This window comes from Miniopterus natalensis, chromosome 7 (genome assembly GCF_054644295.1).
Source record: "Miniopterus natalensis isolate mMinNat1 chromosome 7, mMinNat1.hap1, whole genome shotgun sequence".
NCBI lineage: Eukaryota > Metazoa > Chordata > Mammalia > Chiroptera > Miniopteridae > Miniopterus > Miniopterus natalensis.
This window is the reverse complement of record NC_142087.1, coordinates 14997895-15067741: the sequence shown is the minus strand read 5'-3', so window position 1 is coordinate 15067741 and position 69847 is coordinate 14997895. Positions and strand designations below refer to the sequence as shown.

Sequence of the window (69847 nt, the reverse complement as noted above, 5' to 3'; positions counted from 1 at the left end):
AGCTGTGCACTTACTCTCCACAGGTTGGCACTTCACTTCTCCACCAGAGTAAAGCCTTTTGAAAGTAGAGACTCTCTGCCTCAGTCTTCCTACAGTGTTTATCAAAGAGCTATGCCCACTGTAGGGACTTGGCTCACAGCCACCTCCATACCTTTACTGACACAGTACACCCTAACTGACCACTCTACCTGGCTGATATGAACATTGATTATTTCTCTTACATCTTCCACTGCCCTGGAAACAGTACCCCAATAAATCACTGGGAAGCACAGTAATGTTTAAGTGGGTTGAACCCCTATCCCTGCCAGTCAGCATAAACCATGCCCCTGGACACAGTAATTAGTTCAGGGCTGGGCAAGTGACCCAATCAGAGCCAATGCAGTACTTGCCAGGACTTCTAGAAATAAAAAGCATTGTTTTTTTTCTGAAGGAAATACTAGAGAAAATCCTGATTTCCCTTGGGTGGTGCGGAGTGGAAGACTGAGGGGCAGCATAGTAGCACCCACTTGGGGAACATGTGGGAAGAACCTGAAGCTAATGGGTTGCAGGGGGAAGGGGGCACCATGGGAGGCCTAAAGACTAAGAGAAATCTTGAGTCCTCAGTGTGATGGTTTGAACTGCTGGATCAAATTTTGCCTGAAGGCACACAACCTCTGGTTTCTTCTATAAAATAAGCAACATTTTCCCATTATAGTTGAAACCCATCCGAGTTGGGTTTTCTATTGCTTGAACATGCAAGACTCCTAACGGCTACACCATTCCTTTTCTTTCTGTCCACTGAGGGGATCTCTTCCCTGAAGCCACAGGAAATCACAAGTTGCTCCTCCTCTAGCCTTACCTTCCAGCACAGTGAGGGCCAAGGTCGACGGGGACACAGAACAGGAGGCCCCTCAGGGTCATCGCTGAGGGCAGTACCTGCGCAGTCCTCATAGAAGAGGTGCAAATAGGAGCGGACCCCATACCACTTGCCGTCTTCCACATTGGGGCCCCGGCCACAGCCACACGAACGGTCATAGCTCGGCATCATGGATCCCTGTGGGGTAGGCAAGGTTCAGCAGACAGAGGGAAGGATCAGTGAGAGCTGCCTGTGGTGACCTTCCCAGGCTCCTGAATCTTTGTGTCCCATCCACCTCTCCTGCTCAAGACACCCCACACTCATAGCACAGCCTGGCCTTCTGGAATGCTGGCCTGGCTTTCTCTAGTATACTGTGAATGAGCCAATGCAACAAAGTGCTTAGCTCAGTGCCTGGCAATTGTAGGTGTCAATAAAGGTGTGTGTTTGCTCTGGAGGCACTCATGGCTGGGACCATGGGTTCTGGAGCCTCACTGTCTAGACTAGAATCCCTGATCCACTGCTTCCTGGCTGTGTGACCTTAGACAAGTGCTTTCACTTCTCTATGCCTCAGTTTCCTCATCTGTAAAACAGGGCTAATGATTCTACCTGCTCTGTACAGTTATTGTCTTCTGGTGCCAAAAGAAATGGTAGCTGTTGTGATTATTATTACTGTAATTTCTTCATTATTATTTTTATCCTGAACTTTTTGAGCCCCATGTCTGGAGTGAGAGGTCCCCATCTCCCTCTCCTCTCAAAACCCCTTCCCTGCCTTTCAGGGTACTCTTGGAGATTATTGTCCCGGCTGGCAGTTGTCTAGTCAGACAGAGCTCCCCCAGCTGCAAGGCTGTAAAAGATCCCTCCTCAGGGCTGTCACTCACAAAGCAACAACCTCCAAGTCCCAAGGAATCTTGACTCCACAGGAGGTGAAAGTCAGGGGATTTGGGGCCCTTAGGCTCAACGGCTATTAGAATTCTAGAGAAACCTATCTAAAAATCCTTCTTCTCACAAATGGAGACACTGAGGTTTCAGGAATGAAAGATACTTGCGAATCCACACACAGAATCAAAGTCCGGGATGGGGGCAGCGCTGGGGAAGGACAGGGCCCCTCCCCACCTTCATGATGGCCTTCAGCCCCTCTGAGCAGCTTCAGACAAAATAAAGCAATGAGCTTACATGGAAGGGTGAGACAAATTTCCAGTCCCCTCTCATTTCCAATCAGTTGTGGCCCTCAAATTGCTGCGGACTCACCAGCAACCCCTCCCCCAAACAGACACACACATACAGACACACAGACTCAGTGTGTGTTGGGGGTGATCTTGGAGCCCCCACAGATGCACACAAGTCACAGGAGTGCTGTAGTTAACCACTGTCTATAAACCACAGCTCTTCACAGCCCTTACCCACAATTCAGGCGAAAAAGAGAAAAAGGAAAGAAAGTTGACAGAATGGGAAAAGGCAGAGAGTGAACGCAGAGGCTGGGAGGAGGCTGGGGGGCGGGGCGGGCGTGGCCACGCGGGACGTTGCGGGGCGCGGGCACTGCAGCCGGGTGCAGGGGGAATGCGGCCCGCGCCTGGCGCCGCGTGAAAGCGGCCCGCGGGCTTGTCCGAGCCGGAGAAGCGAGGGCTCATTAAAGACCCTGAGGGAGAGGGCGGGGCCAGGGTTCCCGACGGCTGGCCTGGTCATCTCCACGGCAACTCGCTGTCCTCTTCCCCCAAACATACTCACTCGCTCAGTCCTGCCGGGATCGCAGCGGGAAGGTGACCTTGACGCCCCCCCCCCCCCCCCGCCCCGTTCCTGGGCTGCGGGGAGGCGGCCCTGCGGTCTGGGGGAGGGAGGGCGGGATGCTAGGCACGTGGCGCGAGTACCCGGACCAGGGTCGCCATAGAAACCTCTGGGGGGCGCCCCCAGGCGGGAAGGGAGGAGGGAGAGGAGCGGGCTCCGGGTTCGAGGGGGGCGACTGCGGCCGAGCAGGCGGCCCGGGAGTGCTCACGGGAGGTGACAGGCCGGGGGCCTGAAGCCGGACGGCATCTCCCCCTTTGCGCCCCCTCGGTTCTCCCTCCCAGAGCCCCGCCCCCGCCCCCTCTAGGGTCCCGCGGCCCAGGCCGGGAGGGGGGCGCCCGGGGGCGGGGCCGGGAAATCGGGCCACCTCCCCGCCCCCTCGCGCCGCGGCTTCCCACCGGACCTCCCGGCCCGGGTCCGGATTAACCACATCCAGTCCCCTAGAGGTAGAGCGAGTCGCGGCCGGGAGGGGTGGGTTTCAGTAGAGGGGAGCCGGCCCCGCCCTGCGAAGCCTCCGCAGCCCGTCTCCCCTGGGTGCCTGGGGCCCCGCCTCCCAAAGCCCAGGGCCCCGCCGGCTCGGCGCTGCGGTCCCGCCCGCGGGGGCCGCGGCGGGCTGGGGGCGGGGCGGGGCGCTCGCGGACCCCCGGAGGGCGGGCCGCGGGGAGCAGCGCCGAGCTCACCTCCGCCTGCGGTCTCCGGTCTCCGCCGAGCCCGAGCCGCAGCCGCAGCCGCAGCCGCAGCGCCCGCCGAGCAGAGGCGGCTCGGTCGCGCCTGCGCCGCAGTCGGAGGTGGGGGTGATGCCGAGGAGGAGGGCCCCCCAAGGTCTGGCTCTGCAGATGGCGGGCCCCTGCAGGATCGCGAGCCCCTGTCCCCTTCCAGGGTTCCCTTCTTTGAGACTCCAGGCCCCTCGCAGAGACCCCACCACATCCCTGAACGACACCCCTCCTGCAGTCCCCTCAACTCCTCACCGACCCTCGCATCACCCCCTCTCCCTGAAAGCCCTTGCCCTCACTGAGCCTTCATTTCTTCAGTGTATCCTCAGCCCCCTCTCCGGGTCTCATGCCCCTCATGGAGCCCTCCCCCCGTATACAAACGCCTCCTGGCTGAGCCCCCGCCTTCGCAGACTCCCACCTCTCTCCCTCCTCTCTGCGCCCCCGCCCACCACTGAGCCTCACCTTTCTCCTCTCTCTCGCTGGGTGCCTACCACGAAGTACCTTCCAGCTCACATCAGGGCCCCTTATCTCTTACGGAAGTCCTCACCTCAGTGAGTCCCCATCCTCTCCCAACCTACCCCTGGTTCTGCCCTGGGCAGTGTGCCTGGGGCCCACCTCCCTGGACAGCCAGCCTTTGCCCAGCAGCTTGTCTGTTTCATTCGTTGTCATGTGCTTACAGCCTTGGTTTTGTCCTACCTTTGCTGGGTGGCTTTGGGGAAGTCACCACACCTCTCTGAGCTCCACCAGGCACCACTGCACAAACATGTCTTCATGTCTTGAGCATCCATTCTGTCTCTTCATGCTGGGGGCTGGGGCACCGGGATGAACGAACTCTGCACATCTTTTCCGTTCACTATTGTATCCCGAGCCCGAGCCTCACATAGGGCTTGGCACTGAGTAGGCAGCTCAGTAAATATTTTCTGAACACAGACTAATAAGAATATCAAATATACAGGATGGGGCAAAAGTAGATTTACAGTTGTAAGTATGGAAAATAATACAATAATTAATAAATAATAATACAAGAATAAACTGTTTCGTGTAGTCACAACTGTAAACGTGCTCTTGCCCCGTCCTGTATGATGCTCATTATGCGCACAGTCTTGTCTAAGTACTTATATGTATCACTCATGTAACCGTGTGTGTGTGGGGGGGGAGCTCAAAATTATAGGCCTTGAGTTGAGAGGCAGGCTACATGAGATCCTTCGGGGCCTCATAAGGAGTCTGAACTTCAACCAAAGAGAAGTAGAGAACCATGGAAAGGTTATAAAGAGGGGAGGGCTGTGATCTGATTTGCACTGTAAAGATCCCTCTGGCTGCTGATCCCTTAGAACAGGATAGAAAGCTCAAGAGTGGCAGCAGAGAGACCAGCGAGGAGACTCCAGACCAGAGATGATGATGTCTTGCCTAGTGAGCTTGCAGAGAAATGGATGGATTCAAGAGATGTTAGGAGCTGAAATGAACTACGGGGATGGCAAAAGATTGGAGACAACCTGTGACCATTTCCATGGCTGCAAATTCTTTAGCACTTCTCTTTAGAAAGGTGGGATTTCTGTACTCTCTCTTTGTATCTTGAGTGAGCTGATGACGGCTTCAACCAATAGAGCATGGTGGACACTATGCCCTGACTTCCAAGGCTAGGACACGAAAGGACGTGCACTTCCCCGGGGCTCTAGCTCTTGGAGACCTGAGGCTTTGTGTAAGAAGTCTGTCTGCCTTGAGGCTGGCATGCAATGAAGCCAGTACCACATGGAGAGCCCACATGGAGGCGCCACAGTCCCAGCTGAGCTTGGCCTTGGAGTCACCCTTGCTCAGTATCAGACACGTGGATAAACAAGTAGATAATTCCAGTCCACTGCCACTGGGATCAGCTTCAGCTCTGATGATACTGGACAGGGGGTGAGGTTCTGGAGGGCATGGGAAGGGGTGAGGTTAAAGGCACAGAAGAGTGGGCTAGGCATGAGCCAGCCCAGGGAGGATCCAGTGTTCTCTGCTACACGAACCAGCCAGATCCTGGGGAGGGAGGGGAGTGGCCACTGAGAAGAGATACAGTGTGGTGGTGTGAGCTGAACTCTGGAGTTAAACAGATGTAGGTTTCAATCTGCCACTTGCTACTTACATGATTTAACTGCTCTGAGCCTCAGTTTCCCTGACTGTAAAATAGAGATAATAGTAGTAGTTGCTTCTCAGAGGGCTTATAAGAGTGAAATGAGAGGTGCATATAGGACACTTAGCAAAGCACCTGGAATAAAGTAAGAACTCAATAAAGGATTGTCGTTACTACTGTTATTGTTATGTTAGTTTATAGGTGGGCAGTTGAGTGACATGACACCTGATAAATTGAAGACTCTTAAGAAAAACAAGACACATTGTCTATAAGAAAGAGAAAGGCTTTAGCTCAACAGGATGCTTAAAAACGGTGGCAAGGCAGGCACAAAAGGCCACATTTTACATGATTATATATATGAAATATCCAGCCAGAAAATCCATAGAAGTAGAAAACAGATTAGTGGTTTCTAGGGGCTGGGGAAGGGAGGAATGGGTAGTGACTGCCTTAATGAATTTCTTTTAGGGTGATAAAAATTATTTAGAACTACATACTGGTGATGATTGGCCAACATTGTGAATGTACTAAATGTCACTAATGATAAGTTTTATGATATGTATATCTTACCACAATTTTTTAGAAAAGGTGGTGAAGATTTGTTGAGCATTTACTATGTGCCAGGCTAATTTATCTTCTCAACCTTATGAGATAGGAACTATGATAATTCCTGTTTTACAGATGATAAAACCTGGGTCTTCGGAGGGTAAGTTACTTGCCTGAGGTCATGCAGTCACAACGTGGCAGGCTCTGAATTTGTTCTGATGGCTCTGAGGCCATGATCTGTGGCGACTGTGGTCTGCATGGCTATGACTTTCTTTGGCAGTGTCAGGAGAAATGGGAATGGAGAAGGCTGCTGACACTCCAGCTCCGGTTGTGGTTCTCCTGGACAGGTGGGACAGAAGGACAGAATATGGGGGATGCAGAGAGCATGGGAGAGAACAGATCCCACACTGAACGTCAGGAGGATCCTGGCTCAGTGTGGATGCCAAGCAGCCCAGGAGGGGAGCAGATGGATTTGGAGAAGATGCAGGGATTTTAGACTGAAGATCTCAGGGAAGTCCAAAAATAGCTGGATGGGAAGGAGGGGAGTCTGAGGTCAGAGTGTGGGACCCTGTAGTTAAAGATTTTAATGTGGAAACTTGTAGATAAGGCTGTCTAAGCCAGTGCCATCCAATAGAAGTTTCTGCGAAGGCAGGAATGTTCTATATCTGTGCTGTCAACTGGAGTACCTCCATGTAGCTTGGGCTTTACGACGGCGACTGGGGTCTAAGAGGGTATATTCCACAAATGAGTTTTCCAAGAGAGGGAAGAGAAGGCCAGTCCTCTTGAAAGCTAGGTCCAGAGCTGGGCCAGCATCATTACTTCCACGACATTCAATGGTTAAAGCAGTTGCTGGGCCAGTTCAGATTCGAGGGAAAGGGAAATAAACTCCATCTCTTGAAGGACAGAGTGACCAAGAGTCTGTGGCCGTCTTTAATCCACCACAGTCTTTTCCTTCTACCCTGAGTAAGACGAGATGTCATTGGAGGGTTTTGAGCAGGGGAGGGAAGGAGAGAATCTGACTCAGACCTTAAGGGGCCATTGTGGCTGCAATGCAGAGAAGAGACCACTAAAGGCAGGGTGACAGCACCGGGTGAATGGGGAGGGGTGGTGGGGTCTGAGATGGCAGTCCTGGTCCAAAGCAGGGCCCTGGTAGCGAGGTTTGTCCCACTGACACTTGACTGTCCAGTATTGTGGCCACTAGCTGCATTTGGTTAAACTTAAAATTAAAGTAGTTAAAATGAAATAAGACACAGAAGGAAGAAGGCCTACGGATAAAGGCAGAGATTGGAGTGATGCAGCCACAAGCTAAGGAAATTCAAAGACTGTGAGATGGTTTTGTAACAGTAGATATCTCAAACCAGTCCCTACTGTGGCCTTTAACTGCACCTTCCCCACAACCTTACTGACCTCCTTGGTCTCATCTTCTCCCATTCCTTCCCTCACTGTCCTCCAGCCACACTGGCCTCCTTGCTGTTCCTTGAATGAACCAAGAATGTCAGGCAAACTCCTACCTCAAGGCTTTAGAGCCTTTGCATGTGTTTGTCTCTCTGCCCTTCTTGCTTTTTGCTAGCTTCTGGCTTTATTCAGATTTCCGCACATATGTGACCTTACCAAAGAGGTTTTCTTTAAATATTGTGTGGAGACATAAATGGCTCACCAAATTTCCATGTGCTTCACATATATTTCCGAATCCCCTTGAAGTTAGACAAAAGCCATATAATTTGTCATGCCGGTGTGGCTCAGTGGTTGAGCATCAATCCAGGAGATCCTGGTTCGATTCCCAGTCAGGGCACATGCCTGGGTTGAAGGCTTGATCCCCAGTGGGGGGCGTGCAGGAGGCAGCTGATCAGTGACTCTGTCATCATTGATGTTCCTATCTCTCTCTCCCTCTCCCTCCCTCTCTCTGAAATCAATTATAAAAGAGAGAGAGAAGGGGAAACCCCTAAGGAACACCTGACAGGTATTCATAACCTGCATTAAAAGAAGAGAGGTCAGGTAACTTTTTTTTTCTTTTTAATCTTCACCCGAGAATATTTTTCCCATTGCTTTTCAGAGAGAGTGGAAGGAACAGAGAGAGAGAAAAAAATCCATGTGAGAGAGACACATCGATCGGTTGCCTCCTGATTGGCTGGGGTACGTGCCCTTGACAGGAGTTGAACCTGAGACCCTTCAGTCCCTGGGCTGACGCTCTAACCACTGAGCAAAACCATCTAGGGTGAGGTCAGGTAACTTCTTTAAGTCACACAGCAAATTCTCCGATGACCTCAAACTCAGACTTCTTTCCATTCTGGGTTAGTATCCAGGTCTCTAAAAAAAATCCTTGGTTTAAGATTTTTTTGGACAGAAGCAGCAGAACTTGACATTCATTTAGTTAACAGGAAATCCTGAAAACAACCAAGAGTGAAAAATTAGGTTGCTAAGAAACCTCTGAGGATTGGGAGAGGGTTGGAATCTATTGCTAGGCAACCTGGAAGAAGCTAGACAGGCAGGTTTGGCTTTATAGCACCTTTCTCCCACCTTTTCGTAGGCTTCTACAATGCCAGGCTGCGTATGCTCTCAAAGACCTCTAATCCAACCACCTAACTACGGATGGGGACACTGAGGCCTCAAAAGGCAATGTGGTTAGCCCAAAGTTGCTCCAATTTCTCAACAAGAGCAAAGACAAATGGCATGAGAGGCCCTTGTCATGGAGAGTGGCCTGGCATGGTTGAAGCAGTTTTAGGACAGAGCTAGTAGGTGAAGGGAGAGTCTATAAAACAGTAAAGAAGTTAACTGCAAAAGGCCTTGAATTCCAGGTCAAGAACTTTAGACTTTATCCCGAAGGTAGTGGGGAGCCACCAGAAGGTTTTCCTTGGTGGTCAGATTTGTGTTTTCAAAAGATCCCTTGGGCTTCGGTGTGGAGACTCCAAGGAAAGTCCAAATGCCTTCAAGGCTCTTCATGCTCTTGCCAGTCTTTCTCCTCTCTCCCCACCAACCCTGCAGCCTCAGCCAACTTCATGTCAGCCTGTTTTGCTGAGTCTTCCCACTTGCCTTTGCTGGTGTCTGGAAAGCTTTTTCCTTCACCTGAACTGTTCTAGTTATAATTGCTGCCCCCAAACTCAGTAGTATGATAACCACCATTTCATTATGCTCATGAACACTATGGGTCAGAAATTCAGACAGGGAAAGAGGGGGTGGCTTGTCTCTGCTCCATGAGGGCTGAAATCTCAGCTGGGAAGACTGCAACAGCTGGGAGTGACTTGAATGACAGGGGGCTGGAAACACCTGGAGGCTTCTTCGCCTACATGTCTGGCCCCTGAGCAGATTCCTGCATGCCTGGGGCACCTACACATGGCCTCTCCATGTGTCTTGGGCTTCTTTCCCACATGACGGTCTTAGGGTTGTTGGGCTTCTTACATGGTGGTTGGGTGTAACGAAACCTTGGAAACATGCAGCATCATTCTGCGTTATCCTATTGGTTACAAGTGGGTCACAAAGGCCAGCCCAGATTCAAGGGGAAGGACAGTTATTGAAAGAATATCAAAGAACTTGCAGCCATGTTCTAAAACTTACTGAGGTCTCAGAGCTTAAATATCCTAGAGGAGGTAATCTGACCACACCCAGCTCCCTGTCTGGACTAAGTGCCTTCTCTGTGTTCCCCCAGCCCCTCTGTCCATCTCCATCACTGCATTTCTATCCCTGTGTTTAGGTACCTTTCTCCTCCTCAGATCTGTGGGCTCAGTGAGAACATGCCACATTTGTCTTTTTCACCTTTGTATGCCCAGAGTCTGGCATAAGCAAACCCTTAATAAATGTCTGTTGAATGGCTGAATGAATGAGAGATTGAATGACCTAAGGCATGGAGTCTAATGCAGAAATCAATCTTTCCTCATGAAGCTTACATACTAATTGGAAAGATAGGTAAAAAATTAAAACTATATGTGATAAATACTATTAACAAAAATTAAGCAAAGGAGATAGTATAAGGGGTGGTGATGGTGATACTTTATAAAAATGGTCAGGGAAGACCTTTTTGAGGTAGTGACATTGGAGCTGAGACCTGAAGGAAATGGGGGACTAAGTCATGTGAGTATCTGGGAGAAGAGCATTTCAAGCAGAGTGAGAAGCTTGTGCAAAGGGCCTGAGGTTGGTGTGTTGGCAGTTTTGAGGAACAACAAGGAAGTCAGTATAGCTAGAGCATGTTGAGAAAAGGAAAAAGCAGTTGGAGATGAGTACCAGGGTGAGCCGTGAGCCAGGTCACATAGGGCTTTAGAGCACACCCTGAGGATGGTTTTGAGTGTGAATGAGATGGAGACCATTGGAGAGTTTTCAACTGATTTATAGTTTAACCATATCCCTCTAGCTTATCTGTGGACAATAAGACTGTGAACAAGGCAAAGCAGAAAGCAAAGAGTCCAGTGAGGAAACCAGTACAGGATCCAGGCAAGAGATTGTGGGAGCCAGGACCAGGAGGGTGGCGATGAAAGAGGTGAGAAGTGATAGGACACAGGATACATTTTGAAGGTAGAGCCAAGGGATCTGAAACTATGAGAAAAAGAGGAGTCAAGAAACTGAGAGGTTTTTGGCCTTTTACTGATATGTGAAGACGTGGGTGGGCTTGGGGAGCAAGCTTGAAAGCTTTGTGGAAACAAGAATTCATTTTTAGACATGCCAAGTTTGGGGTGTCAATTAGGTATCCCAGTGGAGATGACAAGAAGGCAGAAATACAAGTCTGGCAATGTTGGGATGGAGATATAGACCTGAAAATCCACAGTTAAGATAAACAGAATTCTAAGACGGCCCCCAAGATTCCCACCCCTTGGTTTGCATGCCCAACATAAGCCCTTCCCCAGTGTGGGCGAGACCAGTGAGTGTGATGTGTGTCACTGCTGTGATTGATCAGGTTACAGTGGCAAAGGTGAAGGGATTTTGCAGATGTGACTTAGGTCTCAAGTTAGTTGATTTTTAGTTAATCAAAAGGGAGATTTTTTGGGTGGGCCCAAGTGAATCAAGCTAGTCCTTTAAAAGAGAGCCTTCCTTGAGTCAAGTGACTTGAAGCTGAGAAAGATTCTCCAGCTGACCTTGACAAAATAAGCTGCAGTGCTTGACAGGGCTTGTGAAGAAAGAACTGTGAGCGGCTGGCTCTTAGAAATCAAGCATGACACAGGTGACTGCCAGGAAGAAAACAGGAACCCTGTCCTTAACCACAAGGAACTGAATCTGCCCACCACTCTGTGAATTTGGAAGAGGGTGCTCAACTCCAGAAAGGGGTGCAGCTCAGCCAACACCTTGACTGCGGCCTTGCGAGATTCTGAGCAGAGAAGCCAGCGAAGGTGGGCCTGGCCCCCTGTGAAATAATAAACACGTTTTAAGCTGCTAAATTTCTCACAGTATGTTATGCAGCAATAGATAACCAACACATCAGCAGGTAAGTGTCATTAAAATCTTGGAACCAAGATGGTTTAAATAACCCAGGCAAGGGACCTGACTGTTGAGTCAATGACCACAGGAATGCAGACATTGGAGTGGGACACACCCCCAGCCCCAGCCCCAACTGCTTCCTACTCCTTTCAGCCACTAGGTGTCCCCAGAGTCCACATAAGCAGACCTCCCCACCTTTCTCAGGTCAGAATCCATTTCCTTCTGAAATGGAAGGAACCAAGTAATAAATGGTCTCTCCTCTGTTCCTATTCCACCTCCTCCACTTTACATATGAGGAAACTAAGGCCTGCAAAAGGGAAGAGCCTGGTCCAAGTTCCCCCCGCCCTGTAGCACTGTCAACCGCCAGGCATTTACCCTCCCCCTGCTCTGCCTCCTCCCTGGAACTTCTGAAGGGCAAACACAGACTACCGCCCTTTCTCAGCTTTGACCAGGGTAGGGACTTCGAATGAGAATGACACCAGCAGAGGGCTTTGTGGGCTGAAGCTGAAGTGTCTATGGGATGCCCATTGGAGGGTACAACTCTGAGGCTGGGGCAGTGTTGGTGGTGAGGGGATGAGACTCCTCCTAACACCAACTCCTGAGGGTGGGGGGCATCAGAGGTGCCAGGCGAGGGTTGCTGAGCCAGCTACCCAATGCCTTTTGTCCAGCCCCTTGCACCCTCCATTGCTGACTGGGTTCCCTAGAAACAGACACAGAGACTGAGTTTGGGGTGCAAAATATTTATTAGGGATAAACACCTGTGAAAAGAAAAGGGAGGAAGCAAGATTGGGCATAGGAAGTCAAATGGCACTGCTGGCCTGGAAAAGCCTCCCCAACCCTGGAGGGGCCCTGGGTGGCTATGGGGGAGGGGCAGTACAAGTGCTGTCTGCCAGTGCCTGTCTTACAACGAACTGAAATGGCCAGGCAGTCATACCTGATCTCACTCAGACACCAGATACAGGCAACCCTGGGTGAATGGCTCTCTGCAACTGGAGCAGACCCTCAAAGAGCTGACAGGTAGAGGCTCTCCGCTGACCATACTTCCCACAGCCAGGAAAGTCCTTCCTTGAAGGGGATTCTGGGTGACTCATCTGTCTTCCACACCTCCTCAACTCTTTCTTGTAGGAGGGGCATCTTGCTTCCCATCAGAGAGGCTGAGAAGCTGTTACTGTAACTTCTGCACTGCCCCAGGCCACCTTTCTGTACATGCCCAGACCTCCCAAATGTGCTCTAAGTCCCCCTTTAAATTATCTATGGATATCCTGGTCCCCAAATACCCTCTCTAAATACGGTCTGCACACTTGGCCTTGGTTCTTACTGGGGAAACGGGCTTTGTCCAACCTTAGGAATTCACAGGATCGGGCAGAGGAAGAATTAGGGTGAGGGGGTGTCGGGGACAAAAGAATTTTGAAAAGCCTTGGTCTCGGTTTCCAAAACACACTGGTGAGAATCACAAGGGCAGGAAACATTGTTTCTTGCTGCTTGTCTTTACTCATTCAATATATCTATACTTTGGGCCAATTATGTGCCAGGCCCTGAGCCAACAGTCTTATACCATCTGCAGTTTCAAATAGGGAGAGGCAACACCCTGAAGTAATAGAGACAGACCCAAGATTTGGAGCCCTGTCTCTGACCTTGGCTGCTCTTCACCACTCTGACTCTCAGTTTCCTCCTCTGGACAAGGGAGTAATACAATTTCTGGAGCACCATGTTAAATGCTTCTCACCTTGAACTTCATTTCACCCTATCAAGCAGGTACCACTATCATCCCCATGTTACAGGTATGGAAAGAGGAGTCAGGGTGAAGTGAACTTGCTCAAGGTCACACAGGTAACTGAGCTAGGCTTTGAGCCCAGACAATGTAGCCCAACACTGCGTTTTAATCCTCATTAAGATCAGGGTCAAACTGGTGTTCCCCCGGGCGAGGTGTGCCTCACACATTGCATTTGGTCCACAAGGACTTAAAAATATTTGTATCAGCTTTCATTTTGAAATTGAGATCACCACAGAAACATCCACTTTCCACCTTCTCTTGAAAAATCTAGACACCTGCCACTGTGGGCTGCAATCCCACAGGGTCACAAGTGACAGGTGAGCAGCCCTACCCCTTGATGTGGGTCATGAAGCCAGTGTCCACCCAGACTCTCATTCATTTATGTTACTTGCCTGGCCCCTGCAGGAATGGGTTTGCCATCCTTAATGAAGACCAAGGAGTCCTGAGATAGAGGGAGACAGAGGCCTGGAGGGGCCAGGTGACTTGTCCTGGAACCCCCAGTTCTTCCTGGATGGTGCTAAATCAAAAGACTTGAATCTGGCAAACTGGGAAGGGTTGAGGAAAGGCACAGACATGTAGAACCACAGGGCGAGGTAGGGGCAAATACACTTTATTCAGTCCTGGCATCAGACTGGCGTAAATCCTGATGTGGGTGCCAGTGCCCCAGATGGGAGGGATCCCTCCTCTCAGCTACTAGACTAGTTCTCCAAGACCACAGACAATGACATCTCTTCACTCACATGACGTTTTCTGGGGTTTTTCATTGTCTTTTTGTTGTTGTTTTACTTAAAAAAGAGAGAGAGAAAGAAAGAAAAAGAGAGAGAGAGAGAGCGCGAGAAAGGCCCAGAGCCGGAGCACCAAGCGTAAAGGAGGCAGCTGGTGGCTTTGTCAGCGACGGGAACGCGTGGGGCAGAGACCAGCAGAGACCCTGGGCAGGGGTCCCGGAGGACTCTGGGACCGTTTGTTCCTGAGATTTGTGTGTGTGAATGAGAGTGTGTGCACACCTGGAAGGGTGAACACACGCCGGTGTGATACAGGTAGTGAGGGCAAGGGGGATGGGGGGAGGCCGGAGGGGCGGGGCTTGGGCGGAGAATTGGAGTAAGAGGGGTAGTAACATCAGGGGCAGGGTCCCGAAGACACCCCGAACTGGGCACAACTTCCTCCTACAGCAGCGCTATCCCTATTTTTCACACGTAAAAACTGAGGCGCCCAGGGCACACCTCCACTGCTCTGACCGCCCTTCAGTCTCACTGGTCCAGTCGATGGTCTCTCTCAAGTCAGCTGCTTTAAAACGAGGCTCTTCTTTAAAACGAGGCTCTTCTTGCCACTCCATCTGCTATCACGCCTCAGTCTCAACCCTCTAGTAGCAACGTGCCTCAGTTTCTCCCACTGAATACTATCACTGTGGGCAGAGGGGCTTGGGTGATAGGAAGGGGCCGTGAGCTTCAGGAGCCCGGGCTGGGAGTGTGCCCTGGAGTGACGGCACTTCTGGGAGAGTGGGGGAGCAGCAGGGACCCTGTCCCCAGAAAGACTGGTACGTGTCTTGGTTCTGAGTTTTCCTGGGGTGAATTTCCAAAGACGCTACCCCAAATTCCCAGGTGGAGGGAATTAAAGAGAGGTTTCTGGGGACCAAGATAGGCTGTATAGGCATTCACGCAGTCGGTGTGTGTGTGTGTTGGGGGGGGGTGCACGTGGGTCTGTGCGACCCCGTGATTGAAAGGGGGTTAAGCCACTTGGGACAGTTCCAAGCTCCAAACCAACCCTTTCGGACCAGCTAGTCCCTTTCTCCCCCTTCTGAGAGCACCTCCCATTAAGGCAGTGACGCCCCGTCGGGTTGAAAGGAAGCCGCAGCTCCCGGATCAAAATATTTCTCAGGATAGCTCTACACCCACCCCGCTAGTCCCCGGAGCTGGCGAGAGGGACCAGCCCCCTCCTCCCAAGAAGCACTAAGCATGCGCGAGAAGGGGGCGGGTCCCAGGGCTCCAGGAGTAAAAGAAGCGCGCCCCTCCCCCCCTTGGGAGGAGAGGGGAGGGGCCTGGGAGAATCGCGCGGGGCCGCCGGGCCCCAGCGCCCCCTTAAACAAGAGGAGGCGGGCTAGGCGAAGGCGGAGGGATCCCGGAGCAAGGGCAGGGGCGTGTCCTCCGGCCTCGAGGAGGGGCAAGTGCATAGTGGGGGAGGGGCACAGGTCTGTAGGAAAGGACGGGAGGTGTATCGGAGGGGGGCTGGCTGCTGGTGGCTGTGCAGGAGGGGGCAGGACGGGGAGGGGCTTGAATGTCACGGAAAGGATGGGGGTTGGGTTGTCTTGGGGTGTGTCTGCGGGGGAGGGGCATGTCTGGATTCGAGGGGGATGGGCACGTCCAGGAGGGGGGAGGCTGCGTGGGAGATGGGGTGCCAGCCTCGGCCTCCGAGGGGCCCCAATACCTGATTCCTGTATGTAAACAGCTGGTTTGGGGGCTTGCGCGCCCCGCTGACGGTGGGCTCAGTAGGTGAAAACCAGGTCGGCGATGCTAGACGGGCGCCAGTCCCCCGCGATCATCTCGGTAACCTCGGGGGTGCAGTAGTCCGGGAACTCGAAGTGCGACGTGCCCGAGGGAGGCTGCAGGTCCGGGTCTCGGTCCAGGGCGCTGCAGTCCAGGCCGGCTGGGCCCGGGGGCAGTTTGGACAGAAAGCCCAGCGACTCCTCCCCCGACGCCACCCTCTCCTCTTCGCCTTCCTCCGCTGCCGCTGCCTCCTCCTCCTCTTCCTCAGGCTCCTCGTCCTCCGACGGAGTCGGGGAGGCGGTGGTGACAGCCGTCCCCTCGCCGGACGGCCCCTGGGCGCGCTCCGCTGGTCCCCGGGCAGCCCGCCCCGCCGGGACCATCTTCCACAGCTCCCGCCCGGGGGTCTCGACCAGGCGCACTTCTAGCAGCTCCTCGTCGTCGTCCTCATCGTCGTCCTCGGGCGCTGCCGCGCCGCCCCCCAAAGGCCCTCCCGCCGCTCGGCGGCCCCCGCGGCTAGGCAGCTGCGGCCCGGGCTTGAGCCGGCTGCCACCACCGCCACCGCCGCCGGGGGGGCGGGGCCGCGCCTTGGCTGGCGCCCCCTTGCTCTTTTTGCGCGGCCGGTACTTGTAGTCCGGGTAATCCGCCATGTGCTTCAGGCGCAGCCGCTCCGCCTCCCGCACGAACGGGATCTTCTCCGAGTCCTGCAGCAGCTGCCAGCGGCGGCCCAGGCGCTTGGAGATCTCGGCGTTGTGCATGTCGGGCCACTGGTCCATGATCTTCCGCCGTTCGTGTTGTGACCACACCATGAACGCGTTCATCGGTCTCTTAATGTGCCCGCTCGGGGTCTTGCACCAGCCGGGCTCACGCGCCCCCTCCTCGGCCGGCCCGGGCCCCGGGGGCGGCGGCCCGCCGTCCCGCTTGGCCCGCGTGCCCCGCTGCTGCACCATCGCGCCTGGGCCCGGGGCCGCTAGACGCCGCCGGGGGCCGTCCGCATCCTCCGCGGCTGGGGGTGGGGGAGGAGGCAGCAGCTACGGAGGGGCGGCCCCGCCCCACAGCTCGGCCCGGCCCCCGAGAGCTGGGGATAGAGGAGCTGGGCGCTCGGGCCCAACGGACGGCGGGGGGAGGTCAGCAACTCGGTCTCAGGCGGGCTCGGCGCGCCCCCGCCGCTTCCCGCAAGTTGCGCCTCGCTGCAGGCTACACATTGCTTTCCGGGGGCGGAGGATTCGTACCCCCGGAGCCCCCGCAGGCTCTCTTAGCAGCCTCCAGCTCAGCCGCGGCCCGCGCGCGCGCCGCTCCCGGCCCCGCCGCCTTCCAGTGTCTTTCTCCCCGCGCGGCCCCGCCGGCGCGCGCACCACCCCTCCCCCTCGCCGTCTGCGGGCCGCTGCGGCGCGCGCGGGGCCGCCCCGTGTAAACACCGAGGTGCCCGCTTGGGCTGCGGCCGGGCCACGCCTCGCGCTCGGGCGGCGCGTCACCCGTTGCTGGGCAGAGAACCCGATATTTGCATCTCCCAATCGCTGGCTGCCAGTGCGGGGCGGAGCTGGGCGGTCTAGCGCCTGGGATTGGGGGTGTCGGATGAGATCGGTTTCTTTTCTTAGGTTGGGGACTGGAGGGTGGGGGCGCCGATTGTGCTTCCCATCTGGCTCCGAAAGCTTGTTCTCGCCCCGCCTTGCCTTTGAAATTTTAGCTTATTCGATGACACCTGCCGCCAGGTAGGACCTCTGCCCCCTCCTCTTTCGGGGCGTCTTTTTGAACCGTCCCAGAACAGAATGTTGGGGACCCGGGCTCAAGAAAGCTCCGTAAGGTGACAGACTGATCGTGTCATAGATGTAATCCCTGCTTAGTACAGAGAGGGTCCAGCCACATAGGTGCTCAACAAATGCTTTTGGACCCAGTGAACCCTTTCATATTATCTCGTTCGAGGCGCCAGTAGATCCTGAGAAGAAACCGAGGCGTACGAAACCGGGGACATGTGGACTAGGGCTGGAAACGTAGGCTCGCGGTCCCCGCTCGCTCTTCTCTGCTCAGGGCGCAAGGGCCCGGGGCACCTCGCCTACCAGCGAAGTCCTGAGCAGGGCGGACTCCCGCTTTTCACAGTCCTCGGGCGCGGTTCGGGGATGTGTGGGTGCCCCATCACCGGGTCCCATCACACACCGCAGCCAGGCTGCGGTGAGAAGGCCGAGACGCCCCTCCGGGGTCGAAGGAAGCGTGCGCGGGCACGGGGCGGAGCCAGGCCGAGGGGCGTGCCGGCGACGCACGCTCCAGGCGCGTGGCGGGGAGGGGCTGCGCGCTCCCAGCTCACCACGTGTGATCCCGCACGGGCACTGCGGGGTGTGTGCTAACCTCGGGGGAGGTCACCTTCACCGCGACCGGGACCGGGGCAATGGGAGGGAACGCAGAGGCCTAGCCCCTCGGAATCAGTTGCTGGAAGGGGTCTAAAATGGCATTCTGCTGGGGCGAAGTGGGTGGGCACCGTCCGGGCGGAGGGCACCTTTCTCTGGCTGCAGACCTCACCCTCCACTCGGCGGGTGGGGGCTGAGAGCCCAACCTGAGGGTGTGGGGCGTGGAGGAGGGGTTGAGCCGAGGCTCTGCAAAGCAGGGGGCGGGGTGATGCTCCGGGTGCCCCGAAGGGAAATTGGAGCATCGCGGGCGGGAGGGGGTGACTCTTAAAGGCACAGGGCACTCGGAAGGAGAAGGTTGTGTGCTCTCTACCAAATGCTTCGTCCGCCGACTTACTGGATGCTGAGATCTGGCTGTTCCCGAGTTTGAACATTCACAATGGCATTGAGCCTGACCGGTTCAATGCTCGATGGAGGCAATTACTGTATTCATATCCCAGTACCTCCTTTGCTTATCTTAAAATGGGGAAAAAGCATTTTCTCATATGGTGGTTTTACAAATTAAGTGAGATAATGGGTGTAAACACATCCGTGACGCCTAGTAAAGGTATCAAAGAGTGAGCACATGAAAAATAAAAGCTTTAAATTTTTTTTCTAACACTATTTCATTTTTTCGATTTAATATTCGTTTTATTTTAAATGACATGATCGACACTGCCATCTTTTAAATGCTCAGGGCCTCTCAAAGGTCTTACTCTGGCTCTGTGACTACTGCTATTATTACTATAGTTTATGCCTACTGGCCTTCTGGATGTTCCTCAAATACAGAAGGCTTGGGCCCACTATATGGCCTTTGTACACGCTGTCTCCTCTGCCTGGAAAACTCTTCAACCTCATCCCCACATGGCTGGTCCATCTCATTCTAGCCTTAGTTCAGATGGGACTCTCCAGAGAGGCCTGCCCTGACCACTCTCTGCTGTTGCTTACCTGTCACTATACATCTCAGGTGCAGAGAATTGAGTGTCCATGACTGGCTCACTTTATGTTTGTATGTATTTATTTATAAATAATGTAAGAAAAACCACTGCAGAAAAATCAGCAACCTAATGCAAGAACTGGAAAATTAATAACCTACCTTCCCTATGAACTTTCCCATTCCATCTCCTGCCTTCCTTCTATTCTGAATCTTCCCTTACATTAAAAAAAACAACAGCTTTATTGAGATATAATTCACATACCATACTATTCATGCATTTAAAGTGTACCAATCAATAGTTTATTCACAGAGTTGTGCAACCGTCACTGCAATCACTTTTGAATATTTTCATCATTCCCCAAAGAAACTGTACTCACCTTTGTTCTAACCCCCAGCTCTAAGGCAAACATTAATCTCTCTGTCTCCATGGATTTCCTGTACCATTTTACATTCCTACCAGCAGTGTATGAGGATTCCAGTTTCTCCTTTCTCTTCTTACTTTTTCAAATGTTTTTCTTAAAAATATCCTCTTTAGCATTATCAAAGTATCATGCTCTATGCAGTATTCTGGTACTTACTGTCTCACTCAATATAGTGCTAAAATTCATCTACATTATCACACCTGTGTGAGGTACATTCATTTTTCTACTGTGGGAATATACACAATTTTCCTACCCATTCTCCTGTCCACAGACGTTCGAAATATTGCCAGATTTTTGCTCTTATGAAGAGTGTTACTGTTAACAGTCCTAGATGTGTCCCTGGTGCTCAAGGGCTGAAGGTCTCCCAAGTATCTCATGGAAAGTGTGATTGCACATCTGAAGACATATGATTGCTAACTTTTACAAGGTAATGCCAAACTTCCAAGTGTACCAATTTACTTTTCCAATAACATACAAGAAATCCTGATTTTCCATATCCTGTCCCAAGTTTGGTATTATCAGGTGTCTTTGTTTCGGTTGCATGATTCTCTTTCATCACCCTTCCTATCTTTTTCATACCACCAACCACATCTGCAATTACTTTATTTGTTCATTTGTTTTTTGATGTCTCATCTACACTAGAATGTCAGCTCCAAGAGGCAGAGATTTTTGTCATTGTTTACTGCTTTATCCCTAGGAGATTCCCTGGCACACAGTAGGTGCTCAATACATATTTATGGAATGAATCAAAGTCAGTGCCCTACGATGAGTGCACTAAAATTCCTATCCTCTGGAAGCCCAAAGAAGGAAGTAAAATTTTGGAAAACAAAACCCCAAACTGCAGTCTGCCACTAAGATGTGGTTATCAGTACACACAGATTACCCTAAGTCCTTTCAAATGGGTGCCCAGAATCTAAACCTTACTGGCCACAGGAGTTCAAGGCTGGGCTCACCACTGGGCTGTGCAATCCAGACTGCCGTAGGTAGGTGATGAGGTTCTTGGAGTGAAGCTGACCACCACTACCCCACCTGTCCAGGCCACCATCATCTCTCACCTGGGCACCTGCCCAGCCTCCTTTTCTGGTCCCTGAACCTACCCGGTCTCCTTTCATTCCACTCTCCTCCCTGAAGCCAGAGTGATGGGATTTTCTAATCACAGATCTGATTGTGTCTCTGGCCTTCTTAACACCCTTCAATGGTTTCCCCATTACTCTCAAGATAAACAACAGACTCACCTGGTGCACCAAGTGAAGTTTAGTCTGACCCCTGCTCACTCATCTAACCTCCTCTCCTATTTTCTCTGTTTTGAGCTGGCTTCCAGTCAATGAGGCCTGTTGAGCCCCCACACATGGTGTTGTGAAATCCCTTCTCCCACCCTTTCCAGCCCTTCCACCTCTGTCTGCCTTCTTATAGCTCTCCTGATTCCATGTTCCTTTTCTTCAGTGCACCAGCGGCCTACCTAGCTTATTTGTCACTCAGAACAGATAATTTTTAAACACCCACCTCCTCTAAATGATATTATTTTCAATAACAGTCATGAAATGTAATGAATCAATGAAATATAATGATAACGGGAAGAAAAGAAATGCAGACTGAAAATATTCTTTTATTGAACTTTGTGTATGTAATCATCAGTAAAAATAAATACTATAATACAAAAGAGGAAAAGAGTATTGAATCAATAATTTTCCATTACACTAATATATTTCTTTGAAGAAATAAAAACATACCTACGTAGCAGTTTGTTGCAATAATGACATTACATTAATTACATTATAGTTCAAAAACAAGAAAACAGCCCTGGCTGGTGTTGCTCAGTTGGTTGAGTGAATCAAAAGGTTGTCCCAGGTTTTGGGTTTGAACCCTGTTTCTCCCTCTCCCTTCCTCTCTCTAAATAAAAAATTAATTTAAAAAAGTATTTAAAAACAAACAAGAAAATACTTTTAAGAATCAATTTCAATATTAAATATATTGTTTAAATCTGTAAAACAATTTTACTGAATAAGAAAATGCAATTTTACTACATAATAAAATTTGCAGTTACCACATTTTGCAGTTTGCTCTTTGTTTTACTGTTTTAAATTTTCAGTGCGAAAGCTTTAAGTGGTTGTATGAAATGAGAGAATTGAAGCAACTCAAGTTCTGGTACTTCAGCTTCATAATCACTGTGCTATCATTGTTTATTTTGAATCTATTGTTTAAACAGAGACATATGTTGTACCAAAGGGGCTGGAGACACAAGTGGTCAGGAAACGAGCTTTAATAATTCCCGACTGTTCTGGACTATTCTCAAAACTAATGCATATAGCTCAGCCAGGCGTGGCTCAGGAGTTGAGCACTGACCTAGGATCCAGGAGATAGAGGTCCAATTCCTGGTCAGGGCACATGTCCAGGCTGCGGCTTGGTCCCCAGTCGGGGGTGTGTAGGAGGCAGCGATCAATGACTCTCTCATCGTTGATGTTTCTGTCTCTCTCTCTCCCTCTCCTTTCCTGTCTCTGAAATCAATAAAGATATATTTAAACAACAAAAAACTAATGCATGTAGCCGTATCTGACTTGGCATGTGTTAGGGCTGACTGTATAACCGCGAGTCCTCTGACTTAACTTCCTTGTAGAATATAATGTTTATGTATAAGTAATTAAAATATGCTGATTGAAACTTACAAATATATTATTTAGACTCAACGTAGACCAACAATTTGATCTCCCAGGAAGGAAATTTTATCAGTGACATGGTTTGGAATTATGGGCATATAGTGATAATAAAATGGATACTGGCCCTGGCCAGTGTGGCTCAGTGCTTGGGGCGTTGCCTGGTGCACCAAAGGGTCTCAGGTTTGATTCCCAATCAAGGGCATATACACCCTGGTTGCAGGTTCAGTCTCCACTGGGGCAAGTGCTGGAGGCAGCCAATTGATGTGTCAGAGACACATTGATGTTTCTCTCTCTCTCCCTCCCTCCCTTCTACTCGCTCTAAAAATCAATGGAAAAAATATCCTTGGGTAAGGATTAAGAGCAAAAAATGCAGATTGACTCTCAGTTTTATTATTGTTTTAAATTCCCTGCAGACACAGTCCCATTTGGTACGTCATGGCAGAGCAGAAGCTCCATGAAATCAGAGGACCCACCTGATTTCCACTCTCACCATTGTGTCCCCAACACCCAGCAGAGTTTGACACAACACAGACTCATAGTTTGACTCAATGAAGGGAGGAAGGAGCCACTCAGGTAGGTGTGACTGTTCCCGGCACCATCAAACAACTCCAACCATCCCAACTGTCTAACTCCAAAACAGTCTGCAAACTGGCATGGCCCTTAAGGACATTCACAATGAAGAGCAAGAACAATAAGAACAAGGTAAGTCACTTTTTAAAAATATATCTTTATTGATTTTAGAGAGAGGAAGGGAGAGGGAGACAGAAACATCAGTGATGGGACAGTCATTGAATGGCTGCCTCCAGCACGCCCCCCACCAGGTATCGACCTGCAACCCAGGCATGTGCCCTGACCTGGAACTGAACCGCAATCTCCTGGATCAACAGCTGAGCCACACCTGCTGGGCAAAGTAAGTCATTTTTTAATTCATCTAAATGTCTTTAAAAATTCAGAAATTATGATCCTGTGTGTGTGTGTGTACTACAGGGCTCTTTCTTTTACTGAATAATAGTATAGCACTGTGTACATGTGGCTCTTGAGCACTTAAATATGGCTAATGCAAGTTGAAATGTGTTGTGCAAAATTCTCATCACTTTCAAAGACAGTAAAAAAACGTAAAATATCACATTATTATTTTTTTCTGTTGATTATATGTTGAGATTATACTATTTGGACATATTGGGTTAAGTAAATATGTAAAATTAATTTCACTTGTTTTCTTTCTCTTTTACCTTTGTAAATATGGCTTCTGAAAAATTAAAAATTACACCTATGGTTTGCATTACATTTCTAATAGACAGTGCTAACAGAGAAGATGGAGGTTTTTCTGGTCTTTACCTGGCAGAATAAAAAGTTGACAATCTTTTTGCCCATTCCCAAACTTTAAAACAAGTTCTCTTTTGGGGGTGTGTGTGTTATTTTTTAACTTCCCTGTGACGTCTCAAAGTCTTAAAATCCCTGACGGAATGCTGGGTTGCCAATCCACGAATGTAGTTTGAGACTCAGAGAAGCACAACGCAGAGAAGAGAGACCAGAACTGGGGGCATGTTCACAATCAGAAGAGGACAACGTCAGAGTCATTTTAGCAGCATCAGCATGATTGGTGGAACTGGCAAATAATCAGATTGGGAGAAGGAAGGGGAGGGTGACTAGACGGGAGAGAGGATTTTATCTGGATAGTGGGTCCCATCCGGTGATTCTGAAATCACACCCCATTGGTCCATCTCTACATCTCCTGGAGTATAATGCTTATCCCCCACCATCTGACTCTGAAATTCATTAGACTTTTCTCTTTGGGGGTGACTATATAATTCATCATAAAAGGAGACACTGTTAATAATTATGCTGGAACAACAGAAATAAACTGAGACTTCCTGGGTCTCAGGAAGTAAGCCATCCTCATCTTACTGGCTAAATTATAGTGGATTCCCATAATTCTCAGAAGTCAAGCATGGAAATACTGGGGCTTTAAACAATCAAAGCAACCAGGATATTAAGTCAAATTTTGTTCAGTGTTATAAGTCTTTAGAGAGTTACTTTATCTCATTTGCCTCAGTTTCCTCATCTGCAAAATTGGAAGAGCACAATAGTTCAGGACATGGGACACAGTAAAGGTTCAATGAGTGGTAGCTAGAACAAGAGCAACAACAAAAATACTCTGTTGAGAGTCTTCTTTTTTTAAAAAAAGGAGCAAAAAGGCAAAACTACAGAGACAGTAGAAAGATCTGTGGTTGTCGGGTTTGGTGGGGAGAGGGTTGAATAGGTGAAGCACAGAGCAGTGAAACTCTTCTGTATGATACTGTAGTGGTGGATACAGGACATTATGCATTTGTCAAAGCCCACAGAACTTAATGCATGAAAAAATTTTAAAAATCACTTAGGACATCTGCAGAATCCCAAGACAGAGTGTAGCATGTGACAAAACAATCAGCTGTATTACAAATGTATGAAACAACCTCACCGAAGGGGTGAGGGAAAGGGTGCTGACTTAAGTAACTTGAGAAATGAGTGGAGTCTGTAAAACTAAAAGCATAAGAAAGTGTCCAGAGTACCGCACTCTAGCTGATAAAGCTTCCCACAGGGGTATGGACTAGCGAAGCCGACACTGCTATACCTGTATACTGGAACTGAACAATTAAGTAAATGGATGGTGGGTGGTGAGAACCAGGTTTTTCACTGTTGGAGTAAGACTTTACAGATAAGCAAGGGAAGGAGGCTAGAATGATTCATATAGTAATGTATGAGAGTTGGAAATATAATTATGAACTCATGTTTAGCTTAATATAGATGCAGATGGTTACATACAGAAATATTTATAGATATGTGATAAATATAGGTTAATATACACACACATATTTCTTTGTTTTGTTAGTTGAGAATGCTTCAAAGAAACAACACCCCAGCAATGAGCACACTTAGTGCCCAGATCTTGGTTTCTAATATCATTTTCCAATGGAGGAATCAGGGCTGAATTCCATTGAGAAAGGGCTGATTCTAGGACTGGGGCAGGAAATATACGAGATGAGCCTGGGGCATCATATAGTGCGAGAAAGTGAGAGAACGCTTAAGAACAACAACAGAAAGAAAAGACATACAAAGATGGGGGCATATCAAAGGGACACAGGGGCCAATTAAAAGAGCTCGCAAAGGCCAAAGCTGGAACAATCTGAGCAACAAAGTTTAGTATTGGATTATAACCTAAAGTATGAAATAAATATCTATGAGTCCATAGTGCTATAAATAAATGACTGAATAAACAGAGGAAAAGAGACAAATCTTTGTGGGCTAAGCATCATCACTTCCTTCCAAAGAGGACAGCATGAAAAGCGGTAAAAGTACAGTGGAGAAACCTGACAAACCCTTCCTCAGCCATGTGATCAAGGTCAATACCAACAGGGATAACTCATGTTGATATCCGAGACACTGCCATAGCCAGAAGGAACCCAAAGAGAAACGAGATAAACGCAATATGGCATCTGGATGGGATTCTGGGATAGAAAAAGGACATTAAGTAAAAACTAAGGAAATCTGAATAAACTATGAACTTTTGTTAATACCAATGTGTCGATATTTATTGATTGTAACAAATGTGCCATATTAATGTAGGATGTTAATAATGGAGCAAATGGAATGGAGAGAAGATATAGGAACTTTGTATTATCTTTTCAGTGTTTCTGAAAATCTAAAAATGTTCTAAAAAATAAAGTTTATTTTTAAAAGAATGGCACACGGTTTCAAAAATACCTTTAGTTTATCCAGACTTTAGAGTATCAAAGCCATTAAACAGCCTGCCTTAAAAATGGAATTTCTTCAGTGGATTAAGAAAAATATTCATTTATCCTATAGTTTTCATATGCTTTGGATCCAGGAGTTAAACTGTCCAATAAAAGGCAGCTACCAATTACTTAGGTCAATGTCTCATGAACTCAGCACCCACAAATCAGTGTCTTTAATTTGTATGTATTTGAAATACAAACAGGGAAAGATGACTATTTCTTTGATCATTTTAAATTAAATGAAAATACCTATAATGAAAGAAATCCACATACAACAGATATCAACCCCATTGCCTACATTTTCATTGCCTAAATTATTTTAAAAGAGAATGACATATATTGTGTAATTGGAAGTTTTCTTCTCCTTAAATAAAATACCAGCCAAAGATTATTCAACTGACAGAGGCGTTACTGCTAGTTCCTTCTAACTTGGAAAATTCCTTTTTTTGAAAAATCGAGTCCGTTGCTACTTCGCAGCTAGAGGGAAAGCAGGCTCGAAGCTCATTGGAGGTGTCCCTGGGCCGAGGGCGGGCTCTAAGCTAAGGGGCCTGCCCATTGGTGGGCTGCCCGCAGCTGCAGGACGGGGTGCCCGGGCTGGAGCTGGAACCCGGGGCGGAGCGGGAGCGCGGGCCTCGCGGCTGGAGGGGGTGTAATGGGCCGCCGAGGCCGCGCAGCCCGTTTCTACGGCAACCGAGTCTTGAAAGAGCCACTCAGATTTCTGCGTTCGCCCCAACTCCCCCTTCCGGAGGGGGCAGGGCAGCCTGGATTTGAGGGCTGGTGCTGGGTGCGTGGGGGCTGGGAGTTAAGGAGACAGGGCCTTCTTCTGGACAACCTAGCCACGCAGCATCTGAACTGGGCTCGAGGAACCTGACCTGCGTGGTCACTGGCAAAAAAAAAAAAAAAAAAAAAAAAAGGCGTAAAGAAGAAAGAGAAAAATTACATATAATTGCATCCTTCCCTCTGCACTGTGACATTTCTCATGTGAATGAACACCGCGCCTGGCACAGAGTAGGTACTTAATACTCAATGGGAGGGAGAAAGGAAGAAAAGGAGAGAGGGGGGGCCCGTGATGCGGGCCAGGTGGCGTGAGACCAAGTGCCCGCCCTCTTGGGCGGAAAGTCCGTAGCCAGACCCGCCTAGAGCTGACGGAGTGACAGCCTCGGGTATGGGGATCGAAGGAGAGAGGGGGCGCCTGTGCACTGGAGGAGGAGGAGGCGGCAAACAGGACCGTGGCTCTCGGTCCTGGGGGACCTGACTCTGCGGGACGGCGCCCTCGGTGCGCATTCCCGCCGGCTCTGCCGCTTCCCAGCTCCACCGCGCAGCGCTCCGGACCCCAGAGTCTTTGTGTTGGGGAGAAACACACAGTACCTGCTTCACCGAGTCGGTGTCAGAACTGAGATAACACGGGTCAAGTTCTTAATACGCCTGAAACAGTAAACGCTGTTATCATAACGCAGGAGCTATTATCATAATTGAGGAAGGGGTAGGGTTTGACTGGGTGCAGAGAATAGGGAGGTTATCATCCGTGTCAGTAAGCAGGGAGGAGCAGTGTGGAAATCCTACAAAAGAGACCAGTTTGGGCATCCTATAAAAAGCGTGGGAAATGATAACCAGAAGGCAAAAAGGAAAATAATGATAGTTACTGTTTACTGAGGGCCTGACCCTCTAGCAAACCCTTTACATGAATTAATTGTTTCACTTCAAGTTTTCACCAGCCCTGATGAGGCAGTTGCCATTTTTCTGGTAAGAAAACAGGCCTGGAGAGGTTATGCGGCTCAGCAATGACACAACCAAACAGGGACATTTGTGGAGCTCAGGACAAGAGTACAACTAGAGTCCAGTACATCTATATGTCTCTAAATAGAAGTTATACATCAATCTACAGCAATGTGTTAATGAAATACGTTCTATTCTCCTCTTTGAAGAATATACCTTCATAACAACCTGGAAGGCCAGGTTCAAATTAGAATTCCAGGACTCTTGGAGTTCTGGGCAAGAATGTGTTGGCCCCGGAGAGCTACCCTCTGGATCCTGCATCCAGCCTTTGTCCAGCGACCTCCCATCCCATCAGGGAGGGATGCCATATCCTAGCTGTCTGACAAACAGCTGCTTTGAGACCTAAGCCTCAGGTCTATAAAGTGTGCATCAATCAGATGGTGCGGTTTGCCCTCAGCTGAGATGGACCCAGGAATGGGGCCCATAAAGGCCTGTAAAGAAGCTTAGGGATATTTTGGAAGGGAATTCTGGGGGCTCAGAGAATGTTCTAGAAAGGGAGGGCAAAGACTCTGGGTGGGCAGTTGTTTTGTGCCTACAAAATCCTCTCCCTGTCCCTTGAGGAGAGGTGGTGGGGGCTCAGGGCAGGGGCTACTCTTGCTAGGGGTAAGGGAGTGTTGAACTCAGGCATTCGGAATCCAGGAGCCTGGTGCTCGCCTCTGTGCCTTTTAGTGCCAGGGGACATGCAGACTAAGTTTCAGTGATGTTCCCTCAGAGAAAGAGGGGAGGATGGGCCTGACCTCCCAGACTGAAGGAAAGCCTGACCAAAGGTGAGAAGACTGAAGGAGTGAATTAACTTTATATATATATATATATATATATATATATATACACACACACACACACACACACACACACACACATCTTTATTGATTTCAGAGAGAGAAGAAGGGAAAGGAAGAGAGAGAAACATCAGTGATGGGAGAGTCATCGATCAGCTGCCTCCTGCACGCCCCACACTGGGGATGGAGCCTGCAACCCAGGCATGTGCCCTGACCGGGAATCGAACCTCGATCTCCTGGATCATAGGATGATGCTCAGCCACTGAGCCACGCCTGGCCGGGTGTGAATTAACTTTTTAAAGATGAATGGGTAAGTCCTTCTTCAGTATAGAGTCTGAAGATGGTTGTGCTTAAGGGAATTATCAAAGGGCAAGTAGCCTAGCCAGGTAGCTCAGATGGTTAAAGCATCTTCCCAAAACACCAAGGTTGCAGGTTCAGTCCCCAGTCAGGGCACATACAAGAATTAAAGAATCAACCAATGAATGCATAAATAAGTGGAACAACAAAAATCTCTCTCTCTCAAATCAATAAAAATGTTTTTTTAAAAAAGGACAAGTAGACACACGTCCTGATCTGTAACCTCAGCCAAGGAATTTCTAGATCATTCATGCCATAAATATTTATTGGGCTTTTACTATGTGCCAGGCACAGTCCTAAATGCTGGAGCTACAGCCAAGAGCGAAAAAGTCATGGTCCTTGCCCTCTGGAAGCTCAAAATTGAGAGACAGAGGCATAATCAAACCATGGCATAAATAAATGTGTCACTGTATCTGCAGTAACTGTTGAAGGAGAGGAGAATGTAAGAGAGGGTGGCTGCAATTAGGAAGTGGCATTAGAGCTGAGCACCAGGGAAGGTAAGGGTTAACCACGTGTCCGGGAGGGTGAATTCCTGGAATGACTAGCAGGAGCCCAGCCTGGGTTAGGGGTGAGGCCCAGAGGAGGCAGCGCCTAATGGGCTCTGGGGAGGACACAAAGTCTTTGAAGGTCTTTAAGCTTGGGAATAATGTGATCAAATTTCATTTTGAGGACTATTTTTTTGGATTGAAGGAGACCAAGCTTGGGAGCAGGGAGACCAGAGTTGTTTGCTGTAGAGTATTAAACTTTCCCATTAAAGTTTCTTATTTTTAAACATAGAGGAAATGGATTCCTGTCTTTGTAGAGTCTACAGGAATTTCTTTGAAGTTTTATGTTGTTTTGCATTGATTTTTGTTACTAATTTTTTTTTTTTTTTTGGCCAGAGATAACATATAAAAGAGTTAAAACAGAAACAAAATAAAAACAAAACAAAACACAGGGATATACCGTGGAAAATGAGTTTTCCTTCCATCCCAAACCCCTAATATCTAGTTCTTCTCATAAGCTACAACAGTTACCAATTTCACTAATATTCTTCCAGAGTTATTTGTACATAAGTAAGCATTTGTACATAAATAAGCATTTGTACATAAATATGTATTCTATCATTTAAAAATTGTAATACGTATATAAATAACATTGAACACTTTACATTTTATGATTTTGTCAATTATACCTCAATGAAGCTGAAAAGGTAAAATTAAAATGTAAATGGTAGTATAACATATCTTACTTTGTTCACTTTAAAATATGTCTTAGAAATTGTTCCATATTAATATATATAGAACTGTTCCTTTTAATAGCTGCATAGTGTTCCACTATTTGGAAGTACTCTCTAGCTCCCTATTGATAGATAATCAGATTGTTTCTAGTTTTTGGTACCCAAAGTAATGCTTCAGTGAACACCCTGGTACATTCATCTTTGTGTCCAAGTTTAGCTATTAATGACTGCTGTGTTAAAGTTATGTGAATTTTGATAGTGCCAAACAAACTGCTTTCTAAAGATGTCTGTCCATGTTTTATTTTAAAACTCTGCAAAGTTTCTATTTTCTATAATATATCTGTGTGGATTTTCATGAAACCTGTCCTCCCCAAATATTCTTAGTTACATTGACAAGCCAGTGAGTGGTGCTGTACGGGCCTATTGGCTTTGCACATGTCTGGTACACTCTTATGGAACTCCACTTTCAACTTGGTATGATCTCACCACCAGTCATCTTTAGCTTCCTCTCGTACCACTCCATACTCCACCATACTGAACTCCTCTGGCTGCCACACCTGGGTTCACATGAAGAGATGTAATGGGCACTCTGGCTAAGCATGAGGTCCTAAAGGAGCCTAGGAGCCTCCTGTGAAAGGAGTTGGATTGGCATTTTAGGAAGATTATTTGTTCCTTAGTCTGTCTCCTGCCCCCCTCATTCTACTCTAAAAGGCCCTTACCAATAACCTCCACATTACTCAATCCAATGGGCACCCTTCAATTCTTTTTTTTTTTAGGAAAGGAAAGTCAATTCTTTACTTGTAATTTCTCAGTCAGCTTTTTTTGTTGGTTTTTTAAAAAAGTGTTTTTATTTATTTCAGAGAGAGGAAAGGAGAGAGAGAGAGAGAGAAAAACATCAATGATGGGAGAGTCATTGATTGGCTGCCTCCTGCACGCCCCCTACTGAGGACTGAGCTGAAACCCAGGCATGTGGTCTGACCTAGAACCAAACCATGACCTCCTGGTTCATGGGTTGATGCTCAGCCACTGAGCCACGCCGGACGGGCTCACAGTCAGTTTTAGTTGACCTCTTGCAGCACTCAGCACAGTTGTTAATCCCTGCCACTTGTAACTCTCCTCCCTGTTTATGAGCCTCTACACTCTTGTTTTCCTTTCCCTTTCTGGCTGTCCCTTATTAGCTTGTCATAATATCCTTTCCCATCAGGGAAAACTCTCACATAGAGTACGATCCAAGTAGCTATAATCTTCCTCTGCTCTGTTTTCTCTCATGACACATTAGGAGATTGTAAAATCGATTTAATGGATCACATAAGCATTTATAAAACAATGAAGCAATAGACTAAAAAATATTAAGGTGCCTGGACAGAGTGGTTCAGTTGGTTAAGTGTCATCCCATGCCCTGAAAGGTTGCTGGTTCGATTCCCGGGCAGGGCACATACCTGGGGTTGAGGGTTTGATCCCCCAGTTGGGGAGCGTATGGAAGGCAACCGATCAATGTTTCTCTCTCACATCAATGTTTCTCACTCTCTCCTCCTCCTCTAAGCATGTCCTGGTTAAAAAAAAAAATGTATCAGGGTGCACTACCCACAGGTTTAATATTGTGTGTGTGTGTATATATATATATATATATATATATATATATATATATATATATACACTTTTTTTTTATATATAAGTACACATGTGCATACATATCTCTGATGGCTGCAATGTGAAATGTGCATCTCAATATGGGGTGTTGATAGAGTGTGAAAGCTATTGCTATAGGATTCATGTTTATTTCTCAAGCCCAGAACTCTTCTTAGAATTTAAGACCGTGCATTTTGAACCACCTATTCCACACCTTCTCTTAGACATTCTCTATGGAGACTTTAAACTCAACACATCCAAAATCAAACTCAAGGCCTTCATCCCAAACTTGGGATTTTTTCCTCTGTTCTACATCTCAGGGAATGACCCGACCACCTATCCAATTGCAGAAGCTGGAAATCTGGGAGTCAATTATGGTACTTACCCTTCCCTAGCCCATGTCTGTCTTATTGACTTAAGTGTCTAAATATATCTTTACCCTGCCTGTTTTTCTCAATCTGCATCATCCAGGCCCAATTTACCCTTATTTCTCACCTGGGTAAACTGGACATCTTTCCACTTGGGCTTCCCTCTGCCCATTCTCTATAATGTTTCCTGAATGGTATTTAACAAATACAACCCTGATCATGTCACTTCCTTGCTTAAAAATCTTTCAATGGCTTCTCATCATTCTTAGACTCACATTCTCTCCCTCCCTCCTTCTTTCTCTCTCCTTTTCCCAGCCCTCCCCTGGCAGGTGCTTCTCTGCCTCTTTTTCCTAAGCTCCAAAGGCCCCTCTTTTCTTTTGCCTCTGTAACTTGTTCCCTAAGCCCAAGCAGCTCAGCTGGCTCACTTCTTAAAAAAAAAAAAAAAAAAATCTAAACATGGCTGACCAGACCCCCTAAGATCTTCAGCCTTATTTCATACCATCATCTTCCTCCTCCTCTCTATATTTTAGCCACACTGGCTGGGCTGGATAAGGTCAATTGGCAGATGACATCCATTCCCACTGTTTATGTGCCTTCCTGTGCAACACATGCAGGAAAGCTAAAATATTTTCAGACTCCAGCAATTAGATGTACTTGTATGAGATTTAGAAGGTGGAAGGCAGAAGTCACAGTTTGCATTATTTTTGCTTTTAAGTATGGTTGTGGAAATACCAGCTTATGGTCTCTAGCTTCAAGGACTTGACATTTCACTGTCCTGGCAGTGGCTTTCTGATCCTAGCAGCCTGTCCTTGGGTGGCAGCTTCAGCCTTCTCAAACTCAGCCTTTCCAGTGGTGACCTGGCTCCTTTCTGACTATGAGATGGGTAGTAAGCTTCCCTGGTAGGTCAGTTTCTGTGGTGTTCTAGGAGTCATTCCTAATACCCAGTTTAGGGTCCATCACTTTCTTCACTAACTAGAGTGGTTTCTGTTTCTAAACCTAGACTTCATTGGATTTCTAGATTTGGCCAGGGTTTCTCCCACTATAGGGTTGTTATACTTGTTATCCCCTTTGCCTAGGCTAACACCCCTGTTACCCCTTAACTCCTACCCCTACCTCTCAATTAACTCCTTATATATCCTTTCAATCTCAGTTCAAACACATTCTCTGGGATGTTATCACTGACCCCTAAGACCAGATCAGTTTTCCTTGTTGAACAAGATATCACTGCATGTTTCTTTTAATGCATTATCGCTTTGTAATTAGTGTACCTATTTTTTGTGACTCTAGAATTTGAGCCCCAGGGGACTTGACTATTTTGTTTTATTCTGTTTCCTAAAGAGTTAGTGCTTAACATAATGTGTTGAATTAATAGAATGGAGGTGGTCAGACTGGAGGGCGTTAGGACAAAATCAAACCTCTTAAATAACACTGGCAAGCCCTGTGTCACCTCCTCTTGGCCTTTCCCAACCACATCTTCCATGACTTTCTAGCCAGAAGGAACACTGTGTTCCAGGTCTCTGCGCAGGCTGCTGCTGCTGCTTGGATATCTCTTTCCTCTTTACCTGGCTCTTATTCATCCTGCTGGTTTCAGAGGAGACATCATCCCTTCTAGGACGCTTGTACTTCACACAATTCTGTAAGTTTTGTATTTTTTCAGAGTATTTAAAAGTACTTAATATTATTTAATAAATTTGTTACTTATCTGCATCTCCTCCTGCAAATGCACCGTCTTGTTCATGGGTGTATGCAGAGCGCCTTGCACAGGGCCTGGCAGCTAGTCGGCCAGCCTCAGTCTGGGGATCTCTGCACGCTCTCCTGGAGTCCATGAACAGTGAGGAATTGTAATTTGGGGGCTGCTAGATTGGGAGAGGAAGCTGGGGGAGGTTTGTTCGTTCCAACCCGTGGCTCACTCCCCAGATCGGCAGGAGGCCCTGGGGCGGATCCTGTGGGGGGATGGGCAGGGAAAGTTTCTTCCTCAGCTCCCTCCAGGAGAGTTGCAGGAGGGGCCAAGAGAGGGAAGATCCTTCCTAGGAGGTTCCTTGGCAAGGCGCCTGCGAGGAAGAAGGGGGAGGGGATATGATGAATGCAGGCTTTCTCCTGGCCACTGGCCTCCAAGCCGTGCGAGGGAGGAAAACGCAAAGCAGCGAAGAGAAAGAGGGGAGGGGGAGGGGGAGGGGGAGGACAGAAGGGAGGCTTCGAGGAGGAGGGAAGGCTCTGTTTGCTTTGGGAGAGGAGAAGGGCTGAGCTGGCTCTGAAAGGACGGGTTCCCAAGAGCCAACCAAGCCCCAACTACACCGGATCAGCTCTGTAAATATCCTGAAATCACTGACTCAGAATCAACACACTGGGAGCCTTTTTAGGATCTGATCATCTTAACATCTCAGGGCTGAAAAGTCCTTCCCAGGGTTGGGTTTGGGGTGGAGAGCAGGGAATCTCCAGGACTAGCTTGGAGGAGTGAGTCTGCTCTCCTGGAAGAGTCCTGGACTCTTTCTCTCTTCCTTATAGCTGGAAGAGATGGCATAAAAAAAAAAAAAAAAAAAGCCCATGAATACTTTGCATCCAATTCCTGGCACTTAAAATAACTGTAAGATGATGAAATTGACATCTTCCCTCTGTCCTTCCCACTGATTTGTAATTTCCAAAGGGCAGAGTCCCTTTCACTCATTTAGTACCATTCAGAACTGTGGTCTCAAAACTGGAAACCCATCAGAATTGCTTGGGGATGCTTGCTAAAAATGTTTTCCTTGTTCCAGTGACTCTGATTCTTTGGAGCTGAGTTAGGGACTTAAAACTTGAGTTTTAAGTGTGCTAAGTGATTAGCACACTGCGTTTAGGGAGCAACTCCAAAGGGCCTGGAACAACAGAGTAGGTGCTAAATGTAACCGTCAGGGGCTGGAACTGTATTTGCAGAGTAAACAAGTGGTGTGTGGGAAGTATGGATTTGAACTAGGGTCTGTGTACCCATGATTCTAACACTTTGAAAGGAAATAGCGCAGCAGTGTATTTTGCAATACAAAAGATAAATATTTATTCAGAACAAAACTTTTAACAATGGATTTTACATTCCAAGCCACAAGGAAATAGCAAAACTTAATGCAAAGGGAAGACAAATACTAAAAGTAGTGTATTGTCTATTCTCCTTTAACTTGGTAACAGTTGACCCAACGCCCTCTCGCTTGACCTATTTTGCAAGTACATTTTGGCGTTAACAATTCACTTATAATTCTGGGTTAAAACAGCCTTTCTCCTGAGGGTCAGGAGGTTGTGGATGAACTCCATTAGCTGCTTTTCTGGGGTTTCTAACTCTAGAGGCTAAGGTGCAAATGTAAACCTTTGCTAGGTCTTCTTACACAGGAGCACCCCCATTTCTCACTGGTGACAAGGAATGGGGAAGGGTAAGGACCCAAAGTACCAGGCACATTTTAATCCAGATTTGATACCCCAGGGAGCAACGAGCGCATCCTGGATTATGTTCTTTTATTCCTTCCCTATCTCCCAAGTATTCAGAAGCCCCTGCTAAGTCATCTTTTTCTGCTCCTTCCCCAGATGATTTCTTAGCATTCCTCTGGGCACATTATTCTGGAGAGATCAGACTTTCTGGGCCCTCAAGTGTTGAGGAAAATGTTGTGAAGTGTGAGAGGTAGTGGAATGAGCACTGGGCTTGGGGTCAGGGAACTCTAGGCTAGCTCTGGCACCAGACAGCGGTGTGATTTTGACCCAGACATTTAACCTCTCTGGGCCTGTTTCACTGTTGGAAAACCAAGGGATTGGTGTAAACCAATTTGTAGATCCTTTCCAACAGGAACATTCTAGATTCCATAATTCTGTGAAAAATGGCTTCTGAGCCACCGAAAGAGCTGTCACAAAGTCCACGCATAGTAATGCCATAAGAGGCCCTTGGCCACCATTCAGAGCTTATTGACTCAGATTACATACACTTCTAACAACACTGGTTTCACAAATTCTCAGAACACACAGATTAGAAGCAGCAAATTAAAAGGGGGAGGAAAAGAGCTGCAAAAGATAGACATCCCGACAGAAGCCACAGTCAATATTTTCAAGTCAATAAACACTGATGGAGTGTAGTGTCTACCTGTACCTAGACACTGGGGTCCGCCTGTACCTAGTGTTAGGGCATAAAGATGAACAAGGCAGCCCACAGGGTGAAAATTCAGGGAGCAGACAAGGGGTAGGGAGTAACAAGTACAAAAAAAAAAATCCCCAAATACAAAAACGAAAACAAAATTTATAAAAGGGACTGGCGACGTATCTGCACAGTACAGTTCTCGATAGTCATTACCGATCACAGTCACCAATTCAGAAAAGGCTGAAATGGAGTAAACTCAGTTTAAGAAGGCAAAGAGAGATGTAGCTTGTAGGTTTTAAAAGGTCTCCTTCAAACACGATAGAAAATGGTTTTCAAAAAAAGTTTTGGCACTTAAGAGGGGTAAACTGGCTCTGTATTCACTCTGGCAGGCAGGCGGGTGTTCAGTGCCCGGCCACGCCGGTCAGCTGGGCTGCCACGGAATTGTGAACGGCTTTGGGGCACTGAGCGAAGGCGTGCCCTCGCTTGCCACAGAGGTTGCACACGATGCCCTTCCGGCAGTAAGGGCTCAGGTGGCCCTCCTCCCCGCACCTGAAGCACCTGTCCTGCGTGCAGCTGCCGCTCAGGTGGGTCCGGGAACCACATTTAAAGCACGTCTTGGGCTGCCCCTTGTACCAGCTGTAGCCCCGCTCGGCCCCCAGGAAGAAGGCCCCTGGAAGGTGCCTGACACCGCCCTCCCCCTGGCGCAGCTCGATCTCGCACTTGTACTCCCCGGTCCAGATCCCAAACCTGTCGGTCACTTTCACGGGCACCGCGAGCACGTCGCAGTGGCGCTTGAGCCAGGTCACGATGTCCTCCACGTCCACCGTCTCGTTCCGGAAGAGGATGAAGAGCGTCTTCAGGCTGGACTTGCTCCGCCCCAGCACCACGAAGTTCTCCCAGCAGTCCTCCTGCTCGCGCTTCTCCTCGTACACGCGCAGGAACAGGGCCAGCTTCTCCGCCGAACGGAAGCTCACGTCGAACTCGCGGCTGCCGGGGATCTGGATGACGGCGTAGATGTCGTTCGGGTCCATGCCGATGGAGCGCAGGATGAGCGCGCCCACCACGAAGTCCCGGGTCGGGCAGGCGCTCTCGTCTCCCTGGAAACAGATGCGCACGAGGAAGCGGCCCTTGCCCGGGACGGCCGCGGGGCCCGCCGCCTCGGTCCCCGGCTCGTCCTGAGGCGACCGCTCGGCCGCGTCCTCGGCCGCGCCGGGCCGGGCCGGGGTCGCCATGGCCGCCCCCTCGGCCTTCTTCTTCCTGCCCGCCTCCGGGGCGCCTTTCTTCTTGCGGGGGTCCGCCGCCTCGCCAGCAGGCTCTCTCCGACGGCCCTTTGGGTCCCCGCGGCTGGCCGGCGGGAAGTCGCCGAGGCACGGCGCTGCCAGGCCCGCGGGGGCGCCGAGCGCGCCGCCCACGCCGCTGCCGCTGTCCTCCTCCCGCCGCGGCGGCCGCGACTCGCGGAACTCACCCTTCTTCTCCGCCAGGTTCTTCACCACCTGGGCCCAGCCCATCTTCTCGCGGCCGCCCTCGTGCTCCTCGGCCCGGGCGGCCGGGCGCGCGGGGGGCAGCAGCTGCGGGCGCCCCCGCTTCCTCTCCTCCTCGGGGCCGCCGCCGGTGGCCATTTTACCTCCTTCCCAGCATCCTCCACTCGCTCCCGCAGCCAAAGGGCGCCCATCGCGCGCGGTGCTGTGGGGTTTTGGATGCTTTTTTTTTTTTTTTTTGAAATTTGATGCTTCTTTCCCCCGCCCCGCCAAAAATATTTACTCGCGGCGCTGGCGGCCGGCGCGGGCCCCGAGCCCCTGGCAGCGGCCGGGCCGCGTTTCCGCCGGGCGCGCGCCAGCCCCACCTCCTGGGCACGGCCGCGGCGGAGCCTGGAGCCGGAGCCCGGAGCCCGGAGCCCGGCCCCGTCCCGCGCGAGGGTTTGGCAGCCTCGGGCCGCGCTCTCGAGGATTTGGGATTTCGCAAGCGGTCCTCGATGAGTTCATTCAAGCGGCGTTACCAACGGCCCGCAGCCCGAAGGCGCGACGCAGCTGAAGGCGGTCTCGCCCATTTTGTTTTCCTTTGTACACCTTTCCCGTTGAGACAAAACCAAACCGAGCTCTCCCTCCTCCCGAGGCGCACCGCTGTGCGATATTTTTCCACGTTGGATTATGAACATTTTCAAACATGCCGAAAGTTGAAAGAATTTTACAGCGAACGTTTTACCTTTAGCTTTTCACTATTTTAACTTTCATTAAAATGTCGCTATACCCCTATCACACCACCCCTCTATCCATCAGTCCTTATTTTTTGATAACGTTTTTAAGTAAGTGATGTCGCATTATTTTAAAAAGAGCTCTCCAGCATACTCACGGTAACAATTATAATACACTGAGAGCTGAAGTGCCCAGTAATGTTCTAAGCACATTACAAGCCTTATCACGGGGAATCTTCCAAAACAGGAATGTACTGACCATTTTTCAGACGCAGTGGCCTGGAGATGGGGTTAATCATTTGGCAGAGTTAATAGGGGGCCCCTAGTTATAAATAGGTAGGTTATATTTATTTATTAAACCCTTTTGTCTCTGACATTGTGGATCAAGGACTATTTGCATCAGACTCTCCAGGAAACAAAACCTCTGAACACACAGATTCCCTGGCTAAAGTTAGCGCTGAACAGAATCTATTCCTCCCTCATCTGTCTCAACTGGTGCTTTGAAAGTATTGATAAAATTTGGGTGGTTGAAGGGCTAGGTTTAAATTACCTTTTGTCAGCTTTGTCTTCTTTCTGCATATCTGTGCATTTCAGGGTGCTTCAGTGACCTTTCCAACTTCACTGAAAGAAAAGGTGGATTGTGGAGCCAGGGAGATGCTAGTCTGAATCTGAGTGCTTCACATCTCAGCCTTGTCCCATGGGGCCAATGACTTCAGTTTTCATAGTTTCAGCTCGTTCCTCCATAACAAAGGGGTATTAATATCTACTGTCAGAGGCAGAATGTGGGAATTCGAAGAGCTTGATCCAGGGTGGGTTTTCTAGATAGGTAGCAGGACTGGTTATTGCCTCAGCAATGCTATCAAGGAACAGGTTCCCTCCACTTTCCCCTCTTCTGTTCTGTTGAGTTACCTCCCCTCACAGTTCCACAATTCTGGGAATGCCACGCAGATAATGACAGTATCTGGTAGCAGATGAGGGAATGCTTTTCTGCAAAGTCTTTTTTTTTTTTTTTTTAGGTGTGATGAAAATCTTTCCCAAAAGTCTCTGAGCAGACTCCTCATCCTATTCTTTGGCCAGACTTTTATCACATGCCTATGACTAAATCTATAACTGGCAAGAGAAATGGGCCCACCAAACCTAGCTCAGACCAATTATGATTTCTGGAAAGGGAGCTGGGACTAGGTCTGGGGCCTGCCTCCTCTAAAGACAGTGTGTATCTGACTAAGAGCAGGGGCTGTTATCTGAGATGAATGGGGAGAAACCCACCCAGGTTTGCCACATATTACTGCCTCCTCCTTTTTAACTGTTTCGTGGTACAGAGCTTCCCAGCTGCAGTGCTGTGGTACAGTGGGCTCTGTAAATGAGGATGCCTGACATAGTGATTCCTTCAGCTCTAGGGGCAGCCAATAGGGTCCTGGATGGCCAGAGTACCCAGCTGATTGCTTTTACCATAGCAGTCTCTTCTGTTTAGTATAGTGTGCAGTGCATTTTAGAACATTTTTATATGATTTTTAAGAGGGGGAAAAGGTTGGGAGCTCTGGCCTAGTATTCTTTAGTAACATTCCTCTATTCAAGTTTAGGTGATTTCAAATTATTGGCTCCCTCCAAATTATTTTTTAAACTGGAATGTACTTTTATTTTATTTAGTTTTTGAAGATTTCATGTATTGATGTGTGTGTGTGAGAGAGAGAAAGAGAGAAAGAGAGAAAGAGAGAGAGAGATTGATTTGTTGTTCCACTCATCCATGCATTCATTGGTTGATTCTTGTATGTGCCCTGCGCAGAGATCAAACCCACAACCTTGGCTTATTGGGATGGTGCTCTAACCAACTGAGCTACCTGGCCAGGGCTGGGATGCACTTTTAAATTTATCCTGTATCTAGCAAATCTGGGGTCTGGAGAGAGAACTGGAGTGGGGCAAGACTGGGAGCTGATACTAAAGTCCAGGCATGAGAGGAAAGCAGGGTATGTGTGTGTGTGGTGGTGGTAAGGGGTCTGATTCCAGATAGACATTGAAGGTATTGCTGACAAATTTGGGTGTGGGATGAGAGATGAATCAAAAGATGAGTCATGGATGACTCCAGGAAGAGAATTGTCATTTTGAGTTGGGTGAAAATGTTTCTAGGAAAAGATTGCACGTTAGTTGCCTATTAAATGTCCAAAGGAGATACTGAGTAGAAAACTGGATGTATGTGGCTGGAATTCAGGGGAGAGGCTGAAGATGTGAGGCTGGGAAGCATCTGGGTAGAGATGGCACCTGAAGTCATAAGACTGGAAGGGAGCACATGGAGTGAAAGCAGATAGAGAAAAAGAGAGGATCAGATCTGAGTCCTGGGGCAATCCGATAATAAAGGGGAAAGAGGAGGGACCAGCAAAAGAGAAGAAAAGGAGGTAGGAAGCAACTCAGAGTGGTTTCCTGGATGCCAGGTTTAGAAAGTGTGTCAAGGAGGGAGTGACCCATTGTGCCAAATGCTGCACGTAGGCCAAATAAGGTGAGGGCTAAGACATGACCCTGAGGTTTAGCAAAGTAGAGGTCACTAATGGCATTGACAAGGGGAGTTTCAGTGGAGAGGTGGAGATTGAAAGCCTGGCTGAGGAGGCAAAAAGGAATGGGAGACACATAGCCAACCTCTGTAGTTTTGCTGTGAAGTGATGCAGAAATGGGAGGGGAGCTGCATGGAAGTGGCCAGTTTTTTTTTTTTTTAATAGAAGAAATTAAAATATGTTGGTATGCCAATGGGAATAATACAGAGAAGAGGGTGATGGGGGGAAATGGGGTGAATTGCTGGAGAAATATCTTAGAGAAAGTAAGAGAGAGTAGGATTCAATGCACAATTGTAGGAATTGGTCTCAGTAGGCAAGTTAAACATGGTCACAGGAGGGAGGCAAGTAGGTGGATAAACAAGGTGATGTGAACTTTAAAAAATATATATATTTTATTGATTTCAGAGAGAGAGAGAGATAGAAACATGAATGATGAGTCACTGATCGACTGCCTCCTGCACATCCCCTGCTAGGGATCGAGCCGGCAACCCGGGCATGTGCCCTGATCAGCAATCAAACTGTGATCTCCTGGATTATAGATTGATGCTCAACTGCTGAGCCATAGTGGGCCAGGAGAGGTGATGTGAACTTTTGAGTTGACTTTCTTAGTGAAATAGGAAGCAAAGTCAAGAATAAGGCTGGGCACTCAGCTGGGGTCTTGGCCCCATCAGACAGACCGACAGTCTCCACCTTGAGTGCAGGGGCCTCGAGACCACAAGGATGACCAGCAAAACAGAACTAAACTGCTCTGACAATTGTTTTTTAAAGGAAAAAATATATGTAGCTTGGAAGTTATTTAAAAATACACCTACTTAGAGAAGAAGAAAAAAAGAGGAAGGCTGGGGAAGGAAGTGATGAAGGTTTGATGCGGGGAGAAATATGACATAATTCTTTAGGATGTTGGGCGGGGCCCGCTGAGGGGTAATTGAAAGCAAGTGGAGAACTGCAGAACGCTGCATTTGGCCAGCGAGATTTGTCCCTCTAGGCGCCCGGTAGTCTGCGTCCGTTTCCTTGGAGACGCAGACCAAAAGGAAGCCTCCGGTCTCTAAGGGGAGTTTGAGTGGCCTGAGTTCCCACGCGATCCACGCTGAGACGAGGAAGTTGGAGAAGCTAAATAAGTAGGCATCCCAAGAGATCGGTGCCCCACGGACTCCCGGCTCTCCTGCCCTTTTCCCCAATGGCGCACGTCTTTCCAAGGTAGGTAAAGGAGCAACGCGAGGGGGTGAAGTGCGCGTGCGTGTCCCCTCGGCCTGCCCGCTGGCCCTGCCGCGGTCTCTTGGCCCCGCCCTGTCCTCGCCCCGCCTCCCCGTAGCCCCGCCTCCCCGTCGCCCCGCCTCTCCGCGGCGCCCCCTGGGATCCGGCTTGGCGGTGTTCTGAGTAAACTGAAGTTTTGGACTAGAGACCTCGCACCTGTTTCACGTTTGCTGCTTGCATCCCCATTGATTGGGAATGACGGAAGTTCTTTCCCGCCCTCTTTCCAGTCTTAGCCGCCCTGGGAGTCACTCCACAATCCACAAGCTCCAGACGCTGGTGAGTACGGGAGGGTCGAGGGGATGGAGGGCTCCTTGACCCTGAGCCTGCAGTCGTCCTGCTCTCCACCCCCGCGGAAACGGCTGTAAGCGACTGTCCCGGGTGGCAGAGCCCTGCTGTGTCACACATTTGCTGTGGAACCGGGATAGGCCTCTGAACCTGTTTTCTCACCACCTTATCAGAATGTAAGGGTATAGGTATACTATGCTGCTCTCTTATTTATCTCTGGTTCTGCTCTGGTTCCCTATTGGGTCTTCTCCATGCCTTCTGTTTCTCACAGTTCTTAGCACCTCACAGCCTGGATGTGTTTAGTAAATTCTGGCTGGCTGATAAAAGAGTGATAGCTAACATTTATGGAGCACTTACCATATGCTTTACAAATATCTCTCAGAATTCTTGCACCAACCTATGGAGGTAGGTTTAAAATTAGATCCAGTTTACAGATGAGAAAATTGAGGCTCAGAGAGGTAAAGTCACTTCCTCAAGGTCACAGATATCTGTAAGGGGTGAAGCTGAGATTTGAAATCCACAAGGCTGTGTGACTGATTTTGCTATGTCTGGTAGGATTATGTTCCATGGCAGCGGTCCAAGCAGAAAGTCAAATCATCCACTGTGCTTCCAGCCCTACATACCGGCAGCCGTAAGAAGAGCAAAGCGAAGACTTCTTTTAGAGACCAGCCAGGTGAGCAGATGCACTTGGGGGCTGGTGTGAGAGTTGGGGATAGGATAGGGTGGATGCTCTTGGCCCTTGGTGACACCATTTATATTAGGGTAGGCTAACTGCTTTAATCCACAATTCCCAGATTTCAAGTATTAATACAGAAGCTTATATCTCACATATGTCAGAGTGTATTTGTGGATTTTGGCAGGAGGAGATACTCTTTTCTACATGATTATTTAGGGACCTAGGCTCCTTTAACCTTGTGGCTATAACATTTTGTAAGGCCTTAAAGTCTTCTGCCGGATACTTTTGCATCCAGGTGGCAGAGAGGGAACAGAGAAAGCAGGAATATGGATGATTTTGTGGGCAGTTTTTTTCAGGGCCCAGATTTGAAGTGATACAATATCACTCCCACTCATATTCCAATGGCCCAAACTCAGTCATCTGACCACCCCTAACCACAAAGGAAGATGGGAAATGGAGCCCAGCTGTGTGTCCAGGAGGAAAAGAAAACAGGGCTTGGTGTATTCAGGATCATCTCTGCCACATCATTGTCATGTCTTCCAGGGGAGCTCTGAGGCCTTGGCTCAGACAGACATGGCTTCAGATCTTGGCTCTGCCATTTACTCTCTTGGGAAAGTCATTTATCTCTGTTTTAGTTTTCTCATTTGTAAAATGAGGACACTAATACTTACCTGACAGGATTGTTGTGAGAATTAAATGAGAAGATCTCTTTAAAGCATTGTTGCTTAACCTCACCAGACCCAACACTCCTTTAATAACAAATATTTTGTAATATTTCTTTAATATCCTGAAATAAACTTTACAGATAATATAACCTACCTACATATATAGGTGGAGAGAGTGTGGGCACTGGAGAAATATAGACTTGAGTTGGTGTTCCAGTTTCTCTTCTTGCTAGCAATTCCATCTAAGTTACCTGTCACGACCTCAGTTTCCTTCCCTGTGGATATGGGCACAAAGATTCCTGTCTTTGTTTTGTTTTTTATTTTTATCCTTACCCGAGGATATTTTTCCATTACTTTTCAGAGAGAGTGGAAGGGGGTGGGGAGAGAGAGAGAAACATCGACGTGAGAGAGACACATTGATTGGTTGCCCCTGGCACACATCCTGACCAGGGCAGGGGGTGGAGCCTGCAACCGAGGTATGTGCCCTTGGCTGGAATGGAACCCAGGACCCTTCAGTCCATGGGCCGATGGTCTAACCACTGAGCCAAACTGGCCAGGGAAAGATTCCTGATCCTTCTTGGGATGATGTGAGATGACAAGACCTATGTGATGAGGTGTAGCGAGGTGAATGAGGTAGGCGTTGTGACATAGCATTAGGCTGCTACTGACCTTCTGATGATATATCAGAAGCAGGATCATTGACCATGAGGATGTCATGTCTTCCACCCACAATTTAATGCCTTTTCCATCTTGACTAAGCAATTACCATGCTGTAACTTGTGCAGTTTGAGGCAGCAAAACTAGCTCAAGTTTACCTTTCCTTCACAATTTCACAATTTCTTTTTTTTTTATTTTAAATATATCTTTATTGATTTCAGAGAGAAGAAAGGAGAGAGAGAGACAGAAACATCAATGATGAGAGAGTCATTGGTTGAGCCCGCAACCTGGGCATGTGCCCTGACCGGGAATCAAACCCCAGTCGCCTGGATCCTAGGCCAACACTCAACCCCTGAGCCACGCCCGGCTGGGCAATTTCACAATTTCTTATCATAGACCTTAGCAGCCGCAGCATGCAATTTTTTTTTTTTCTTTCCTTGTTGAGAACTTTTACCTTTTCACTTAAAGGAAGCAGTTCATGGCTTCTCTTTGGCGTGTCCGAATTACCAGCATCACTCCTCCGGTGCCCTGGGGCCATTGTTAAGTAAAGTAAGGGTGACTTGAACACAGGCATGTGATACCTCAGTAGTAGATCTGGTAACCCAGGTGGCTGCTAAGTGACTAACAGGCAGGGAGCATATGTAGTGTGGAGATGCTGGACAAAAGGATGACTCATGCCCTGGGTGGGACAGGCTGGATGGGGTGAGATTTCATCACGCTTCTCAGAATAGTGGACAGTTTAACACTTCTGAGTTGTATATTTCTGGAATTTGCCATTATGTATTTTTGGACTGTGGTGACTGTGAGTAACTGAAACTGCAGAAAGCAAAACTGGATAAGGGGGACCATTCTACAGATAATTCATAACATTCACGCAAATTATTTTAATTTACATCACTTTAATCCTTAATACTAAACTTTTCCAGGGCTAAGGGTATTGACTCATTAAAGAAATATTTTTCAGAAATGAACTGGGTTGCACCTGAGGCAGGGACTCTGGTGGGGGCTGAGAATGCAGCCGCAGCATCCAGGTGACTTGTCTCATGCCGGCGCAGGACACGCTGAGAGGACTCAGGGACTCTAAGAACATATCCTCCAAATGCCTTATTCTGATCAGAATTATTTGCCTATATTCCTTTTCCGGCAGGACCACACAGCTTTTATAAGTATGTCAGAGACAGCCAGTTGGAGTTTTGCATAGCTCCCGTGCTGATCCCAGTTCTCAGGTTATTAGTAATAATGGTGACAACTAATATGTATTCGCACTCAGTACATGTTAGGTACAATTTCAAACACTTTAAAATATAGTAACTTTTTATTTAATTTTCATGGCAACCCTATCAGGTAAGCATGATAATTATTTCTGTTTTACAGATGGGGAGACTGAGGGACAGAGAGATCATGAGACCTGTCCAAGGTCACACAGCTGATAGAAGGCAGAGCCTAGATTCAAACTCAGGCTGTCTGGCTCATTAGTTTTTACTCTTAACCCTTACCCTGTTTGAGCTTGCCATTGGCCAGCTTGGTGGGAGAGACTGGGGGCACAGGGCTGTTTCTTGTTCCTTTCCTCCCCTCTGTCTATACCCACAGTCACTGGATATGTGGAAGTTCCCTGGGCTTCTCCATCCCTTATATCAAGGTCCCGAGTGGGGCCTGGGAGCTTACTGAAGGATGGGAATTTCATCCTTTGTCTCACTGTCACACAGAATAAAGTTGTGAGGGGATAGGGCTGGGGCCTAGAGCATCTCTCATGGATGGTGCATTCCTTGGGACCTGACCCCAGGCCTGCCTGTACCTACACTCTCTGCCCTGTCTCATGCCCTAGGGTATTCCAAGCCCACCATGTTGATGACAAGCCAGGTGAGGAATCCACGAGAACTGCGCAGAGGGAAGCTCGACTCTGGGAAGACCAAATTCCGGCTAATGAGGGTATTTGGAGCATCCTCTCAAGGCACTGGGGCCCAGGGCAGGGGCATGGGGATGGCAGAAGCAAACATGCACTGACCACTTGTGGGTCTGACTTGACTCATTTCCTCCTCACAGTAGCCCTGCGGGCACACTTACCATCATCCCTACTCTATAGATGGGGAAACTGAGGTGCAGGGAGATAAATGACTTGCATGAGGTCACACAGCTAGAAAATGGCAGTACCAGGGGCCAAAGCCAGTTAAGCAAGGTGCTGTTGTGTTTAAGACTCAGGAAAACAATCAGAATCCCTTTTCAGTGCATTAGGAATGTAGTCTGTAGCTTGTTCATTTAAAAATTTCCAGTAAGTTCCTTTCATGGAATACAGTGCATCTTGAAATGAGGCTTAGAAGCTTACTATTAAATTTTTTACATCAGCTGACACGGTTTTGGATCATTCATTCTCTCACCATCCATTGTTTTATATGGCTTCTGAACAGTGTTTCAGAGTATTTGAAATGACTAAAAGAAGGAGGGGCCTTCGTGTCTACAGCAAAAAGTAAAATACTAAATACTAAAAGTACTACAAAGTACTATAGACGAATTCTTAACTTCTCCAAGAACATCTTTAGTAGCTCATGAGCAATGACTGCTATATAAAGAAATAGGGGAAAATATATTTGCTTTGAAACAGATTTTTTCCCTTTAGCCTTCAATTTTGCAAAATGATTTAGAGTCAGCCCAGCATTTTTAAAAAAAATATATTTTTATTGATTTCAGAGAGAGAAAGGGAGAGGGAGAGAGAGATAGAAACATAAATGATGAGAGAGTCATTGATCCGCTGCCTCCCGCAAGCCCCCAACTGGGGATCGAGCCCGCAACCCAGGCGAGTGCCCTGACCGGGAATCGAACCTGGATCATCCTGGATCCTAGGTCGATGCTCAACCCCTGAGCCACGCCAGTTGGGCCAACCCAGCATTCTTCAAGGAGGAACTCATGTCCGATGTTATTTTTATCCTCACTTTAGAAGGGTTCATGCGTGTTTGTTTGATAAAAGACATGAACTTGGGACAATTTGGCTCTAAAACCTGTGCTACCAGTTTCTAATACTGTCTCTCGTCATCATTCATTCATTTACTTAGTCCACAAATATTTATTGTTTGTTGAGTAATACCTATGAGCCAGGCTCTGTTCTAAGTGTAAGGATTCACTAGTGGTGTGGCCTCTGACATTCGATAGCTCACATTCTACTGGGGAGACAGACAATAAACAAGACAAAAATATAATGTGTGGTGATGCTAACAGTTATGGAGAGGCATAAAGATAGGGGGCTAGAGAGGCACAGAGGAGGGAGTGGCTATGACTTTTTAGATGGGGTGGTCAGGGAAGGCTGCTAAGGTGGGAACATCTGAGGGAGGATTGTTCCAGGTAGAGGGGCCACAGTGCAAAGGCCCTGAGGTTTGGTGTGAGGTGGGTGTGAGGTTGGTGTGCCTGGAGCAGTTGACGAGGGGGAAAGGTGTTGGGATGTGAGGATAAGGGAGATATGTGTATGGCCCTGTAGTTCATGAGTACACTTCGTATTTTTATGCTGAGTAGAGAAAGACCCTGGCGGCTTTTGAGTGGAGCCGGGACATGATCTGATGTAGATTTTCACGGGAGTCCTTGGGGCGCCACTGCTGTGTGGACGGAGGAGGGACTTGCGGAGACAAGGGGGAACCAGGAAGGGAGCACAAACGATGCCGCTGGTTTGTTTTTGGAGCTGGAGTGGGATCCTGACTCTGCCTCTTAGCCTCAGGACAACTATTTATTCAATCTACAACTCTTGAGAGAGTGCCTACTACATGCTAGGCACCATGCCGAGTGTTGAGGACACAGCCATGAACATGGCACTCAGAATTTGTGCTGTTATGGAGCTTACACTTCAGTGGGGAAAAAAGAAATGAATAAATGAATTTTAATAAAGGAATTTAAAAAACCCAGACAATAGGTATTCATCAGCATATTCAACCCATACTTATGGAGCTCTGGGCACCGTCCTATGTGCTGGAGTTGTGACAAAGCAACCAATGCCCCTGCCCTCCTCGCTATGACATTCTAGTGGGGGACACAGACAGAAACAAGATAATAAGAAAAATATTTGTTATGTTGACTGATGATAAATACTAGGAGAAAAATACATTGGAAATGGGGGAGACATAACTACAAACTATAATTAGTAATTACAAATTGGAGTAAGGGTCAAGAAGGAAGCAAAGAAGGGTTTCTACGCTAGATCTGGTGGTTAGAGAAGATCCATTTCCAGAGCAGAGGCCATTAATTCTACAGTTTACCCAAATCACTGGGAGTGAGTTGTGTTAAAAGTCAGATTCCTGGTGTCAGCCCTAACGATGCTCACTCACTGGGCCTGAGACTTGGAGACTGGGATTTTTCACAAGATGCTCTGGTCCCTGTGGGCCATATTTGGAGATATTTTGGTGTGGAGATGTGGAGGCAAGATAGTGGAGTGGGTCCTGGCCAGTGTTCTCAGTGGTTTGATTCCTGGGCAAGGGCACGTACCTGGTTTGCAGGGTCATCCCCGGCTGGTCATGGTGCGTATGAGAGGCAACCAGTTGGTGTGTCTCTCTCACATCGATGTTTCTCTCTCTCTTTGTCTCTTTGCCCCTCCCTCCCTTCTACTCTCTAAAAATCAGTGGAAAAAATATCCTCTGGTGAGGATTAACAACAACAAAAAGGTAGTGGAGTGGCTAGGAGCCCAGACTTCAAGGACAACAGCTCTACTATGTGTGACTTTGGGTAACTTACTGAATCTCTGTGACTCTCAGTTTCTGCTTCTATACAGTGGGGCTAGTAATAGTGCCAAGTGAGATAGTGTGTGTAACCTGCTTAACACAGTTTTGGGCACACAATAAGCACTCCATAGGTTTGCCCTATTACTCTTATTATTATATGAGGAATATGGGAGCTGAGGGCTAGTAATAGGGGAGGGTCCTAGCAAAGGACAGAGGACTGAGGGAAAAGAGAAGGCGTGAAGAAGAGAACACATGGGTCTGGCAGAGGTGGAGGGTGAGAGCCGATGAGAATAGTATCAGCTCCTGTTCTCTGAGTGCACTTAGCGAGACGTTGCCATCATGAATATGACCTCACTGATTTTTTTTTTTACAGCAGCTCTCTTGAGTGGGTATTAGTTATCCATGTTTGAAATGAGTATAGTGGGGCTCTGGGAGTCCAACTTGCCCAGTTTCCTTTAGGTGGTAAAGTGCCAGAGCTGGGATTTGAAGCACGGTGTGTCTTGGCCTAACATCCAAGTCCTAATCACTTTGAGATTCAGCCCTGCCTTGCAGCTTTAAGCCCTCCCAGTTTCTTGTCTTAGTATAGTGGAAAGACAGACATACTGGGAATCAGAAGTCTGCCTTTCCGGTTCCAGTGCCCTCACTTCCTGGCTGTGTGACTTTGGGCAAGTCGCTTAACCTGTCTGAGCTTACACCACCTATCAGTAAAATAGAGTTAGTAAAATAGGGCTGTTAGAGGATGAATGATACCATGCACCATGTGCCAAATAAGGCACAGTGCCCAACACATAGTAGGTCCTCAACAGTTGTTATTGTTGTTATTAATGTAGATTTTGTGTACCTGCTGGGGGTAACTTAAGCCCTTAGACCCTCATTGTTTCCAACAGGGGCATTGTGTGAAATGAGAGAGCACTCAGCTCAGCTGCCTGATGAGAGATGTTAGTGATTATCACCCACTCCCCCTCTCTGCTTCTCCAGATATGGCCCATTATTTCTGCCACCTTCTTACCTACGTGGGGGCATTTTCTATTATAATGATTATTTTTACTGTATTTCATTGATTCTAGGAAGCCATTGATAAGGCACACCTTTATTTTATTTACCCACTAATAAAATATTTGTCAATTAGATTGTGAGACGTATCAACTGTAAGATGCATCGCTATCTCAGAGATGTATAATTACGGGAAACGGGCATTTCCGAATGTATGAAATAGTTGGAGGTGCTGTGAGCCGGAGACAATGGGGAACCGCCTCCCAGCACGGGTCGCATTTACCAGTTGAGGCCACTAGGAGGCGAATGTCTGGCGGGAGGAAAGTGGTCCCCAGGCCCCGGGAGGCTCCGGCGCAGCGCCGCCTCCCATCCCCTTCCCTCCGCCCACAGACGATGCTCAGGAACCGGCGGACCTCGCTCCAGGAGCTCCGCGAACAGGAGGACTTGCTCATTAAGCTCAATCAGGAGCTGATCAAGACCATCCAGGACATGGAGGAAAGCTCAGCCCTGAAAACGCGTGGGATGCTGCAGCAGCAGGACATTTTTGGGGTGAGGCCCCACCTTGGCCTAACTGTCCCGCCTCTGCACTCAGGTCCTCGGTCCTACCCGCCACACCGCCCTCCTGAGCGCTCTGGCGCCCTCTCCTGGCTGGTTGCACAGCTGCTTCCATCTGGAAGATGCATCTCTTACACACTTTGCTCCACCTACCAGGGGTTTAGAATCAGACCAGGGGCTCATCCTAACGTCAGTACTTATTAGCTGAGAGACTTTGAGTTAACCTCTGAGCTCTGTAAAATAGGGCTTAATAGCACCCATTCCAAAGGGTTTCTCTTACAGTAGGTGTGTAAGAGAAAGTAGCTGCTATCATCACCACCACCAGCAAATACTTATACAGTGTAGTACTAAGTGCTTTGCATATACTCAAGAATCCTTACAACAACCTTGTGGGGTGGGCATTATTATTATCTTTATTTTACCTGTGAAGAAATGGAAACACAGGCTAAGTGACTTGCTCATTTTCAAGGTTACCCAGCTAGCAAAGGTCAGAGTTGGGATTTGAGCCAGGATCTGTGTTCCTTCCACCAGCTGTGATTACCGCCCTCATCTAGTGGTGGCACTTCTGGTCCATGGGTGAAGAGTGACTTTGCAGAGAGCCCAGGGAATTTCCTCAGCCTCCTCTAGAAGAGGCTAGATGAAGCTGTGGTAAGAGGCTGAACGTTCTCAGGGAACCTAGGAATTTGGGCTGAGGAAGAGTCAGAGAGAATGATTTAATGGAGAAGTGATTCCTTCTCTGACTGCAGTCTGCCAAGGGAGAAGAGGGACTGAACTCCCTGGAGCCTGTGAGATGAAAAGAAAATTAATTTTGGGGAACTGGATTAGTCTACTCAGGCTGCTGTAACAAAATACCACAGACCAGGTGGCTTAAACAACCAAAATGTATTTTCTCATAGTTCCAGAGGCTGGAAGTCTAAGATCAAGATGCTAGCAGGGTTGATGCCTGGTGAAGGCTCTCTCCTTGGGGTGTAGGTGGCTGTTGTCTTGCTGTGTTCTCACATGGCCTTTTCTCTGTGCTCACATGCAGTGAGAGAGATCTCTAGCCTTTCTTCCTCTTCTTATAATGACACTAGTCCTGTTGAATAGGGCCCTACTCTTTTGCTCATTTATCTTTAATTACCTTCCTAAAGGCCTTATCTCCAAATACAGTCACATTAGGGGTTAGGGCTTCAATATATGAATTTGGGGTGGGGTGAGAGACACAATTCAATCTATAACAGAGACCAAGGACTTACAGAGTTAATTCAGTCCAAGGAAACTTAATAGAATATTCTCCATACCTAGACAAAGTTATTGCCTGATTTCTGTCATGGATTCATTAATACATTTTTTATCATCCTGAGTAATTTCTATAGGCCCTTGGGAAATAGTGATCAGTGGGACACATCAAGCTCTCATTCTAGTGGGGTCACAGGCAGTTAGAAAGCCATTTGTATATACTGTGATGGGGATGAGGAACTTAGGGCTTATTGGGGCTCTCTAACCCAGACATGGGAAAATCAGGTAGGTTTCCTGGAGAAAATGAGGCTTGGGTTGAAATGTGAAGCCATAGGTATTAACTGGTAGAGAGCAGGCAAATGTTCCAGGCAGAGGGAATGGATACAAAAGGCCTGGGGTGAGAAGGAGCATAGCCAGCTCAAGGAGCCACATGTTGCTTAGTGTGGCTAGATAATAAGGCATGAGGAAGGGATCAGAGAGAGATGACATTGGCCCAGGCCAGGTGGAGGAGGGCCTTGTCAGACAGCGTAAGGAGTCTGGACCTTATTTACAAGGCAGAGGGGAGCCATTGGAAAGTTTTAAATAGGAGAGGAACAAGGTCGCTGTATTTTAAAGAAAGATCATTCTGACTCCTGCGTGGAGAGTCAGTCAAAGGAGAGGACCAGTTAGGGCACAGTTGTTGTCCTATTTCAGACAGGAGATGAAGAAAACTCGAATAAGAGAGTGGCAGCAAGGATGGAGAGAAGGACATGGCTATGAGCAATGTTTGGGATATAAAATCCATACTACTTGGTGACATTTTGGGTGAGAGAGGGGAGTAAAGACTGATCCCTGAGTTTGGGCCTGTGTGCCCGGATGTGTGGTAGGGCCATTGGCTGAGGTGGGTGGTAGGAAAGGGGAATGCAGGGAGGGTGTAGAGTAGTAGGTGACTGCTTCCTAGCCTTTGGGAAGATTCCTGGGCCTGGGAGTGGGATTGGGTTTGCCTCCGAGGCAATACTGAGTCCCCCGAGAGGCCACGCTCTCGGTGGGGCGAGCTGATCCCACCATTCCTGCAGACCATCATCAACAGCCTGGGGTGCTCCAACAAGAAGAAGCTGCAGCAGATGGCATGTGAGCTGCAGCAGTGGAAGGAGAAGGAGGAGTCCAAGATGAGCTGTAAGAATCCATGAATCAAGCTCCTGGATCCTTACCTGCCCCTCCAGGGAGGTCAGCTGCAGGGCACTCACCTTGTACCTGCTGTTCTGGAACCATCAGGCCCATCATCTCCCATCTTAGGCAGAAGGAATTGCTAAGATCCTTGCTTATGGAGCATTTAGCACTTCCAGGCCCCATGTGCCTTCATTTTTATGGGCACACTCTCAGTTACGACTGCCTGCGAGGAAAGGAATATTCTCCCATTTTACAGATGAGGAAATGGGGGCTAAGAGAACTGAAGTAGCCTGCTGAAGGTTATACAGTTAGGAACCAGAATCCAATCCAAGCCTGCCTCTGTTTCCTGGCAAGATTGCTCTGGGAGTCAGTGGCTGGGCCAGGTCCCAGGCCTCTCAGTGTCTGTCCTGCTGAGCCTGTGGCTTCTTTCCTGTGAGCAGACTAGAAGCCCTCTGAGCAGAGGGACGGTGTGTTAGACAGCCTCAGATACTGGGGATCCTTTCCAAGGAGGACAGCAAGATAGACTTTGTCTTAATTCTGCTGTGGTTTTGTCTTGGGAACCAGTGTTGCTCCATCTCTCTGGGCTTGTGTTGCACCTGTGAGTATGAGGAAACTGAAGTCCAGAGAGGGATGGTCTTGGTGAGGGTCACATAGCAAGTCAGTGGTAGAGCTGGGACTAGTCTTGGGATCTTTTCTGCCCTGTGTTGGTCTTTAGCGGGGGTAAAAAACTCTCTGGGGCCTTAACTTTTCACCACCTCGCAGCCTTGCGTGAGCTCACTTCAGCCCAGAACCCATACATTGGCCAAGGAGAGCTTTGCCTCCTGGATTTCCTGGGAGGGGTCCTTGAGGGAGGATCCTGCCTCCTGTTCCTCCTGACCTCTCCAGACCTGAAGCAGCAGGTAGAGCAGCTGAATGCCAAGATCAAGAAGACCCAGGAGGAAGTGAATTTCCTGAGCACTTACATGGACCATGAGTATCCTGTCAAGTCGGTCCAGATTGCCAACCTTGCGCTCCAGCTGCAGCAGGTGAAGGACAACCAGCAGGTGGGTGAGCCCCTGTCTTTTCCTTATTGGACCAAGGGGGAGGCAGGGCTGGTGGCCAACACTCTCCTGCTGGTCCTTAGGATGAGTTGGATGACTTTAATGAGATTCACAAAATTGCCCTGGAGTCTTTGTCTGATCGGATTCAGATGAAGAGAAAAAAGCTTCTGGGCTCTCTGGTGGCGGTGAGTAGCCAGCTCCTGCATCCATCCCTGCTTTCTTCCCCATGCTTTGCCTCCAGGCCCACTGTGCCCCCACCAACCTCGACCACCCACTGCTGCCCAGGAAGAGGCACGTGGGGGCCAGACTCTCCTTCATTCACAGAAAATCCAGCAACCGAGTCAGGGGGTTCTTCTGCAGAAGACTTGGGAAAACCAGAGCATGGTGAAATACACGGAGAAGTTCAGAGAAGTGAGTGGGCAAGGACAGTGATGGCCCCTCTGAGGGAGCAGAGGGGTGGGCAGGCCCCAGGACCTGTGGGAGTCAAGCTTGTCCTGATCTGGTACTCAGGTGGTCTTGGACTCTGGTGTTGGCCTTTCTCCTTGCCAGTGCCATTACTGTCACTTGTCATTCGTCTGAGAAGGGAATTGTGGTGGCCTAGGCCTTGCCTCATAAACCAGCATCTCTGGGCATGGCCCGTCAGCAACATCACCAAGCACTGCCCACACAACCATCATTTTACTGTCACTAGCCACCTCCTGCCTCCCCCCCTTAATTCTTGTCATTGACCATCACTCGTTACCGGTGTTCATGAACTTCACCATCACCACCCTCTTGCGTTGATTTTCATTGCCTCGCGCCTTCACTGTCTCCACCAGCCCTCACTAATCCTCGATATCAAGCACTGGCCTCCGCTTTGCAGCCTGCCCCATTCTCCACGATCCCCTCACCTTTCTCAGGGCCTTCAAACATCGTCACTAATTTCTGAGCCAGCCTTGCCCTGTCTGAGAGGCCCCTCTCTGGGGTCCTGGGCCTCCCAGGGACAAGGCCCAGACCATTTCCCTAAATGTCTTTACCCCTTGGCCATTTTGTGCTCTTCTCCCCTTGGCTGGGTCCATATGGCTTCTCAGTTTCCCCTGCTGTGCCTCTCTCAGTTTGTCAGCCACTTCGAGGAGAAAATACCCAAATTAAGGGCCGAGGTGAAACAGCTCCAAGCCCAGACCCAGGAACCCCGAGAGGTGGTGTTTGCAGACGTGCTGCTTCAGAGACCCAAGTATGTGATCATTTGGCAGCTGTCTCGAGCCAGAGGGGAACCCGTGCTCTTGCTACCACAGGGAAAGAATAGTGCCTGTCACTTGCTGAGCATTTATTACATGCCAGCACGAGTCATTTAACCTCCCTCCCAACCACTGAGGTTGGAATTATTACCCCCCTTTGACATACGAGGAAACTGAGGCCTACCTGGGGTCTGTCACATAGTGAGTGCTTGTTGCACAGGTGCCAACAGGAGGAGCAAGGCTCCGAGAGGGCAAGTGGGATGCTCACGGAGCCAGGTTTCCAAAGGAGTCATCTGGCTTCAGAGGGTGCTTGTCCTGAGGGACCCCCACACTTTAGAGCTGAGTTCCTGCTCCCTCTTGACCTTAGGCCTCTGTAGGGGAACATCAGTCATGTTTCATTTTTGAGTGTGTGTGTGTGTGTGTGTGTGTGTGCGTGCGTGCGCATAAGCAGGTGCATCCTTATGCAGTTGGGCTGCAAGGTTGCCGGTGGGGTTCCCCAGATAAGTACCAGTGTTCTAAAGAGCAGGGCTCCCCTGAGGACATGCTCCCCACCCTACAACTCTGGCTCCTCTGCTTGCCTCTCACACCCCTCTTTGTTTTCCCTGTCAGGTGCACACCAGACATGGATGTCACCCTCAACATCCCTGTGGAAGAGCTGCTACCCTTATAGATGGCAGGGCCATGGCCACCCTTCCCTCCCTGCTCTCTTCCCCACACCTGGAGCCCTGAGTCATCTCCTTCCAAGACCACATCCCCGTTCAGACCCTCCTCGTCTGCCCCTCCTTCCTCCCTCCCTCCGTCCTTTCGGTTTGGGGCTTCCGCTTGGGCCAGGTGGGAATTTCCAGTCAAGCCCCTCATTTCTTTTTACCAATAAAGCTGGATTTGCACTTGCTCTTTGCCAGCGCGTGGGGGTTCCCAGGCAGGCCTTGTAGAAGATGCAGTAGGAATGGGCTTTGTCTTAACGTGAGAGCAGCTGCGCTGACTGCATCTGGGGCTCAAACCTTGAGAAATGCCAGACTGACCCCCTGCCTGAATCTCCATGGCTCTGTGGCTCCAGGTTCAGTGGAAGCCCAGGTTCCCTCCCAATCTGTGCCCAGACCTGGTAAGACCAGTGCCAGGGTGGAGGGGAGACTCCTTGAGTTTGATACACTTGGGAACTTGCTGGGCCTTCATGGTTGATGGCCATCTCTCTTCTAGTCCAGCTGTCTGTCCACCGCCTCACCCCAACTCCATATGGACGTGAGCAGACTGATACTCAGGTGCACGGTGAGGCGCAGCTCCCCACCACACGGTCTTCTGTGGTGGACGTAGAGATGTGCCATCCAGATCCCCCTTCAGGTAGGGACTTGTGGCTCCAATTACTGGGAATGCTGTGGCGGGTGGCCCTCAGCTGTCAGGCCCTTCAGGGTTTGCCTTGGCTGTAGAAAGTCACCATTTTACTTTCCCACAAGGGCCCCAATTTCTCCATATCCTCATTTACACTGTTATTTTCTGTTTTTTTAAAAAAATAACCACCCTAATAGGTATGAAGTAGTATCTCATTGTGGCTTTGGTTTGCATTTCCCTTATGACTAATGTCGAGCATCTTTCACGCGTTTATTTCAAAGAGCCTTTTGTGTGGCCGAGTACTCTGAACTTTTGGTCTTTCCGAGATATTTATTAGTGAAAGTTTGTACAGCCACATCCTTAGCATTTTTTCTAGAGCGTGTTTTCTTAACAGTGACTCTCAGTGTTAGCTTTCTTTGCCATTCGGGTAGCTTGAGTATTTCTCAAACCACCAAATCCTGCTTGCTTTTGGGGTAACAGTTCTTCCCCTCAATTTATCTCTCTCTTCTCACATTTTACTGTAAGCAGCAAGAAGAAACCAGGCTTTACCTGCAACACTTTTCTTGGAAACCTGCTCAGCTGAACATTCAAGTTCATTGCTTGTAAGTTCTACATAGCAGGACACAATTTCCCAGAGCCACTAGATTACAAGATCCCCTTGCCTCCAGTTTCCAATAGTATGTTTCTCATTTTCTTCCGAAGCACCTTTAACACCCACGTATCTACTAAGTCTGTAAACGAAAATTTCATCTGCAACCTCAATTCCTCTTTGTGGTGGAACATGAGATAGTCACAGGTTCCAGGGATTAGGACGTGGATCACACTCCCTCCAGCCACATCACACTTCCTTCTGAAGAAAAGGAGCCCCCTCTGCTCCACACCAGGGACTCTTGTCCCCAAGGCCCACCTAGCACTCAGGCAACCTTTGGGGGCTTAGAGCTGAGGCCTGCTTGTGCTTGAGACCTTGGGTCACATTTGGGACACCCTTCCTCTTTTGTTCTGCAGCAACCCACGTTTCCAATACCGTACACAGGAATTCACCCCAGATAACAATATTCAGACAGGCTGGACAAATGGAGCTTGTTTTTTCAGAAGCGTCACTCCCATGCATCCTCCATGGACAAACACAGAACCATCCTAGTGTGGGTGGGAGGAGCCCATCTACCTGGTAGATTTGGTTCCAGAGGGTGGCTGGCCCAATAAAACCTGATGGCAATGACAATGAAAGATGGCCCAGTGGCCTCGTCAGTTTGAGTTGGGTATGTCCCATACCCATCCTAGGAGACAAATGAACCCCAATAAAGCTAAGCATAACAAAAAGGCCATACAATGACAGTTCGTGGGCATGGCCATTGAGGCTGAATCCCACCATCGCAGGTGTGTGGGAAAGCAGTTGCTCTTGGGCCAGCAGGAGTGTAGGCCTGGGTGACAGCACTTTTGGGGGGAGGGCCCAGACCATATATTTGAGGATATTTATCATGTGTCAATTTTAAGTTATTCTGCCCATGACTAAACTGTCCACACCATGTTGTATGCTAAGCTGGATACAATTACCTCCACCTCCTGTGAAAGTTCATCATTATTATTAGCTGAGTTCGCCCTTGTATCCGTGGAATTTTGGCAAAACTTCTACCATTGGCAAATTAGGATCATTAGGATTCCAAATCAGCTTATTTGGGGTCATGGTCTGGGGGAGGGGGCACTAGATAATGAAAGGATCCCACCCTATTATCTGTCCTTGGTCTGTCCACCATCCTGTATTGGAACATTGGAGGGCAGCAGGGATGAGAGTGGGTGCATGGGGATTTGGAGGAGGGGTGGGGGAAATCATCTTGGTATTGCCTTTAATGGCAAGAACAGGTGTCTCCAGAGCATTTTGCTAAGGTGTAGAATGCTCCAAAGATGGAAAATTTAGCACAATAAAGGTTGTGGGCAGGCATGACCCAGGCACTATTAGATAACCAGGCATTGTTTTAAAATTTTAAGTAGGGGACGTTTGAGAAGCCTATTCTGGCTCTCAGTCCAGCTAACCGAGTAAATGTAAGTTTCTTGTTCTAAGGCCCATTTTCTGTGTATCTTGTGAAGCTCCTTGATCCAAATCTAGTTTAGGACACCGGTAAGAATTAGGAGGGCTTTGGCATGGTCCTGGGCAGCAGAGTCGCACAGTGTCCGGTATACGCCCGCGTTAAGCCCTTTGTGTCGACCTTGGCGTGGGCATGCCAACTATAACCAGAAGATGGCGGTAAAAGGCCAATAAACTAACCAGGCAACGACTTAGAGGGCTGGCCCCTGGGGAATGGATCCCGGCTGGTAAATCGCCGAAGGCGAGGGCGTGTTTTACTGTGGAGTTCACAATTGGAGACAGTGGGCCATTAGTGTGCCAGTGGGAGGCCTTGGTTTTGCTGCCATTGCTATTCCTCGCTCCCGGTCCGCCTGAGCTGGCCTCCAGCCCCCTCTCACCTTTCCCCGTCCCTGTTTCTTAGTCCAGGAGCCTTCCTTACTCTGCCAAACAAGCTCCTTTCCTGCTCAGCCTCTGCAGTGGCTGGTCCCCAGCTCTGAATACTGTTCCCCGGTCTTCCTGCAGCCGAGTCCCGGTGCCCCCTTAGTTCACGTTTCCTGTCTCAGGGAAGTCTTGCCTGATCACCATTTCTGGGGTAGTTCTCCTTCCCCATCACTCTCCATCACATCACTGTTTCACTTTCTTTACAGCAGCGGTTACTGTCTGATACTGTACATTCATTTTGGCCAATATGTTTGTGATCTGATTTCCCCAACCGTAATGTAAGTTGAATGAGTGTAGCAATTTGTCATTCCTGTTTATTGCTGCCCCTAGTGTAGGGAGCATGCCTGGCACACAGTTGGTGCTCAATCAATACTTAGGTGAACTGGCTCTATCTATTGTAAAGCTGGGTTTTAGCAGTGATACTTGCATGGCCGTGAAAATGAAGTCCCCATTTAAGGAAAATGATCCAGTGATGGGCAGAATAGAGCACATGGCTAACATACTGCATTAGGAGACTCTTGCCAGTCTTTGTGATGACAGGTCATGGGTGCTCGGCTATGCCCTCCCATTGTGCCAAGACAGTAAACAGAACACTGTGACCCTAGTTGTCCCTCATCTTTTTTTTTGAAATATATATTTTTAAAATTTGTATTAAACTCATTGGGGTGACATTGGTTAATAACGATATGTAGGTTTCAAGTGTACAGTTGTCTAATACACCGTCTGTGTATTGTATTGTGTGTTCACCACCCCAGTCAAGGTCTCCTCCTGTCACTGTTTATCCCCTTTACTCTTTCCTCCCTCCCTCACCCCCTTCCCTCTGGTGATCACCATGCTGCTTTCCACAGTGGCTGGACCAGTCTGCATTCCCGCCAGCTGTGCGTGAGGGCTCCCTTGTCTCCAAACCCTCACCGATGCTTGTTGTTTGTTGATTTCTTGATGGTGCCATTCTGACAGGTGTGAGGTGATGTCTCAGTGTGGTTTTAATTCGCATTTCTCTGATGATTAGTGACCTTGAGCATCTTTTCATATGTCTATAGCCATCTGTATGTCCTCTTGGAGAAGTGTCTATTCAGGTCCTTTGCCCACTTTTTAATTGGGTCGTTTTTTTGGTGTTGAGTTGTCTGACTTTTTTTTTAAATAAATTTTTAATATTAACTGCTTATCGTATATATCATTGGTGAATATCTGCTTCCATTTAATAGGTTGTCTTTTCATTTTGTTGATATTTTTATCTCTTTTACAGCCTCAGTTATTTTCAAATGATTATGTAACAATTCCATATTTTAAAAATTTAAGGTTTAGAACATCATTATTATTCTTATTTTTAAAACAATGTCCAAGATTTTGGTGTATGAACCTTGTGGCAGTAATTTTCTGAGTATGTGGTAGGCTTCTACTTCTTTGTCCCTTTGTGGTTGGGTAGAACCTTGTGACTAGTCCTGACCAATGAATTGTGAGAAGTGCCTGATGTCACTTGAGTCCTGGAGCATTGAATTATCAGTGTAAGGCCCTGCAGAGTTCCTTTTGCTTCTGGAAGGGTAGCTGGCAATATTAACGGCCAGCCTGGGTCCTGGAGACAAGAAGACACAGGGCATCTGATTGACATGTGATGGACAAGCCCTGTGATTGGGAAAGAGACCTTTTTTCTTGAAGACCATTGAGATTCTGAGGCTGTTCCTGTAGCATACCCTCACCTAGCTGTCCCAGAGTGTGGTCAGAGGACTCTTGGGGGCCCCAGACCCCTTAAACTTGCCCTTAGGTGGTCAAACTATTTTCGTAATGATACGAAGACATTATTTGCCTTGTTTGCTGCATTGACATTTGTCCTCGTGGTACAGAAGCGGTAGTGAGTAAAACTGCTGGGACCGGGTGTGGCACCAAGTTGTCTCCCTCTTGGGGTAAAAACAAACAAGCAAGTGAAACACCCGCACAAACCTGAAGCACCAGTTTTACCTAGGAATGTCCTCGGTGAAAATTATACTTTTTGTCCAATTTCGTGTCGAGTCCACACCTTTTCTTGTCCCCGTGCGGTGGAACCGGGAGCCCGTGGAAGCAGCTGTGGCCAGTGGTGCCTGGCCGGCGGGAAGGGCGCGGCGCCGCCCACCGAGACCTGGGCTGGCCGGCCCGCCAGACTCGGGGTTTGTTAGACCGTTTTTTGTTTTTTGTTTTTAAATGTCTTTAATCCTCACCTGAGGTTTTTTCCCCCCATTGATTTTTCGAGAGAGTGGAAGGGAGGGAGGGAGAGAGATGGAGACAGAGAAACATCGGTGTGAGAGAGACATGGATCGGTTGCTTCCCATACAGGCCCAACCGGGGATTGAACCCACAACCTAGGTATGTACCCTGACCAGGGATCAAACCTGCAACCTTTTGGTGTACAGGACAACGTTCCAACCAACTGAACTACCCGGCCAGGGCTGCTAGACAGTTTTTAAAAAAGTGGTCCAAGTGAGCCCCTCACTCAAGGAAAACAACTGATAGTGTCTTTGGCAAAGATAAAATCCAAAGTGTATCCACTGCTATGAGTTTGAAGCTTCTCAGGTCTTGTAGACTTTTTGATAAGTTGTGATAGTAATGAATATGACATTATGTTGATGTGGTATAATGGAACGTCAAAATGTGGACGATCTGTATCACCCTGTGAACCCATGTTTCCTAAGGGACCAGTTCAGGAAGTGACCAAATTATGGATGGGTAACAGATCCACTTAAAGCACGAAGTTGGCCAGTGCATTTGAATGGAACAGAGAACAAGACATTTCTTTGACATGATTTCAGGTTCCATGTTGCAACTAACTTTTAAGAAACTACCACATGTTTGGGTTTTGGTGTAATAGCAAAGAAGACTGTGCACAAATATCTGAAAAGGCTATTAAAATACTCCTCGCTCTTCCAACTACACGTATGTCAACCATAACAACATATGGCAGCAGAACGAACGCAGAAACAGATGTGAGAACACTCCTGTCTGCCATTAAACCTATGAGATTTGCGGAAATTAAAACAAAATCACTTCTCATTCAATTTTTTCAAAATATACTTATTTTTCATAATAAATATATTTATGTTAACATGTAATGAATTATTGCTATTTTAAAATCAATAAATAATATTTTAAATTTTTTAGTTTTAACTTCAAATGTAGTAATTATTAATAGATTTAACCTACATAATCAAAAGCTCTCTTAGGTACCCAATTTTAAGAGTACAAAGGGGTCCAGAGACCAAAAATATTTGTTGTCCTAGCTTATTCTGACTGATAGGTCTGTAAGCTTTAGCTATTTTGTTTAAATATTCTTTTATTTAGTCATTTATGTACTCATTCAACAAATATTTCATTGAGTACCACTATGTGCCAATTATTCTAGGCCCCGGGGTTTCAGCAGTGGATTAGACATAAGGCCATTCACCTTTATGGAGTTTACATTCTAGTGTGGGGAACCACAGCAAAAAAAAAAAAGTAACATATCTAACATGTTAGGTAGTGTTATATATGTGGAAAAGAGAATAGGAAATTCCTGGGGTAAAGGGATTCAGTTTATTTATTTTTAAATATATCTTTATTGACTTCAGGGAGAGGAAAGGAGAGGGAGAGAGAGATAGAAACATCAATGATGAGAGAGTCATTGATCGGCTGCAGCCCGCAACCCGGGCATGTGCCCTGACCGGGAATCGAACCCTGATCGCCTGGATCCTAGGTCGATGCTCAACCACTGAGCCACGCCCGGCTGGGCAGGAATTCAGTTTTAAATAGGGTAGTCAGAGAAGGCCTCACCTAGGTGACATTTGATGGAAGACCTAGACAAAGCCAGGAAAGGATCCATGTGGATGTTCAAGAAAAGGTCATTCTAGTAGCAGGGAATTGTTACTGTGCAAAGGCCCTGAGCAGGAGCACATGTCGGGTATATTCAAAGAACATCCAGGGAAACAGTGCGGCTGGATTGGTGTATTGTAATCAGCACTATAGGATAGATGTGGATCCTAACTTTTTATCTGGTGTAAGTAAGTAGATATAAGCTATTTTTCTGGATAATTTTGGTTGATATCTTCAGAATGTGACCTATAATGTTTATTTATTACTCATATTTTAAATTATTATATTAGCTCAGGCAGCAGGTATGTCCGAAAGAGGATTTATCCTTTACTATTTGCAAGGCCCTGTTCTAGCCTCTTGAGCTATATCTGTAAACAAAACAGACAAAGATTTCTGCCCTTGAGAAGCTTGGTTATTAAATCGGGAGGCAGAGGATAAGCCATAAACATCACAAGTAAGTGCGGTGCAGGCTATGTTAAAAGGTAGTATGCTGGAGAAACTTACGGCCTTGATTGTGGTGCTGGTTTCATGGGTGTGCACTTATCTCCAAACCCATCAAGTTGGATACACGAAATACCTACAGCTTTTGCATGTCAATTATATCTCAGTAAAGTGATTTTAAGAAAAACAAACTGATAACTGCCATGGAAAGAAAGCAGAGTAAGGGGTTCTGACTTAAGTCTTTGTAATTTTTACATATAAGTTCATAATTATTTTTTTTTTAAATTTTGTGGCAAATACTTTTTTACTCTTAAGTGTAGACTCACAGAGTCTACCTAGGTAGTGACCTAAGAAGATGGATGTGGGCACTGATGGTTGGTTATCAGGCTAATTTTTTCTGTTATGTCTAGAAGATTTTAGTGCCTGTTTTTTGACTCTCTTCAACAGAGGAGAGGTTAGGACTGTAAATATTTGTCTCTATTTCTTGTCTATTTTTTGGTATTAGTTGTGGTAACATTAGCTCATATAACAAACAAACTTTCCAATTCAGCAGTTCAACCTAGTAGTTGACTTCTCACATACACGCCAGACCACAGCATGAGGCTGGTTTGCTCCTCCGGGGAGTTAGAGGCCAAGCTGATGGAGGCCCTCACGTCTTCAACACGTGGCTTCCAAGGTCACGCTGGGTATGACCATCCCCCTGAAGGACAATCAGTGAAGGAGAATGGGATTTTATGCAGGAGGATTTTAAAGGTCGCCAAGAAGAGGCACCGTCGTTTCCACCTACATTCTGTTGGCCAGAAAGAACTCAGTCACATGGCCCCCTTAACTGCAAATAAGCCCATGAGATATAGCGCAACGGTATACTCAGGAGGGAAAGAAATTCATTTTGGTGACCAGCTACCCTGGTTCTATTACTTTTCCTATGGAAAAAAATCATTGTCATATTGTTCATAGGGAAACTTTTTTTTTTTCTGCTCTAGAAGCTGTAATCTCACTTTCAGCTGTCCTTTGGCCAAGATTGTAACTGGAGAAACTGAGATACGGAGATGACATTTCATGTGGTCAGAAGCTGCAGGTGGCTCTAGTTGTCCCATGTGAGAAAGGCTTGCCATTTTTATCTTGGGGGAAAAAAAAGAGTGACTTCGAGACACAGGGCCTGGGGCTAAGCTGTCAGTGGCTGAAACAGAACTTGGAAAACACACACACAAGAATTTTGAGAGGGAATTGTTATGAAGATTTGCTGTATAGTGGTGTTGCAAACCTTCTTCCACATCTTCCCATGCAGCCTTCCGTAAAACATTTATTTCTCATGACTGCATTGTGGAGTTGACTCTATTTTGGGATGCATTGCATTTCTTCTTTGAGAAGGCCATGGAGCAAAAAGAACAGCTGTAGGTAGGACCCTAGCATATTGGGTACCTGACTCTGTGTGTGCATGTATTTTTGTTATAAAATGCAATCAACCATATGCATGATTTTAAAATTGCTTTTTGAATCAATAACATGACTAGATTTATTTTATATGATTGAAGAGAAAGCTCTAAACTTATATTTTTAAAGGAATGCATAGCATTCCACATTATGAATGTATTTATTTTATTTAACAATTTCCTTATTTCTGGACATTTAGATAATTTTTAGTTTTTCACTATTTTAAGCTATGTTAGGATTATGTTTGTACATATATTATTTTTTATATGGATTCTGCTTATTTCCTCAGAATATATTTATTCCTAAAATTAGAGTCTCTGAGCCAAAGAATATCAACATTTTTAAGGTTTTTGAAAAGTATAGCTAAATGTCTTCCAGAATTTACCTTGTTAGTACTAAATAGAAGTGTCTGGTGACAAGACTTGTTTCTGTTTATACCTTGTCAAACTTGGGTTTGCAAATCTTTTGAATCCCTGGAAATCTAATAGATGAAAATGAGATCTCATTGTAGTTTTAAGTTGCATTTATTTCATTACAAGTAAGACAGACTTTTTCCCCATGTTTTTTGGCCATTTTAGTGGTTAAGTTGTTACTTCATGTCACATTCATTTTCTACCAGAGGTTTTGTGTTTTCCTTGTTACTTTATGTTAACTTGTTATGTTTTTAGGGTATCAACACTTCATCATATTTGTCATTTGTTTTTTAACTATGATACTTTAATTTTTCTTTTTCACTTTGAGGTTTATTTCAGTAGCTTTTATTGAGGTATAATTGACATACAATAAACTGCACACATTTAAAGTTTAAAATTTGGTAAGTTTTTGACTTACGTATATCTGTGCTAAGCCATTACCACAATCAAGATAGTGAACATATCCATCACCCCTCAAAGTCCTCATATCCCTTTGCAATTTCAACCCACCCCTCATATCCCCAGGCAACCACGGATCTGCTTTCTGTAGAACTTACTTTGAATTTTCTACAATTTTATATGAATGGAATCTTATAGAATACACTGTTTTGGGTAGTTAGTTATTAAAGAAATGCAGATTAAAATCACAGTGAGATACTACTACACACCTATTGGAATGATTAAAATTAAAAAGACTGATTGGCCCTGGCCGGTTTGGCTCAGTGGTTAGAGTGTCGGCCTGTGGTCTGAAGGGTCCTGGGTTTGATTCTAGCCAAGGGCACAGACCTCGGTTGCAGGCTCCATCCTCGGCCCTGGTCGGGCTCATGCAGAGGCAACCGATCGGTGTGTCTCTCTCACATCGATGTTTCTCTCTCTCTCTCCCTTCCACTCTCTCTGAAAAGCAATGGAAAAAAATATCCTTGGTGAGGATTAAAAACACACACACAAAGTGATTGTACCGAGTACTGGTGAGGATGCGGAGCAGCTGGAGTTTCCTACGCTGCTGGTGGGAATGTGTAGTGACACAGCCAGCTTGGAAAACAGCTGGACGTTTTCTTAAAAAGTTAAATCTTCACCTACCATGTGATCCACCCATTCCACTCCTAGGCATTTATCTAAGAGAAATGAAAACACAGGTCCATACAAAGACTTATACACGAATGTTCATAGACGCTTTGGAATAGCTCCAAACAGGGACCAACCCAAATGTCTGTCACCAAATCAGTGGATAAATAAATTGTGGTATATTTATACAATGGAATAGTATTCATAAATTTTTTAAAAAGAACTATTGATACATGCAAAAATATGAATATATTTCAAAATGATATCTTTTGACATACAAAAATTTAATATTTTATGCGATATAATCAGTTTATTCTTATATGAGTTTTACCTTTTTTGCCATACTTATTTAGAACTTCCTTGCTTTCAAATTAAATAATTAATTACATAATATTTTAATACTTTATTTTTCACCTTATCATTTTTAAGCCACCTGGAATTAATTTTGGTCTCGGAGGGAATTAGTATTTAAAATTTTTTGGTATGGTTAGAATGTTTCCAGGATTGCTTTAAATTGTTTAGGCCCAAGTGTTCTGGTTTGTTCTTCTCAGGTTGAATTTGGTACACGTCGCATAAATGTTATACAAAAAAAATAATGGATGTTAAACTGTAAAAGGAAATTTATACATGATCTTGCTTTCAAACTAAATAAGAAAGTCATAATTTTCATAAGTTTCATTGCATCATTTGAAAAGATAGTTTTTCCATAATAGCAGCCATACTAAAAATTCTATTTTGAATAATGTTATTAGTATGTATCATCATTCTATAACCATTTCTTTTCCAATTGTTCATAATTATACATGTTATTTATATATAATATTTCATCATTCAGAATGTTCTCATTTTCTTGCCATTTCAATACATTGTGTTGAACCCCTTTGTACCTATAACTTTTTGCTTCTTTGGAATAATTTATGATGCACAGATTCCAGAAGTACTGCTAACTGGATTAAACAAATAGAAGTTCTATTTCTTTGTACTTATTTTCGCTCTGCTTTCCAACAGGGTTATGACAATTTTATATTGTGGGTGGGCACATATGAGTCACCAGCATCATTGCAGCCTTGCTTTCAGAGGGTCTTACCAATATTGGCTGTATGTACAGGGTGGGGCAAAAGTAGATCTACAGTTGTTTGTATGGAAAATAATACAATAATTAATAATAACAACACAAGGATCAATTTTCGTGTACTCACTACTGTAAACCTACTTTTGCCCCACCCTGTATTGTGTCCATTTTATTACACGAATGAGGAAATGAATTCCTCATCAGTCAGTCTGCCTGGCCGGCCATACATACACGTTCAGCTGCTTTCTTTCTCTCCTAATGCTCTATGGCAGTCAGGGGGTACACCACTCAGATCTCCCTTCAAGAGAACATGCTGCCAGGATGTAATTGGTGGACATCCCCTAGTTGCCGTACCTCCAGACCTACAGTGGCATTCATGCCAAGGCCATGCCCTCGCGTTGCTGCTCCCAGCCAATGACTGAATCCAGGGGGATGCTAGAGCCTGGACGTCCCTGCCCCTTGGTGGGGCTCCCCTGAGGGGCAGTTCTTGCTTTGGGCTTCCCCATGCCCAGTCTCATGGCTGAGACTTCCTTAAATATGCTGTCTCAGGCTCCTTCTAGCCAGTCTCCCTTCTGTCCTCTCTCTGTGCAAGTGTCAGACCACCACTGCAGTCTGAAGGCTCTACTTGCCTACGCCTCCCTCTCACCTTTGTCTGTCACCAGTGTTTCTCCTCAGTAAGTCTTTTCATGTCTGATTCTGTCTTGGCATGGCCCGTGGAGGACCCAAACTGACATACCCTGTGGATGAATCCACATGGCAGTAATTCCTGTAGGGCTGATACAAACTCCAAATTATTTTTTAAGTGAATGGCAGACTGATGCAGAAGACAGGAACTTTGAGGTTGATCATAAGTTGAAGCCACAGAAGGAGGAAGACCCAACAATTTACAGGTAGGTGATAGTTTGCTAAGTCATGAGAGGTGTTAGTGGTTTTGGTGTTATATGCATTCCTTGCTTCTTGTTTTGGCTTTTTGTGGTTTTTCTGCATGGTTTATGTTTATGGAAAGGTGGTGACAGGATGGGCTCTGGTATCCACAGGTGCTTGACACAACATTGTTTGTACCCGTTACACATGAACATAGGTTTTTCAGAGGACTGACAGTGCAGCCTGCAGTGTCCGGGGAGCTTACGCCCACATCTTGTCCCGCCCCCACTGGCTGCAGGGAGAGAAAAAGACCAGAGAAGTCAAGTTAGAAGCAGCGTAGGAACTGCTAAGGAGTGAGGGCCAGGTGGGGGCATCTCTCTTTTTATTTTGAGATGTATGCTTACAGGTATCCGGTGAAGGAGACTTGGGAAGGGCTGTGAAGGGCAGACACAGTCTCCCTTGATTGATGGCCTCTGGGAACTCTGAGGAGCTCTTTCTCTTTGCCAATATCTGCAGCTTTGTAGCTAGTGAAGGCCTATAATTTTGCTATAGCCCGGCCGGGCGTGGCTCAGCGGTTGAGCGTCAACCTAGGATCCAGGAGACTGTGGTTCGATTCCCGGTCAGGGCACATGCCCCAGTTGCGGGCTTGATCCTCAGTCAGGGGTGTGCAGGAGGCAGCCGATGAATGACTCTCTCATCCTTGATGTTTCTCTCTCTCTCTCCCTCTCCCTTCCTCTCTCTGAAATCAGTAGAGATGTATTAAAAAAAATAAAATAAAATTTTGCTATAGTTGGTACTGCAGAATGTACAGGTGAAAATGGGGAGGTGGGGAGAGCCAGGTCATCGTTGTCAGGGAGGTGCTAGAACATAAAATAGGGGGAATTGGGGCTATTCTTACCCCACAGCCTCCCCTTTTATGGCATTTCTGCTTCATTTGTTCTCAGGGGATATAAAGCTGTAAATATCAGTCAATCCCGGCAAAAAAAAAGTCACATCATTCCCCAAGAGCATTAAAGGGCCACTAATGGTTGCTACCAGCAGGTTTTTTGTTTTTGTTTTTGTGTCCAGACACTGCCCAGTACCAGAGGCCACCTTCTGGTTAAATCTGGGCCTTTATCTCGGCCGTGTGCCATCGGCTGACAGCACCGGCACCTTCTGGGCACCCTCCTCTGGCTGCCTTCGCACCCGTTGCCTGGCTCCCTGGTCTCTTTCTCTCTGGTTTTCCCTCTCCCCTGTCCCCCGTCTGAGCTGAGTACCTTGTTTGCCGTCCCACTTGCCCCCCAGGAGTTCTCATCGCCTGGCCTGCCAGCCCTCTGTTGCCATGGCGATGGGGCCCTAAGTCCCTTTCTCCCGGCTTTTCCTCACCTCTGAGCACTGCCCAGAGCTGACCTCAGAGGATGAAAGCTGTGAAGAGAGATGCCCTCTCGGCGTCTCAGAGCTTGCATATAGGGAGGGTGAAGTGAGGAAAGAGTTTTCGGATCAGTTTGAGGCTGACTCATTTCAGAACAGGAAAATAGTTTGGGAACTGTTTTTTGTTTCTTTTTTGTACAAGGTTTTATAGGGTGGTGGCTGGGTGTGGGGTATGAAGCCAGTGGTAGATGTGGGGAGATCCCTACCTTAAGCTGAAACTCACTGGGGTGAGCCCTGCCTCTCCCACCCTCGCTGTCTGTTACTAGAGCGGCGGCATCTGCTAGTGTTTCTGGCCCCCAGCTCTCCTTCGCCCTCCTCCACTCAGTTTACCTGGAGTCACCAGGAATCCGAGGGCT

At 47.6% G+C, this 69847-nt stretch overlaps 4 protein-coding genes across 13 annotated transcripts in view; 1 reads left to right on the top strand and 3 right to left on the bottom strand.

Annotated features, from left to right (window-relative positions):
- NRSN2 (neurensin 2) overlaps positions 1-3347 on the bottom strand; it is a 4662-nt gene extending 1315 nt beyond the window's left edge. Inside the window, exons 1-2 of one of the 2 annotated variants that reach the window (XM_087818560.1) lie at positions 3295-3347; positions 839-1033 (exon numbers count right to left, since the gene is read on the bottom strand). In XM_087818560.1, the coding sequence (XP_087674686.1) occupies positions 839-1027 (189 nt within the window). In that variant the 5' untranslated portion in view covers positions 1028-1033; positions 3295-3347. Of the gene's footprint in view, positions 1-838; positions 1034-2560; positions 2609-3294 lie in introns of those variants that run through there. The other variant, XM_087818561.1, reaches the window with a different exon arrangement.
- Positions 3348-13745: 10398 nt separating this feature from the next.
- On the bottom strand, positions 13746-16950 carry SOX12 (SRY-box transcription factor 12). Its single transcript, XM_016200552.2, has one exon. The coding sequence runs from the start codon at positions 16576-16578 to the stop codon at positions 15631-15633; it is 948 nt and encodes a 315-aa protein (XP_016056038.2). The 5' UTR covers positions 16579-16950; the 3' UTR covers positions 13746-15630.
- Positions 16951-34926: 17976 nt separating this feature from the next.
- Positions 34927-37629, bottom strand: ZCCHC3 (zinc finger CCHC-type containing 3). Its single transcript, XM_016200606.2, has one exon. It carries the CDS (start codon positions 37627-37629, stop codon positions 36412-36414), a length of 1218 nt encoding a protein of 405 aa, XP_016056092.2. The 3' UTR covers positions 34927-36411.
- A 4485-nt stretch (positions 37630-42114) lies between these two features.
- C7H20orf96 (chromosome 7 C20orf96 homolog) lies at positions 42115-56039 on the top strand. 9 transcript variants are annotated; one of them, XM_016200600.2, is made up of 10 exons: positions 42115-42274; positions 42839-42956; positions 46107-46210; positions 50359-50517; positions 52797-52896; positions 53776-53933; positions 54014-54115; positions 54255-54341; positions 55025-55143; positions 55757-55892. In XM_016200600.2, exons 1-10 carry the CDS (start codon positions 42194-42196, stop codon positions 55815-55817), a joined length of 1089 nt encoding a protein of 362 aa, XP_016056086.1. In that variant the 5' UTR covers positions 42115-42193; the 3' UTR covers positions 55818-55892. The 9 variants fall into 9 exon arrangements, with proteins under 9 accessions (XP_016056086.1, XP_016056085.2, XP_087674948.1 ...); XM_016200599.2 differs by lacking the exon at positions 55025-55143 and having other exon boundaries at positions 53653-53933; positions 55757-56039; XM_087818822.1 differs by lacking the exon at positions 55757-55892 and having other exon boundaries at positions 55025-55569.
- Positions 56040-69847: the final 13808 nt, after the last annotated feature.

Excerpts from the sequence above, each read along its gene's own strand:
- C7H20orf96 (XM_087818821.1), top strand. The coding sequence starts at position 42,194 with ATGACGGAAGTTCTTTCCCGCCCTCTTTCCAGTCTTAGCCGCCCTGGG. Across the intron at positions 50,518-52,796 it reads AGCAGCAGGACATTTTTGGG|ACCATCATCAACAGCCTGGG; the intron begins GTGAGGCCCCAC and ends CCATTCCTGCAG. Across the intron at positions 52,897-53,652 it reads GGAGGAGTCCAAGATGAGCT|CCTTGCGTGAGCTCACTTCA; the intron begins GTAAGAATCCAT and ends ACCACCTCGCAG.
- SOX12 (XM_016200552.2), bottom strand. The coding sequence starts at position 16,578 with ATGGTGCAGCAGCGGGGCACGCGGGCCAAGCGGGACGGCGGGCCGCCG.
- ZCCHC3 (XM_016200606.2), bottom strand. The coding sequence starts at position 37,629 with ATGGCCACCGGCGGCGGCCCCGAGGAGGAGAGGAAGCGGGGGCGCCCG.